The 72,089-nt window shown below is 42.1% G+C and overlaps 2 protein-coding genes and 1 long non-coding RNA gene across 5 annotated transcripts; 2 read left to right on the forward strand and 1 right to left on the reverse strand.

Annotated features, from left to right (window-relative positions):
* Positions 1–1,090: 1,090 nt before the first annotated feature.
* LOC115174375 (doublecortin domain-containing protein 2-like) lies at positions 1,091–20,553 on the reverse strand. Its single transcript, XM_029732898.1, has 8 exons — positions 20,425–20,553; positions 19,997–20,146; positions 19,798–19,858; positions 12,664–12,796; positions 11,307–11,407; positions 10,891–11,010; positions 8,215–8,394; positions 1,091–1,295 (listed from the first exon to the last, which is right to left on the reverse strand). Exons 1-8 carry the CDS (start codon positions 20,466–20,468, stop codon positions 1,239–1,241), a joined length of 846 nt encoding a protein of 281 aa, XP_029588758.1. The 5' UTR covers positions 20,469–20,553; the 3' UTR covers positions 1,091–1,238.
* Positions 20,554–48,024: 27,471 nt separating this feature from the next.
* On the forward strand, positions 48,025–55,033 carry LOC115174988 (protein FAM177A1). 3 transcript variants are annotated; one of them, XR_003871890.1, is made up of 6 exons: positions 48,026–48,248; positions 48,531–48,734; positions 48,868–48,934; positions 49,063–49,160; positions 53,140–53,710; positions 53,742–55,033. XR_003871890.1 is itself a non-coding variant. In XM_029734085.1 (5 exons), exons 1-5 carry the CDS (start codon positions 48,180–48,182, stop codon positions 53,350–53,352), a joined length of 645 nt encoding a protein of 214 aa, XP_029589945.1. In that variant the 5' UTR covers positions 48,025–48,179; the 3' UTR covers positions 53,353–55,033. The 3 variants fall into 3 exon arrangements, 2 of the variants coding, with proteins under 2 accessions (XP_029589945.1, XP_029589944.1); XM_029734085.1 differs by having other exon boundaries at positions 48,025–48,248; positions 48,531–48,728; positions 53,140–55,033; XM_029734084.1 differs by having other exon boundaries at positions 53,140–55,033.
* A 114-nt stretch (positions 55,034–55,147) lies between these two features.
* LOC115174989 (uncharacterized) lies at positions 55,148–57,471 on the forward strand. Its single transcript, XR_003871891.1, has 2 exons — positions 55,148–55,233; positions 57,165–57,471. It is a non-coding gene; the product is annotated as an uncharacterized LOC115174989 (long non-coding RNA).
* Positions 57,472–72,089: the final 14,618 nt, after the last annotated feature.

Here is a 72,089-nt window from a genome sequence, read left to right on the forward strand (position 1 = left end):
TGTCTGGTGTTAAAATAGAGCTACAGTACTACTGACCAAACCTCACATCTTCAGCAGGTGACATTTTCACACTAGGTCTACAAACACACACACACACACACACACACACACACACACACACAGGTTTGTATTTCTCATTTGTATCGCTGGCTACATATACAGCCTGGGGGTAGAAACATTAACACCTTTATTTTATGCATCATTAGTCCTCATGGTTTTTAATATCTATGGATATGTGCAGAGTGTTTTTTCCCCCATCAGTTAAATATCATCAGCTTATTAGATGATGTCAGTTTTAATCAGCCGGCTGATGCAGCTTTTTTTTATTGTATGGTCATATCAACAGCATGTGATAGGTGCAGTGACATGTTGTTTTACCGGGTTTTACTGGAGCAAATTAGGGTTAAGTGCCTTGCTCAAGGACACATCGGCAGATGTGTCACCTTCACGGCTCAGGTACTCAAACTAGTGACCTTTCAGTTACTGGTGTAACGTTCTAACTGCTAGGCTACCTGCCACCCATCACAGGACAAGGTACTGTATAATGAAAGGCCTTGCTATGTCTCGACACACAAACAGGTTTACATACACGCACAGATTTGCACACACACGCACATACACGTTTACAGACATGCACACTTTCTCTGGCTGTTGATTTAGGCCTTAGGAGAAATAACAAAACCATGTATCTGAATACTGCAGAGAAAATGCAATACACACACAGAGCGAGAGAGTCAGAGAGAGAGTCAGAGAGAGAGAGTCAGAGAGAGTCAGAGAGTGAGAGTCAGAGAGAGAGTCAGCGAGAGAGAGTCAGAGAGAGAGAGTCAGCGAGAGAGAGTCAGCGAGAGAGAGTCAGAGAGAGAGAGTCAGCGAGAGAGAGTCAGCGAGAGAGAGTCAGAGAGAGAGAGTCAGCGAGAGAGAGTCAGAGAGAGAGAGTCAGAGAGAGAGTCAGAGAGAGAGAGTCAGAGAGAGAGAGTCAGCGAGAGAGTCAGAGAGAGAGTCAGAGAGAGAGTCAGAGAGAGAGAGAAAGCCTGCCTCTGGGCAAAGTAATCACCTGTATGCTGTAATCACAGGCACTCAGGTAAATGTATGTCTCTTGACTCAGACAACCACAACAACAACCACAACAACAACAACAAGCACAACAACAGTAATATGTCCAGTAGTATCTTAATGAAGTGGGTTGCTGAGATACGGATGGACATGTTTATTGGGTATTATACTGAAGTAAAGCTAGACTACTGGCGTCTTGTGTCTTCTGCTCTCGCCGCCACCTTGGGGGCTTTCTTTACGTTCTAGAGGACGAAAAAAAGAGAGACACACAAGGGATGCATTAAGAGACAGTTGGTTTAAGAACGTCATGTTTAAAAAGCGACACTCCACCTGCATGCAATATAGAGGGGCTGGGTTGATATACTGGAGTGTGGTTTGAAGATGAGGGTGGTGTGTGTGTGCATGCATTTGAGGTATATAATGTCAGATTACATTCGAGTAGGGAGGGGCGGTCTGAGATGCACTCTGTGATAAATTATAGATTAACTTAATCTCAGCATGTCTCGTGGCCCTCTTGACGTTTCACCAGGAGGAAAATACATCAGCTAGCTCCGGTTCGTAGACAAGCCTGACAAGTTGTGCATTTATTTAATATTTCTGTCATAATTTATATAACTCAAAGCTGGTTTGTGAGTTGCATCAAACTAGCAGTGGGATGTGATGATTATAAGGAGAGGAAGGGAGGGTCGACAGCAGGAGCTGGTTAGCACACTCCACAGTCCAGCCCCAAACAGGACCCTATCCCCTGTATAGTGCACTACTTTGACCAGGGTCCATAGGGCTCTGGTCAAAAGTAGTGAACTACATAGAAATACAGTGAGGGAAAAAAGTATTTGATCCCCTGCTGATTTTGTACGTTTGCCCACTGACAAAGAAATGATCAGTCTATAATTTTAATGGTAGGTTTATTTGAACAGTGAGAGACAGAATAACAACAAAAAAATCCAGAAAAGGGGAAATAAGGGAAATAAGTATTTGACCCCTCTGCAAAACATGACTTAGTACTTGATGTCAAAACCCTTGTTGGCAATCACAGAGGTTAGACGTTTCTTGTAGTTGGCCACCAGGTTTGCACACATCTCAGGAGGGATTTTGTCCCACTCCTCTTTGCAGATCTTCTCCAAATCATTAAGGTTTTGAGGCTGACGTTTGGCAACTCGAAGCTTCAGCTCCCTCCACAGATTTTCTATGGGATTAAGGTCTGGAGACTGGCTAGGCCACTCCAGGACCTTAATGTGCTTCTTCTTGAGCCACTCCTTTGTTGCCTTGGCTGTGTGTTTTGGGTCATTGTCATGCTGGAATACCCATCCACGACCCATTTTCAATGCCCTGGCTGAGGGAAGGAGGTTCTCACCCAAGATTTTCCGGTACATGGCCCCGTCCATCGTCCCTTTGATGTGGTGAAGTTGTCCTGTCCCCTTAGCAGAAAAACACCCCCAAAGCATAATGCTTCCACCTCCATGTTTGACGGTGGGGATGGTGTTCTTGGGGTCATAGGCAGCATTCCTCCTCCTCCAAACACGGCGAGTTGAGTTGATGCCAAAGAGCTCCATTTTGGTCTCATCTGACCACAACACTTTCACCCAGTTATCCTCTGAATCATTAAGATGTTCATTGGCAAACTTCAGACGGGCATGTATATGTGCTTTCTTGAGCAGGGGGACCTTGCGGGAGCTGCAGCAGTATTTCAGTCCTTCATGGCGTAGTGTGTTACCAATTGTTTTCTTGGTGACTATGGTCCCAGCTGCCTTGAGATCATTGACAAGATCCTCCCGTGTAGTTCTGGGCTGATTCCTCACCGTTCTCATGATCATTGCAACTCCACGAGGTGAGATCTTGCATGGAGCCCCAGGCAGAGGGAGATTGACAGTTCTTTTGTGTTTCTTCCATTTGCGAATAATCGCACCAACTGTTGTCACCTTCTCACCAAGCTGCTTGGCGATGGTCTTGTAGCCCATTCCAGCCTTGTGTAGGTCTACAATCTTGTCCCTGACATCCTTGGAGAGCTCTTTGGTCTTGGCCATGGTGGAGAGTTTGGAATCTGATTGATTGATTGCTTCTGTGGACAGGTGTCTTTTATACAGGTAACAAGCTGAGATTAGGAGCACTCCCTTTAAGAGTGTGCTCCTAATCTCAGCTCGTTACCTGTATAAAAGACACCTGGGAGCCAGAAATCTTTCTGATTGAGAGGGGTCAAATACTTATTTCCCTCATTAAAATGCATTTCAATTTATAACATTTTTGACATGTGTTTATGTTGTTGTTATTCTGTCTCTCACTGTTCAAATAAACCTACCATTAACATTATAGACTGATCCTTTCTTTGTCAGTGGGCAAACGTACAAAATCAGCAGGGGATCAAATACTTTTTTCCCTCACTGTATGGTGCTATTTGAGATGCTGTTTCAACACACACAACAGGGACCTATCCCTTCTCTCAGAACCAACGACAACTTCCCAAAAAAGCAGCTTTTCCTTTAAACCTTTGCATTTTTTGGGGGGTCAAACACCAATGTGACAAAATGTTGTTTTGGTGTAACTGATTAAATCTTTCCCCAGTGACATTTCATGCTTTGAAATGAATCTCAAGAAGATGCAGATCAAGCAGGGGTTGTTGGTAACTCAACATTCTTAGATGCAGATAAAAACAATACAGGATATGTCTTAGTAGTTCAACTGATGCCACAACCAACCCTCAGTAATCACAGAGAGGAGACAGAGAGAGAGAGAGAGAGAGAAATCACACTTGATTTACACACACAGGGAAATTCCAATGAGTGTGAAGGGCATCACCATCATCATCATCTTGCATATGCATGTGATATACTGTACATCAGAGAGCAAGAGCAGAGCCACAGAACCAAGTGACATACATGGAGCAATGCTAACACCACAGCGATGCTGACACCTGTATGCATAAAGTGTGTGTGTGTGTGTGTGTGTGTGTGTGTGTGTGTGTGTGTGTGTGTGTGTGTGTGCGTGCGTAGAGGGGGTTATAAAGACTGTTCGAGTTTTGGTTGACTTTAGAACGTTCTCTGAATAAACCTTATGGACCTTTTGCAGAAGCTGAGTCTTTGCCTAATTGTTATTAATCCCAGGGTCTTACAAACCTCGGGGTTTGGTCAAAGCTTAAATAATTGTTTAGTTATCATCATTCCTCTTTAAGGAATACCTGGGATAGGATAAAGTAATCCTTCTACCCCCCCCCCCCGAAAGATTTAGATGCACTATTGTAAAGTGGTTGTTCCACTGGATATCTTAAGGTGAATGCACCAATTTGTAAGTCGCTCTGGATAAGAGCGTCTGCTAAATGACTTAAATGTAAATGTAAATGTAATCATTGGAATTGAAAATTCTCGTGACACATACATAGACTCACAGGCTTAACTCAGAGCCAAGTGTCAGGTCATGAGTAAAGATTGAAAAAAGTAAGGGGCCTAGACAGCTGCCCTGGGGAATGCCAGATTATGTTGGAGAGGCTACCATTAAAGATCACTCTCTGTGTTCGGTTAGACAGGTAACTCTCAAACCACAGTATAGTGTAAAGTGTAAAGCTATAACATATACGTTTTTCTAGCAGCATACTATGATCGATAATGTCAAAAGCTGCACTGAAGTCTAACAAAACAGCTTCCACAATCTTTTTATTATACATTTCTCTCAGCCAATCATCAGTAGTTTGTGTAAGTGCTGTTCATGTTGAATACCCTTTCCTATAAGCGTGCTGAAAGTCTGTTGTTAATTTATTTACTGTAAAATAGCATTGTATCTGGTCAATTTTTTCCAAAAGTTTACTAAGGGTTGGTAACAGACTGATTGGTCGGCTTTTTGAGCCAGTAAAGGGTGCTTTACTTTTCCTGGAGAGGGGGGGTATGACTTTTGCTTCCCTCCAGGCCTGAGGGCACACACTTTTTTGTAAGCTTATAAGCTTAGCAGGTTTCAAAGTTAGTAGTCTTTGATCAAGATATAAAGTGTTAAGAGCCTCCTGAACCCTAGCCCCCGGGTAGCACAGAGTCTTTGCTCCAGTAACCAAGGTGTGCCTCACCATGGAACGACCAATGATGATGGCTGGAGGAAGGTGAGTGGCCGAGGACGTCCGGCCTTTTCTGAGCCTCCTTGAGAACATCCTGATCCAGGCTATATCACATCAGGCTGTGATTGGGAGTCCCATAGGGCGGCGCACAACGAGCCCAGTGTCGTCTGGGTTTGGCCGTGGTTGGTCGTCATTGTAAATAAGTTATTTAACTGACTTGCCTAGTTAAATAAAGGTGAAAAAAAGACAATAAAAAAAGGACCAACGGGAGATGGGGGACAGAGAACCCACATCCTCAATAGAAGCCCTCTGAGCTGGAGAATGATGTGCGAGGGAGCCCATGAAGTACGGGCCTGTGGTAGAGACCCCCTGAGCTGGGGGTGAGTAATGAGTGCTGTAGTAGACTTCAGTGAGTAAGTGCTTCATGAACACTAGAGTTAATTCTCTGATCCAGTTGGAGGGACCCTGAGGAATAGAGCCTGAGCCTGCAGGCTGGATGGACACACACACACACACACACACACACACACACACACACACACACACATACACACACACACACACACACACACACACATACACACACACACACACACACACACACAGCAGAAGGCTCCAGGGCTGTAGCTTGCAGCCAGTCGGTGACAGTGCCTGAGGTTGATTAAAGTTAACCTTGAGCTTCAGAGAGAGCCTGGAGAGCGGCTAAACTGAGCCGACGGGATAGGAACCAGAAAACACAGCGAGATGGACGAGAGATAATTGCGGTGGAAAAGACTAAAGGAAATCAATGAGGAACGGATCGATGGCTATTTGATTTTGTATTGCTAATTTCTGAAGAGAGCGACAATTGATCCGGCATCCCCTCTCTGTATTGGCATATCTCACGTTATTACTTAAGAAGAAATGCACTGTTGACTGATGGATAAAGCAGCCGATACCATTAAATCTAAATAAATGATTGTGATGAGGAGAAAATGGGGCTTTCTGTTAACCTTGCTCTCCCTGTTGTAAATTCTCTTCATGGATTGTAATGCTGTGTGAGGGTAGAGTAGGTAAACAGCTTACAGTTGAATGTCCGTTTGAGCGGGATATATAACAGTACGCCATTTCCATCACTATTGACAATGCTGAAGATACTTCCTCTTAGCTTACAATGCACTTCACCTGAAAATGTATTTCACAAAGAAATTGTTACTGAATTAAAGGTTTTTCTCTGACACAGATGTGTTTCTTGCTCTGAACAAATGATTTAAACACTGTTCAATGTACCCATCCCAAATGGCATCCTATTCCCTTTGTAGTGCCCAACAGGGACGCAACTTTGGTTTTAGAAGAGGGGGGCATATATTATCATTTTTATTTTGTATATATCCACACCATTGCCTCGTATCACATTCCAATGATACAGTGCCTTGCAAAAATATTCATCCCCTTTGCATTTTTCCTATTTTGTTGCATTACAACCTGTAATTTAAATTGATTTTTATTTGGATTTCATGTAATGGACATACACAAAATAGTCCAAATAGGTGAAGTGAAATGAAAAAAAATTACTTGTTTAAAAGAAAAATACAGAAATTGAAAACAGAAAAGTGGTGCGTGCATGTGTATAAAAACCCTTTGCTATGAAGCCCCTAAATAAGATCTGGTGCAACCAATTACCTTCAGAAGTCACATAATGTATTAAATAAAGTCCAACTGTGTGCAATCTAAGTGTCACATGATCTCAGTATATATACGCCTGTTCTGAAAGGCCCCAGAGTCTGCAACACCACTAAGCAAGGGGCACCACCAAGCAAGCGGCACCATGAAGACCAAGGAGCTCTCCAAACAGGTCAGGGAAAACGTTGTGGAGAAGTACAGATCAGGGTTGGGTTATAAAGCACCAATAAATCCATTATTTAAAAAAATTGAAAGAATATGGCACCACAACAAACCTGCCAAGAGAGGGCCGCCAACCAAAACTCACGGACCAGGCAAGGAGGGCATTAATCAGAGAGGCAACAAAGAGACCAAAGATAACCCTGAAGGAGCTGCATAGCTCCACAGCGGAGATTGGAGTATCTGTCCATAGGACCACTTTAAGCCGTACACTCCATAGAGCTGGGCTTTACAGAAGAGTGGCCAGAAAAAAAGCCATTGCTTATTAAAGTGTTCACCAAAAGGCATGTGGGAGACTCTCCAAACATATTGAAGAAGGTACTCTGGTCAGATGAGACTAAAATTGAGCTTTTTGGCCATAAAGGAAAATGCTATGTCTGGCGCAAACCCAACACCTCTCATCACCCTGAGAACACCATGTTTTTCATCGGCAGGGACTGGGAAACTGGTCAGAATTGAAGGAATGATGGATGGCGCTAAATACAGGGAAATTATTGAAGGAAACCTGTTTCAGTCTTCCAGAGATTTGAGACTGGGACGGGGTTCACCTTCCAGCAGGACAATGACCCTAAGCATACTGATAAAGCAACACTCGAGTGGTTTAAAGGGAAACATTTAAATGTCTTGGAATGGCATAGTCAAAGCCTAGACCTCAATCCAATTGAGAATCTGTGGTATGACTTAAAGATTGCTGTACACCAGCAGAACCCATCCACCTTGAAAGAGCTGGAGCAGTTTTGCCTTGAAAAAAGGGCAAAAAATCCCAGTGGCTAGATGTGCCAAGCTTATAGAAACAAACCCCAAGAGACTTGCAGCTGTAATTGCTGCAAAAGGTGGCTCTACAAAGTATTGACTTTGGGGGGTGAATAGTAATGCACGCTCAAGTTTTCTGTTTTTTTGTATTATTTCTTGTTTGTTTCAAAATAAAAATATTTTGCATCTTCAAAGTGGTAGGCATGTTGTGTAAATCAAATGATACAAACCCCCCAAAAATCTATTTTAATTCTAGGTTGTAAGGCAACAAAATAGGAAAAATGCCAAGGGGATGAATACTTTCGCAAGCCAATGTAAAACTGGGGTTGACAAAAATGCAATTTCTGAATGTCCCCGTCCCCCCGCCCCCAGTGTATGTTGTACCCCTGGTGCACTATATAGGGAATATTGTTGTGCCATTTGAGTCACGGACACCACTGTGTTTTGAGTCCCTATCGCTCACCTTGCCATTACTCAATGAAGTATTCATGTACCTGTGGCTCAGTCTTGCCATGTGTCTGTAGGGGCTCTGTGTCTCTGGTAGGTGTGGTGGGGCTGGTCCCTACGGGGGTGTGGGTGAGGGTTCGGGTGACTCGACCCGTTTCTGGGGGCCCGGCCTGGGTTGCTGGCTGCTCAGGAAAGTCACTGGTCGGTCTGGTCGGTCTGGTCGAGGCCTACAGTACAAGAGAGTACATCACCGGTCAAGATACAGTGAGGGAAAAAAGTATTTGATCCCCTGATGATTTTGTACGTTTGCCCACTGACAAAGAAATGATCAGTCTATAATTTTAATGGTAGGTTTATTTGAACAGTGAGAGACAGAATAACAACAACAAAAATCCAGAAAAACGCATGTCAAAAATGTTATAAATTGAATTGCATTTTAATGAGGGAAATAAGTATTTGACCCCTCTTAATCAGAAAGATTTTGGGCTCCCAAGTGTCTTTTATACAGGTAACGAGCTGAGATTAGGAGCACACTCTTAAAGGGAGTGCTCCTAATCTCAGCTTGTTACCTGTATAAAAGACACCTGTCCACAGAAGCAATCAATCAATCAGATTCCAAACTCTCCACCATGGCCAAGACTAAAGAGCTCTCCAAGGATGTCAGGGACAAGATTGTAGACCTACACAAGGCTGGAATGGGCTACAAGACCATCGCCAAGCAGCTTGGTGAGAAGGTGACAACAAGATCTCACCTCGTGGAGTTGCAATGATCATGAGAATGGTGAGGAATCAGCCCAGAACTACACGGGAGGATCTTGTCAATGATCTCAAGGCAGCTGGGACCATAGTCACCAAGAAAACAATTGGTAACACACTACGCCGTGAAGGACTGAACCTGCAGCGCCCGCAAGGTCCCCCTGCTCAAGAAAGCACATATACATGCCCGTCTGAAGTTTGCCAATGAACATCTGAATGATTCAGAGGACAACTGGGTGAAAGTGTTGTGGTCAGATGAGACCAAACTGGAGCTCTTTGGCATCAACTCAACTCGCCGTGTTTGGAGGAGGAGGAATGCTGCCTATGACCCCAACAACACCATCCCCACCGTCAAACATGGAGGTGGAAGCATTATGCTTTGGGGGTGTTTTTCTGCTAAGGGGACAGGACAACTTCACCGCATCAAAGGGACGATGGACGGGGCCATGTACCGTAAAATCTTGGGTGAGAACCTCCTTCCCTCAGCCAGGGCATTGAAAATGGGTTGTGGATGGGTATTCCAGCATGACAGTGACCCAAAACACATGGCTAAAGCAACAAAGGAATGGCTCAAGAAGAAGCACATTAAGGTCCTGGAGTGGCCTAGCCAGTCTCCAGACCTTAATCCCATAGAAAATCTGTGGAGGGAGCTGAAGGTTCGAGTTGCCAAATGTCAGCCTCGAAACCTTAATGATTTGGAGAAGATCTGCAAAGAGGAGTGGGACAAAATCCCTCCTGAGATGTTTGCAAACCTGGTGGCCAACTACAAGAAACGTCTAACCTCTGTGATTGCCAACAAGGGTTTTGCCACCAAGTACTAAGTCATGTTTTGCAGAGGGGTCAAATACTTATTTCCCTTATTTCCCCTTTTCTGGATTTTTTTGTTGTTATTCTGTCTCTCACTGTTCAAATAAACCTACCATTAAAATTATATACTGATCATTTCTTTGTCAGTGGGCAAACATACAAAATCAGCAGGGGATCAAATACTTTTTCCCTCACTGTAAAGATGCTGAGTAAAAAAAACATTTTTTTCTTGTTTTTCCCACTGATAAAACAGCTACGGTTGGCATTCTGTCTATGGCCTCTATGTGGAACTAACAAATCCATCTAGTTCATTGCAGCGGCTAGGGACTGTGAAGCAAATATGTGTCCCAAATGGCATCCTATTCCCAACATTGACCAGAGCCGTATGGGCCATGGTCAAAAGTAGTGCACTATATAGGTAATAGGGTGCACCACATGGCTGTCCCATGGGAAGGGGACAGGGACGATGGGGACAATGGGAGTGAGTGTGTGTGGTGCAACCTGGTCTCAGAGCATTTCATATTATTCTGTACGTAAATCCGAGACACTCCATTTAGTATCATGTGTTACAAATTACAATTCGTATGATATGTTACGAACTTCCAAAATGTACAATTTGTAACGAAGTTGCCAATAGTACCATATGTTACGAGTTTGCAAAATGTATGATATGTTACAAATTCTAATTTGTTGTGGCTAACGTTAGCTAGCTTGCTAACGTTAGCTAGGCTAGGTGTTAGCGTTAGGATTTAGGGTTAAGGTTAAGTTCAGGAATTAGGTTAAAGGGCTAGGGGAAGGGTTAGCTTAAAGGGTTTTAAGGTTAGGCTTAAGGTTAGCTAATATGCTAACTACTAGCAAAGTAGCTTAAAAGTAGTAAGTAGTTGAAAAGTTGCTAATTAGCTTAAATGCAAAAGCTGTTCATGATGAGATTCGAACATGCAACCTTTGGGTTTCAAGACAAAAGTTTACCTACACTAACCCCGACCAACCACCCTCCTTTCACTTTTTTGCCTTAAGTAACCATACCAAACGTAACATATCATACTAATTTGAGTGTCCTGAATTTACATTTACTATGTTACGTCTAATCTATGAGACCAGGCTGTGTGGTGTGGTGTGTATGTGTTTGTGTACATGTGTGTGCACACAGTAAGACTGACCTTCTTGGAGCTGGCTGACTTGGGTACTATAGAGCAGAATGTTTCACCTCCACCACTGTCTGGCTGAGGAGACAACGCCATGATGACATCACACTGCTCCTCCACCACCTTGGCCTCCACCTGCCAGAGTCCAACCTCTGATGTTACTATCTCACATGTTCAGAAGAACACACACTTTACAGTAGGAAAATGTCTCTCTAAAGTCTAGTCTATTTGCTTGGAATTTAAAAGTAGCCCCTATAATTTCACCCAGCTGTTTATTTCTCTTTCCTATATTGACTGTGTTTAAATGTTCATATCTCTGGGGGTCCATCCATGGACACGTTCCAAATGGCACCCTAATCTCTATGCGCCCTGGTCAGAAGTAGTGCAATAAATAGGTAATAGGGTGTCGTTTGGGATGCACACCATGTTACCTGGTCGATTGGCAGGTCCACTGTTAGTTGTCCATCCTCTTGTATCTCTGCCACCCCGACCGTCTCCCTCCTCCTTGATTTGGCTTTGAACACACTGTCCTCTGAGGAGAGACCAACCAGACCATTAATCACCATTAGTCCTTCTAATGACACTCAGTTAGACAGCCACCTAGGGCCCAAAGGGCACCCAAGTCCCTAATTAGTGCACTTCTTTTGACCAGAACCCTGTGGGGACTTTATAGGGAGTAGGGTACCATTTGGGTCACAGCCAAGTCCGTCTGTCTGTGGTCCCATCCTCTGTTGCTCTCTCTTATTTGTCCTTTAACTGTGACCTAATCAATGAGCCTGTCAGTCAGGGTTAACATCCTGTCCACTTCCTTACACTGTCAGGCCCTGTTCTCAAACCTAAACGGTTGGCTTGAGCGCTCCTTCCTGTTTCTACCCCACAGAAGCTCTGACGAATGCCATAGACCAATATGTAAGCTTAAATGAACTAAAGTTATGACGGAAAAGAGTAGTGTGCGGGTCTTTGTTTTCTTTAAGATGCCTGTACAATCCCAAAAACTTTTAGCTAGCTAAATGGTTAGGCAATCGCTCTTGAATTCCATACATGTCTATGGCAATGTCTTTTGTGCTAACCAGAATGCAGTAGTTCAGCCACCAGCTACAGTAGCACCATTCTTAGATAGCTGCGATGATAACTTAATCATGTTCATATTGTCATGTTCATGTTCCTGTTAATACACGTGTAGCCTATGTGATAAAAAAAATATCAGATGGAACATGGCTGTGTCCCAAATGGAAACCTATTTCCCACGTATAGTAGGCGTAGTCCCTATAGGGAATAGGGGGCAATTTGGTTCTCTGCCCATCACTAATAAGAATAGTCTTTCAGTCGACAATGCAGACAATGAATAGACAACAGTATAGCCATTATTAAAATGCAGAAAGCCATCCACAACAATCTCTTGTCTGATGGAGTTGTGATGAAAAGAATGATTGATTGGCATCCTGCCTCCACCCTATAGAACACACAGAGCAGAGAAGAGAAGGAGAACAGAAGAGAGCCGTATCAGGCAAGGTTGACAAGACTCTAGCAGTGAATTAATTTATGATCCTATTTGAGGATGAGATGAGGTAAAATATTCACCTTGCAGAGTCGCCGCCTTTCTCTCTGGCGCCCGGGACACCTTTGCTATGATTTAACAGAGGGGCTCTCGAGTGTATTCACACCGGGCCCCCCACACCTATACACACATTTGTACGCATGAAAACACACACTAAAAGAGATGGAGGTGCATTAAGAGGGAGAGAGACATGTGTCTGGTGAGTGATAGCATGCGTGTGTGTTACATACCCCCTGATGAGAGGAGGAGGAGAGGGGTTGAGGTGGTGGAGACTGGCTGCTGCTTCATGGCTGCTCGGGCGGCTCTCTCTCTCTCAGACTTGGGGTTGAACAGAGAGTCTGCCTGTTGTCTGTGATCTGCAAACTACACATGGAACAAAGCTACTGGGGGGTAGTGGTGTAAAGTAAATACATAAAAACACTTTGAAGTACTACTTAAGTATTTTTTTTGGGGGGGGGGGTATCTGTCCTTTACTTTACTATTTATATTTTTGACTTTGACTTTTACTCCACTATATTCCTAAAGAAAATAATGTACTTTTTACTCCGTACATTTTAGCTGACACCCAAAAGTACTCATTGCATTTTGAATGCTTAACAGGACAGGGAAATGGTTTAATTGACAAACTTATCAAGAGAACATCCCTGGTCATCCCTACTGCCTCTGATCTGGCGGACTCTCTAAACACAAATGCTTTGTTTGTGAATGATGTCTGAGTATTGGACTGTACCCATGGCTATCCTTAAATAAATAAAAAAAACAAAATTGTGCCGTCTGGTTTGCTTAATATAAGGAATTTGAAAGGATTTATAGCATTGACTTTTACTTTATACTTAAGTATACTTAAAACCAGATACTTTTAGACTTTTACTCAAGTAGTATTTTACTGGGTGTCTTTCAAATTTACTTGAATCATTTTCTATTAAAAGGTATCTTTACTTTTACTCAAGTATGACAGTTGGGTACTTTTTCCACCACTGCTGGGGGGCTCTGTAGTGAACATTCCTAGACAGAGATATATCTACTGGTTCTGATGCAGCTCTATGCATGAGAATGTTGTTCTAATACAATAACCTGTGTGCTTCCCAAATGGCAACCTATTACCTATATAGTGCACTACCTTTGACAGGGCCCTATGTCCCTCTGGGTCCTGGCCAAAACTAGTGCACTGCATAAGGAATAGGGTGCCATTTAGGATGCACAACTTGTCTCAGACTGTCTCACTACATGTACCTCATTGGAATTCAAACCTGTTACCTTATACATGATAAAACATTGTATAGTATGTTGTTTGAATCCACTTATTTATGGTTTGGTCCCACTTTGAAATAAGTGTCCTTAACATATATCTATGTATTGAAGTTACATAAGGGAAAGGGGGATACCTAGTCAGTTGTATAACTGAATGCATTCAAATGAAATGTGTCTTCCGCATTTAACCCAACCCCTCTGAATCAGAGAGGTGAGGAGGGCTGCCTTAATCGACATCCACGTCTTCGGTGCCCGAGGAACAGTGGGTTAACTGCCTTGCTCAGGGGCAGAATGACAGATTAAGCAAGCAGGCGCAGTGTAATTATTGCAGTGTAATTGCAAAGGTTACCGTTTTGATTACTTGGGGAATTTAATCTACATAGAATGTGACCCGGTTTTCATGGCTCATGGGATACATTGACTTGACACTGACAGTGGCAATAAGAGAATCTTGCACACATACTAAAGAGTAGCCTGTTCCACATGAAGGACTTGTATGACTGACTGGGTACAGTAACTGATCATGGAGAAACAACATTAATATTCAACTACACTGTATGCCATGCACAGAGTTAAATAAACATGATGCATTTAATGAATTACACCCACTGTTGTTATGAAATCAGTCAGACTGCCAAGCCAACGTGTGTTTTTAATTTCTGGCTCTTTGTTTCTACCAGTGCTCTGTTGTTGAGGTGGTGGTGCTGATTAGCTTAGCAGCTCCCCAGTGACTGGCCTATTGAATGAGTCTGGTTCCAATACATCTCATGCACAGCCAATCAGTGCACTGCAAACTAATAATTTATTGATAGATTTGGAGCAGCCATTAATGTCTAATAGCGTTCGTCTCATTTAGCAGTCCTGATCAAACAGGAAAAATGCAAATGTACTCAGAGGGAAAAGAAAATGTTCCTGGGAATATCTGTCTTTTTATGGCAGCCCCACGGCCAGTTATTAATGGAAGTAATGAGAGGAGGGGGAGGAAGGGTAAAGGGAGAGGAGGGGGATGTTGTTGGGTGGGAGGGTAACCAATCTGCATTTCACATGCGTTATCAACACAAGGCATCTGTGGGTGAAATATTCCCTGTTCTTTGGGGAACAGGAAGAGGAAAAGAAGAATAGAAAGTGTATGTTTTATTTATTTTCTTCCATCATGGTGCTTTTAGTTGACTCCTCGCAGGGGGATCTAGGGGTGAAGAGAACTGATCTTCTTTGTGTGTCTTTCTGAAGCCTTGCACTGCAGGCATTGGTGTTTGTTAGTGCGCTAATGTGGTGTCTGGGGAACCGGAGGATGTTTATTAGCTAGACTCCATGGATGTGTCCCAAATGGCACCCTATTCCCTACATAGTGGACTACTTTTGACCAGCTAGGGCCCATAAGGCTCTGGTCAAATGTAATGCACTATATAGGGAATAGGGTGCCATTTGGGACGCAGCCCTTATAGAAACGCAGGCAGCCCAGGGAGCTAGGCTAAGTTCACTGATCAACTCCTTTGAATTCTGTCTGTCTCTACGCCCCTCAGTGAGTAGCAAGAGCAGGCATTGGTTATTCAGACTGCAGGCAGATATTGACGGAGGCTCGGGCTACACTAGGAGCAAAGTTCAAACAGTTCTCTATTTCTCAATGCCAATGACTGACCCTCCGAAGATAATAATATTCATCTCAGTTCATTACACCTGCTTGCTTTAGGTTTGAGGGGTTGCGATTCTGTTCAATATTTACAGGTCTTTGTTTCCAACAAGCCTCCCTGTGGCAATAACATGCCATTTTGGACCTTCATAAATCCCTATTTGAACTCTGAAGGGTTTATGAATTCATCCAGATCCCCATGACATTGTGGATTTAACATTGGATGGAAACAGGGCAGAAATATAGGCTACACTGTATATACAATACTATACAACACACAGCAAGTCAAAGAGGACATCACACAAGAGACATCAGAAATGAGAAATGAACATTGGCTAGAAATGAACATCGAGTGAAAATACCAGCCAACTGCTATAGCTACGGTAGCGACTGACAATCAGTGCATTCAATCAAAGTAGGTTAAACAAGCACATATCACGATCACTGGTAAGATGCTGTAAGTAGAAGAGTTCAGTAGTCATGTCTTGCAGAAAAACTGTAGCGAACAGAATATTTCTGTCTGGGGCCTCCCGAGTGGCGCAGCGGTCTAAGGCACTGCATCACAGTGCTAGAGGTGTCGCTACAGACCCAGGTTCAATCCCGGGCTGTATCACAACTGGCCGTGATCAGGAGTCCAAAAGGGCTGAGCGCAATTGGCCCAGCATCATCCGGATTAGGGGAGGGTTTGGCTCATCGTGCTCTAGTGACTCCTTGTGGCGGGCCAGGTGACATCAGGCTGACCTCGTTGTCAGTTGAACAGTGTTTCCTCCGACACATTGGTGCAGCTGGTGGGCGGGTGTTAAAAAGCGTGGTTAGGCAGGTCATGTTTCAGAGGACGCATGACTCAACATTTGCCTCCCGAGCCCATTGGGGAGCTGAAGCGATGAGACAAGATTGAAATTGGGGAGAAAAAGGGGGGGAAAACTACAAGTAAAAAATAAAACACTTCTGTCTGTGTCACACTCAGCACACTGAATATCAATAGAAACAGAGATGTTCTAATGTTATTACCTCAACATCAGGGTTTTGTATTCATTAATGCACACCGCAGCAGAACATTTTGCAACGAAAAAAGGAAAACAAGCATATTTTAATGATCAAATTCATGTAAGTGCATCCCTGTTTGGGTAATGTTTGGTGCCTATTAAATAGAACACATCTGATACATTTCTTGACAACAGTGAAGAAATAAAAACATCTGATAAGCTACAGTAAGAAGAATTCTTGCATTTATCTCCCCCAGCCAGCATTGCATGATCAAACACTCAGCATTAGAGTGATGGACTGGGCTAATGACCTCGCCATAGGCTCCCTTCTCAAAAAGCTTTATATGAAGGGCCGCCACACAGCAGGGGCAGCATGGACATTACATATAAAGCAGGAGTAGGCAACTAGATTCAGCCGCGGGACGATTTTTGAAAATAGGCGGGGGGCCGGAACACAATTATAATTGTACACTGCAAATGTACCACAACTAAGCCCAAAAATACATTGTATTTGAAAATAATTATTTCATACCTTGATTACATTGAGACACAATCACACAATCTCTTTTTTTATTTGTGGGAATACTTAGGAACATATTTCCTACATTAAACTAATTTTAAGCTGAATTCCTGGTGATTTTACTGTATTTTTTTACCAAAAACTTTTTTTTATTTCTTTTAAAACCTTGGGGGGAGCAAAAAAATATACTTGCAGGCCGGTTTTGACCCGCAGGCCTACTGTTGCCTACCTCTGATCTAAAGCTATGGGGCCAGACAGCACTTCAATCATCATGTAGAGAAAGAAAGAAAGAAAGACAGAAAGAAAGAAAGAAAGACAGAAAGAAAGAAAGAAAGACAGAAAGAAAGAAAGAAAGAAAGAAAGAAAGAAAGAAAGAAAGAAAGAAAGAAAGAAAGAAAGAAAGAAAGAAAGAAAGAATATGAGTTGTTGACTCCCTGAAGGGCTGATGAGCCAATAGCTGATCCTCTGTCGCCCCCATGTGGTATATACTGAGAAGACAACATCAGTTGAAGCAATGCAGAATTTTCAAACCAAAGATTGGCAAATCTCCAAAAGTAATGTGATGAAACGCTAATGAGCCCATCTGGGTTATATTCAATTTATTGAAAAGAAGAGTATTGCCATCTCAAGTCCTGGTTAATCAGATATTGAAATAGTTTCAGTCAGTGTGTGAACTCTGGACAACAGTAGAGCACTATAGAGGGAATAGGATGCCATTTGGGACCAGCCTAATCTGTGTAACGTAGTAGAAATAACCAATTAGTGGTATAAAAATGTCTCCTTGCATGATGTGTCCAATCAAAAACGTTAAGTGGCTTTAATGTCAAACCACAACAAATATTGATGAGGTTTTCATTCAGAATGGCTCAGGCAGCTTTAGATGCCCTTCAACAGATTGACCTAGCGTGAAAACACAACCGACCGACATCCTTAATTCCTCTTGAGCCAAACAATCTCTATTGTGATTAATTACAACATATGATACTCACTCATGCAAGGACACGACACACACACACACACACACACACACACACACACACACACACACACACACACACACACACACACACACACACACACACACACACACACACACAGTGTACTGTGTGTTGTCACTACTCCTGGACACCCCGGTGTGAATAAAGATAAGTGTCTCAGATATAAGGGTTTAAATGACTGAGGGGAGTGAGCTAGTGTGCCGACTCAGCTCTTTGGTTTTAGAAAAGGTCAACGTGAAATATCTCTTTATTACCATGGAAACTGACAGCTTAGCGCCCAACAATAACTCATCTGATCTGAAGGACAGGGAGAGAGAGAGAGAGAGAGAGAGAGATGCTTTTCCTCCGTAGTGATGTTGCTCTCCTCTTCCAATGACTTGATCATGCTTCATTAACTCATTTGCAATGTGAAGTCATTTAAGCTGCAAATCGTTTTAGAGGATTGTTTTAGAAGGACGTATCAGGAGGAGTCATATATGCTGTAATTACCTGATTCAATCCCAATTATACACACATTAAATAGTACTGTTTTCTAAAAGGACACCCTATTAACAGAACTTAGTTTATTGACGGTCTGTATTAACAGTACTCTATTGACGGTCTGTATTAACAGTACTCTATAGACGGTCTGTAATAACAGTACTCTATTGACGGTCTGTATTAACAGTACTCTATAGACGGTCTGTATTAACAGTACTCTATAGACGGTCTGTAATAACTGTACTCTATAGACGGTCTGTAATAACAGTACTGTATTGACGGTCTGTAATAACAGTACTCTACTGACGGGCTGTAATAACGGTACTCTATTGGCGGTACTCTATTAACAGTACTCTATTGGCGGTACTCTATTGACAGTACTCTATTGACAGTCTGTATTAATAACAGTACTCTATTCGCAGTACTCTATTGGCGGTACTCTATTCGCGGTACTCTATTGACAGTACTCTATTGACAGTCTGTATTAACAGTACTCTATTCGCGGTACTCTATTGGCGGTACTCTGTTGGCGGTACTCTATTGACAGTCTGTATTAACGGTACTATATTGATGGTACTCTATTGGCGGTACTCTATTGGCGGTACTCTATTGGTGGTACTCTATTGACAGTACTCTATTGGCGGTACTCTATTGGCGGTACTCTATTGGCGGTCTGTATTAACAGTACTCTATTGACGGTACTCTATTGACGGTACTCTATTGGCGGTACTCTATTGGTGGTACTCTATTGACAGTACTCTATTGACGGTCTGTATTAACAGTACTCTATTGACGGTACTCTATTGACAGTCTGTATTGTTGGTCTGTATTAACAGTACTCTATTGAAGTTTTGTATTAACGGTCTGTATTGGCGGTTTCTATTGACGGTTTTTATTAACAGTACTCTATTGACGGTGTGTATTGATGGTCTGTATTTTGGGGCGGCAGGTAGCCTAGTGGTTAGAGCGTTGGGCCAGTAACTGAAAGGTTGCTAGATTGAATCCCCGAGCTGACAAGGTAAAAATCTGTGGTTCTGCCCCTGAATAAGGCAGTTCCCTGGTAGGCCCTGGTAGGCTGTCTTAACTGACTTGCCTAGTTAAATAAAGGTTAAATAAAATAAAAAAATAGGCCATATTCAGAGTGGACATAGTCAAACTACTAGTGGTTGGTGCAAAGGGAAACATGCATATGATGACGTCATCACTTTATTATAGACAGGATTATATCAACCCACTTATAATCATATAGTATCCAATCCAATTCTGATGAGCTTCTTTTCACTCAGACTATTACTATAACATTCTGAAGCTGAAGATGAACATTTCCTTGAACAAAATATCAACATCCAGCAATAATACTTTCAGCAAGCTACCTCTCTAGTTTTATAAATTACTTTATCAATAATTCAACACAAACTACTGTTATTGCCTCAGCAATGCTTAGTTAAATTTTTTTACAAATAAACATTTCTTAACGTTATCACTTACAGAGAACTTACCAGTTCTCTTGTGTGCTGCTTTCCCTTCCTCATCACTGGTGGTAGAAAGTCACTGTGGGCACTGGGGAAGAAATACATATTTCAGATGGATTCAATATTTTCTCTTTTTGAGTTGTGACACATAGCAAAACATTGTCTGTATACAAAATGGCAACCTATATTTAGTCCTCTTCTTTTGACCAAGGTATGTATTACTTACCCTAGGCCGATGTTTTGGATGAGTCCTTTCCTGGGTACCCAGTGGAAGTATGGTAGGAGCCTGAACCTCTCCACTCCTGTCGCTACGTAGTAGTGGTTGTTCTCTAGCTCCACTGAGCCGGATAATGGGGTCCCATCTAACGTGTACAATCTGACGAGAGAACACACAGAAAAGACATGGTTGGTAAGTAGACTACAGTATATATTGTTTAACCATCGGCGGCGGCGGTGTTACTACAGTTAGTGTCATGCATCCAAATGGCACCCTATTCCCTATATAGTGTAATACTTTTGACCAGGACCTCTGGTCAAAAGTAGTGCACTGTATGAGGAATAGGTTGTCATTTGGGACATACAAATGTTGTAAAAAAGCCAAACAAAACACCTGTGGATAATCATTGAGAGATACAGTCTACTGGGTAGACCTACCTATGCACAGCACCAGTGCGAAGGTGCACTTTCTCCGTCACCATGGCCAATACTCTCTCCCAGCTCCTTAGAGTATACTTTGGTATAAGTATCCGAGCTGGAGGAACCAAGACATCTCCATTGGTAAAAACACTGCAACAAAACAATACAACAACACAACATTCAGTGGCTCCATCCATCATCAAGGTTGTCTACATGTACAGTAATCTTCATTTCTACTATAGCTACCCAACTGTTGAGGGCTTGAGGCTTTAGCAAACTATCTGTCATTTTTTTCCATTAGCATGCCATTATTAACATAAAGAACAATACCATCCTACAAGGACATTCGGTTTTCTTCTCAAAGTTAAATGATGTGCAAGCGTTGCTGATTGTACCACGACTAGATGAACACCATGAGTTAAATACAAATGGCTTTGCAATTCCAATCCAATCTCAATTGAATCAGTTCAATGAGGCATGTGTGCAGTCTTCTATTAGCTTGACTCAGGGGTGGAATCTGTTAGTAATGGAGTGCTGTGTGTGTGTTCCACGTGCCAAACGACACCCTATTCCCTATATAGTTCAGTGCCTTTGACCAGAGCCCCATGGGCCCTGGTCAATGGTAGTGAACTAGCTATATAGGGAATAGGGTGCCGTTTGGGACGCAGCCCGTGGAGAGTCCCATTAGTAAAGGGACGACTGGGGAAATCGGTACTGACTTGATAGTGCATGACTCATGGAGAAACTTCCTCCACCGTGCAGGCACGATTATTCTGCTATGGACCACTGGTTTTATCTGAAAGGAGGGATTAAAAAAAAGAGATAACCACAACCCCATTCATTCTGTCTTCTATCCCTCGCTCCATCTCACAGTATTTCATAGTATTCAAAATGATTTAAATTATCTGATGTACAAATGTGAAATTCATAACTACAAGGTTAGCTACACACTGTCACTGGAAACCAACTGTATATTTTAGCTTCTTGTAGCATTGTTGCACAGCATAATTTCATTGCTGGAATGTATACTCTGCTCTTTTCCAGTATGCCTGGTAGTGGCAGTAATGGACATATCCAAAGAATACATAGCCCTTGATCACGATTCTCAGTTCCATTACACATAAGAGTCATTGGACAAAGGCATCTTCTGTAGGGAGGAGTTTGGTTAAGATCCCCGATGCTCAGTCTGAACATTAACATGCATCACTTGCGGTTTTGGAAGCATAAGGACCTTATCTTTCATATCAGAAAAACAGGTTCAATTGATACACACCTTGATAGGGTTAGGATTAGCGTTCCCACATGGCCATATGTCCATGTTACGGCACGTGTTTACGGAAAACAGATGGAAGACAAGAGGTGACCACCGATGCTAATTAGCTATCTAGCATGCTCCGGACACCTGTGTGTAATCCTAACTTGGTTAAGTGTAGAGGCAGTGTAGTTTCATCGGCTGGAGGCACCTATTGTAACGGATCTGTGCAAAACTGATACGGAAAGTGTATATTTTTTATTTGAAGCATTGTTTCTCTCTGATGAAAGATGAGGGACATATGTTTCAAAAACCGTATCGCTAGCGATGATTATTGACATTTCTAAATGTTAAAACACAGTGTCGGGATTGTAATTCAAATGATGCAGTCATGGGACACTAAAATTTGTATGATATGTTACGTTTGGCATGGTTACATAAGACAGACTACTTAAGGCAAAAACAAAAGGAGGGTGGATGGTCAGGGTGGATGGATAGGTGTCTAGCAACCCAAAGGTTGCGTGTTCAAATCTCATCATGGACAACTTTAGCATTTTAGCTAATTAGCAACTTTTCAAATGCTTTTTAGCTACTTTGCAATTACAATGACTTGCAATTAAAAACCTTAACCCTAATCTTAAACCCTAACCTAGCCACCCAGCTAACATTAGCCACAACAAATTGGAATTTGTAACATAGCTATCATATGTTTAGCAAATTCTGAACATATAGAGGGCTTGCAGTTGCGTCACAAATCACCTAGCAACCACACCAGGCACCATGTTGGAAGACCAAAGTCAGTCGATGGAAGAGGGTGAAAAGATTAGCTAGCAGTTCCAGCTATCAGAGAAGGGAAAGTAGGCTACTCTGGATATTATGAAAATATTCACCAGTTCCAGTCCCTAGCGAGAAAAACTGAGGACAGAGCAACATAACATTCAGTGCTGTCGAATTTGAGTATAATGCAGTTTCTTTAGAGATGTTTTCCGTCCTCAGATACAGAGAGCCGTAAAACCTTGTCTGCAAATGAAGAGGTCCCAATGAATGTCCCAAGATAATAAGGGTACATCCTTGTATACCATGAATTATATGTTAGCACATTCTGTGAACAAAAAGTCACAAACAATAAACCTATTACAACTGGAGCAGCCAACCCTGCTGGGTCTGCACACTTCTTTTCGAGCCCAGCACTAACACATCTGATTCAATGTATCAAACCTAATTAGTTAATAATCAAATGTCCTATTGCTGGACTGGAACAGTAGATCAGGGATCACCTGAAATTAGGAATAATAATAATAATAGCCTCGTCTTGACTACTTTTTTATGTCAATCTTGCTTGCACCAAAAGTAAAAAAAATTGATATGGGGACAGAATGCGGTCGGACTATCCAATAATTGGCATATACATTACTCTTACAGAATTTCCACATGGGCGAGGATATTGGAAATGTAATCAAAGCCTATTGGATGACAACTTGTTCTTAACCAGAACAGAATAATTTATAACTGACTTTCTCCAACATAACATAGGTACAGCAGATCCCCTTATTGCATGGGATGCTTTTAAATGTGCCTTTAGAGGCCATGCAATTTTTTAAAACAAAAGCAATAAAAATAGATAGCAATAAAAAAAAAAGCTAAGAGGAAAATGTTAGAGGAAAAACAAAAAGAACTGGATGAACTTATTCAAGAAAGATCAAGTGTAATATATTATCAAAATAAAACCTTTTGAGGATCTGAGGACACATCCCACACAGTCTAGGTTTTGTCGTGCCCTCTTCACGACTGTCTTGGTGTGCTTGGACCATGTTAGTTTGTTGGTGATGTGGACACCAAGGAACTTGAAGCTTTCAACCTGCTCCACTACAGCCCCATCAATGAGAATGGGGGAGTGCTCGGTCCCTCCTTTCCTGTAGTCCACAATCATCTCCTTTGTCTTGATCATGTTGAGGGAGAGGTTGTTGTCCTGGCACCACACGGCCAGGTCTCTGATCTCCTCCCTATAGGCTGTCTCGTCGTTGTCGGTGATCAGGCCTACCACTGTTGTGTCATCAGCAAACTTAATGATGGTGTTGGAGTTGTGCCTGGCTGTGCAGTCATGAGTGAACAGGGAGTACAGGACTGAGCACGCACCCCTGAGGGGCCCCTGTGTTGAGGATCAGCATGGCAGATGTGTTATTACCTACTCTTATCACCTGGGGACGGCCTGTCAGGAAGTCCAGGATCCAGTTGCAGAGGGAGGTGTTTAGTCCCAGGGTCCTTAGCTTATTGATGAGCTTTGAGGGCACTATGGTGTTGAACTCGGAGCTGTAGTCAATGAATAGCATTCTCACATAGGTGCTTATTTTGTACAGGTGTAAAAGGGCAGTGTGGAGTGCACTAGAGATTGCATCATCTGTGGATCTGTTAGGGCGGTATGCAAATTGGAGTGGGTCTAGGGTTTCTGGGATAATGGTGTCCATGTGAGCCATGACCAGCATTTCAAAGCTCTTCATGGATACAGACGTAAGTGCTACGGGTCGGTAGTCATTTAGGCAGGTTACCTTAGTGTTCTTGGGCACAGGGACTATGGTGGTCTGCTTAAAACATGTTGTTATTACAGACTCGGACAGGGAGCGGTTGAAAATGTCAGTGAAGACACTTGCCAGTTAGTCAGCGCATGCTCACAGTGCACGTCCTGGTAATCCATCTGGCCCTGCGGCCTTGTGAATGTTGACCTGTTTAAAGGTCTTACTCACAAGACTGTGTGATCACACAGTCTTCCGGAACAGCTGGTGCTTTCATGCATGTTTCAGTGTTATTTGCCTCGAAGCGAACATAGAAGTAGTTTAGCTTGTCTGGTAGGCTCGTGTCACTGGGCAGCTCTCGGCTGTGCTTCCCTTTGTAGTCTGTAAAGGTTTGCAAGCCCTGTCACATCCGACGAGCGTCAGAGCCGATGTAGTACGATTCGATCTTAGTCCTGTATTGATGCTTTGCCTGTTTGATGGTTCGTCGGAGGGCGTAGCGGGATTTCTTATAAGGTTCCGGGTTAGAAAGCGGCAGCTCCTTGAAAGCGGCAGCTCTAGCCTTTAACACAGTTGTCCCGTAAGGCTAATGCCATCATACTGTAGGCCAGTGGTTCCCAACTCCAGTCCTTGAGTACCCCCAACAGCACACATTTTTCTTGTAGCCCCGGACAAACATATCTGATTCAACTCTGAGGGCCTGATGATTAGTTGACAAGTTGAATCAGGTGTGTATGTCCTGGGCTACAATAAAATGTACTGTTGGGGGTACTCGAGGACCGGAGTTGGGAACCACTGGCCTACAGTATGATGGCATTAGCCTTACGGGACATTTGCAATGCACCCCTTGACATTGTGCATCGGAAGCAGAGAATAGCTTAACTCACACAATGTTCACATATTGTTCAGCTATATGTTCTCAATTTAAAAATGATACCAGTGGACAATGTACAGTATATGAGGCTCACCATTATACTGTAGTTTGTACATGCCTTGTGCTTACATGAAATTGTTTTGTGCAAATCCAACCCTTGTAATCTAGGTGGTAAAATGTCTGGAAGTAGGAGATGATGAGGCCCTTATCTTAAAACATACACACAACTACTACTACCAAGTTCAATGCCAGATACTTTTCTCCCAGAAGGTCTGAGTGGCACTTGGAGGTGCTACTGTGATAATGAAGATGGTTTGCCTAAGACTAACACAACAATTACATTGTCTATTCTAAATGTGTTTAAATTGTAAAATAAAGAAAATAGTTGGGCTATAAGAAATACTTTTTTATTCAATGGGGCAAGGCAAATTTCACACATACAACAATATAGCCTATTATTAAAGTACAGTATGTTTACAATATCATACACAATAGTATTTTACATGTTCCAAATTACATTTTATATTTTCATACGGTTTAAGGGAGAACTTTTGTCATGAAGACAAGATGAATGTGCTCTCTACTCAAATGGCACAACAGAATCATTCATATGACAACCATCTTGCATAACTGAGTGATGTCTCCTTTCATATCTGGAAAAGGACAAAGTAGAAACTGATGCTGCTGCAGCATTGCTGATCTTCACAGTGGGAATCCAGTCGACATGGGTGTCTTGATAGAGGTCTGCTGGTAAACCTACAATAGTACATAAACAAATGAAAAGCACTCCTGATGTTACAATATCACTTCTTCAGGGTACCTATACCATCAGGCCACCAAGTGTTTGGTTGTGTTAAATTTATTCAGGTGTTATAGTCATATAAAGATGAAATATATCTATAGTCAACACAGCAGGTTGTCCTATCCCATTGAGGCCTTTGTCCTATGACCATACATTTTCCCTCCTCTTATGAATAAAGTTCTTAACAAATTATCATTGGGTTATTATATGAATATATGGTAACCACTGAAGTTTTTTTGACAATAATGTCCTCCAGGCTATATGGAGGTCATATCGTAGAATTTGTGTCTCCCCTTTTCATGGTCATGGCTGAAACGGATCCAGCTTTTGTCAAATTAACGTAATATTTGACATTTCATAGCAGATTAGGAAAATGTACGCTGCAGGTTAGGAGGATTAGCGTAGCAGGTTAGGATAATTAGGATAAGGTTAAGAAAGGGGTTAGCTACAATGCCCCAAAAATTACTTTTGACGTTCATTTGACAAAAGCTGGATCCCTTTTAGCCAGGACCCCTTTTCAGCCTATATTACATGGCTGCATTCAAGACAAGGTCGTGTTTTTATTGACCTGTTGTCTGTGTCAGTAGAGTAAGCCTAGGCTACAATCGTATAAAAAAATATATGCTAATGTCTCCAGTCATATAAAGTGTAGTAGTAGCATAAAATGTTCATCAAAGGCCATATTTTTCCTGTGCAAAGGAAAGAAACGTCTCTGATATTGCCTATAATCCTATGCCACTACACGCTTATTAATAGCCTAAATTATTACTATCCAATCTACTCATGACATTAGGAATAGTAGGCTTACATTAGTCTGTAAATGCGACGATAGAGACATGCAATCCTTTGTTATAAAGCAATATTTTTATGGTGAAAAAAATTGCTTCCCCAAAACATAAAACTCGCACAACACATGCTAATAGCTAGACTACAAGCAATCTAGCTGGCTAATTTTGGCAAACTTACTGTAGTGTTGTAAACAGCTGATTAGCATAACAGCTAAACTGAACTCGAAATCAATCAGACTTGACTTACCTGTGATGAAATGATTCATTGAAGACCCTGTACTGACAGCAGTCTGGGTTCAGGTCTTCACAGGCAAAAGATTTCTTCTCTTTTCTGACAGTTCTTGAGTCTTATCTCATTGGTATCACCAATGGTGTTTCATGATTGCGGGGAATCTGTAAACATATTTGTGACTCACCACCTGGATTCGGTCTTATGTAGCAAAATTTGATTTTCTTTTTGCATTGGATTAAAGTAGACTCAGAGCTACAATATGGTATAACATACACTACACTTTTGAGAAACACTGAGGAAGTAATTCTGCTTTGAAAGTTGATAAACTTTTGAGAAAATGGCCTTTGAATGTTATGCTATCCCTTTTTCTGTGCTATGCTATCCCTTTTTCTGTGCTATCTGGTCCCGTGTGGCTCAGTTGGTAGAGCATGGTGTTTGCAACGCCAGGGGTTTGATTCCCACGGGGGACCAGTACGGAGAAAGAAATGTATGAAATGTATGCATTCACTACTGTAAGTCGCTCTGGATAAGAGCGTCTGCTAAATGACTAAAATGTAAATGTAGTAAAGAGCTCTTCTTTGTCTACACCCATTCAGCATCATTCACACTCTCTTAAGCTTTAGCCCCACCCATCTCGCACACCTGATGCTTTGCCCAATGATTTGTTTACCTCTAGATTACATGAAAACAGCCTAACCAGCTATGCTGGCAACAATTTCATTGCACTTTTTTGCCGATGTTTATTTTGCAGATGTTTACTGACACCGGACATATTCAACGGGTGTTGTACACTAGCTTAAGACATGTAGCTAGCTAGCTAGGTAAACAATGAACCTAGCTAGGTAAACAACATGTAAGATCACACACGTCACGTAACGTTAGCTAATTAGCCAGCTAATGTTAGCTAGTTAAACAACAAGTAGTGCCAAATCATGCCATAACTACCCTGCATGAATCTGCTGGGAGCTAACCAACCAGGTTCAATGTTTACTAGCAAAGCAAACAGTTCTGGGATACGAATAATAACGTCATACGCTTAACATTGGCTAGGAAGCCAGCCAGCTAACGTTAGCTAGCTAGCTAACTGTACATTTTAGCTTGAAATGATACCACTTTCTGTCAAAATTATAAAATGTGTAATATCTGAAAATATAGCTAGCTAACGCTAGACTATCTAACCCATATACATCATCATGCATGATGGACACGTCTCCCTGTCATGGATGTCATGATATGGTTGCCCTTGGTTTGAAGATATAATCCGGAGACAGGTGTTTTCTCCATCTCTTTAGCTATCATACTCTAATTCCACTGATTTCAAAACTCGATCCTCCAGAAAGTGGAGAGCAACACTTACACAGCTCCACTACACTATATATTATTTTAAAGCCGCGTTAGACAGGATTACCAACACAGACTGACCAGCTCAAATAGACAGAAGGTTCTATCTGGCAGACCAATCCGAACTCCTCCCTCGGCATGTCCAGCCCACTCATTATCTCAGCCAATCATGGCTAGTGGGAAGGTTGCTCCCTTTTTCTGTGGCTTAACCAACAAGGCTCGTAATTTAATAATTTGATTCGTATTTACAGATGACATACAAGTTTGTTATTAAGGCACATAAAAGTTCACATTTTCCAGAAGGCATTTCTGCCAAAAAACACATTTTGATAGAAAAGAATTTAAACATTTTAAAATGTCTCTCCTGTGAAGTCGTGACTTGCGACATATGCCTAGTTTCCTGAAACGGGTCACAGTTTTTCCCATTGTGTTTCCTGCCTTATTAGAGTAGCCAAATATTCCACAGAAAATCACTGTGGGGATAAATCAACTAGTTTTAGGCACTGTTATCATGCAGTTTGGAGTAGCCACTTGGCTAATGTTGTCGGCAGAATTAATGCGGGGGTCTTCCAACATGGCTGCCAGGAGGCATCGTACATCAACTACAAGCCTTATATTGTACTTTTGGTAAATTCATAACATATTATACTACTTGTAATTCGTAACATATCATACAAAATGAATGATGACATCCACAAATGAATACATACCATACTAAACATAACATATGATACTAAATGGAGTGTCCTGCATTTACGTACAGAATAATACGAAATAATCTGAGAACAGGTTGCAATGCCGCCAACAGAGTACCATAGTCAGGGTCATAATACTGATAAAACCTAGTGGTCAAACAGAGAAATGGTTCCAATAATTTTTCCACCATTCATTTTTCCCATAGGGGATTTTTAGGGCTGTGTTTCATGTAGGCTTACCCTGGCACGACGTTTTGATAACTGTGTAAATCTCTCTAGGACAAGGTGACTTTTATCAATATATTCACCTGTATTTACCCCCAAGATTAAATGCTAATTAGCTGCTAATGTGGCTATCATAAAGAACTGCAAATGATGATCTGGACGAAACTGCCGAATCGAGGCAAAGGTAAGAATTTCTGGATAACTATCTAATGTTAGCTAAATGTAGTAATGAATAAATTGTGCAAGTTTTAAAATGACACGTATACCTGTTAGCAAAGGTGTCAGCTAGAGATGATATGCAGGAACTTGCAGGGATTTGTAGTTTGGCATGATGTCAATTTTTTTAATGCTAATTAGCATTTTGATGATTTTGATGCTAATTAGCATTTTGGAATCGGACAGTAAATAGAGCTGAATGTATTGATAAAACTCACCTTACCCCAAGGTAATACTAAATTAAACACAGCCCTTATGTTAAGGGTTTCTAAAATTCCCTATGGGAAAAATGAATGGTGGAAAAACTACTGAAACCATTTCCCTGTTTGACCGCAAGGTTTTCTGGGTATTATATGACACCTCCAATGTGGGGCTCTATAGTTCTTGAGAGTTAGAGAATACGTAGCACCTGAATGACACTTTACTTACCACCTCACTCTTCTTTCTTTGGGGCTTCTTCAAAGTGATGTGAAAGTAACTGAAGGGCACCAAAACGATGTGAGTCAAGTGACATCTTTACTTTCACACGATATTGGTTTAAGTCTATAGGCTTTTTTTCTTCATTTGATTATAATAAACGTGATCATTTATTAACATTAGGCTATTGCATAGAGAAAGTAAAATATGTTTAACCGTGTGGAATATATGGCATGAAAAAAGCTTACTTAATTTTTTTGAAGCGCTCTGTCCCACCAGCAACATATTTCTCTCCATGCTGCAAAGTCTCCAAACTCTGAATCCGGTGTCCCTCCCTAGGTGTGTAAACATTCCGCACAGCTCCGAATGGTGCCTCCACTCCTCCAGTAACGGTGTTCAGAAAGCTATCGAAAGATGACACTTGGCGCGGATTGATCACAAACCTCCTTCCGGGGAAAAACTCATCACCGTTCCTGTAGACCACCACAGTTTTGATAGGTGAGGGGTGAGAGCGAGACGTCGCTCTACCTGGGATTGCAGACATGGTTCTATATTCTAAGCAGGTTACAAACTAGCAGACAGGCAGCACAGATGGTTGAACTCTTTTCAGCCTGTCACAGAGGTCAAGTGTCAGAAGAAGTTGAATTAGCCAGTGGTTAGGTAATACCCTGGGGTATCTAGAATCAAGGCTACAGTGTTCAACCAACTGTGCAGCAGCATCTTATCAGGTATTCATGGAGTTTATCTAGGGCCAGATAGGTTTGCAGAAAGCTATTTTGTTTGTGACACACAGAAGGTGATTGATACAGTGTATTGTCATGGAAACTAATCAGGTAACGGAGGCTAAGTGTTTATGATGTCATAATCAACCAAGGGGCATGGATTTTTTAAATTTGGAATTCTGAATGTTACTAGTGCATACATAGAAATTAAGTCCTACCAGAGACAATTATAATCTTTGGTCTTCAAATTAAGCCTATGGCCTATTACTTGATCCTCTCAATTCAATATAACACATGACATTTCAAATTCCACTCTTTTTCATCAACTAGGCCTAGTAGATTCATCTTTATTTTCCAAGCCTCACGTACTGTGTCTTGGCTGCTTAGTAGAGAAGGTGGAGGTTGGATGACCTCAGAGTCTCAGTCATCTAATAACTTCATCTGGGGTAATGACCAGACTCGTGTGACTTACAGGTCCGGACAGCAAGAGCGAATCACCCGAACCCCTAGAAGTGCCTGTGATGGGCCTGAAACTAGAACAGAAAGGATATACATAAAATTGATGTGTTATAGTTTGTTATAGAGAGAGAATATGAAAGAGGGACAGAGAAAGAGACAGAGAGAGAAGACAGATCGAAAGACTAAGATTGGCTGATATACCTTTACTGTATATCATCACAGGTTTTAATAGTCGTTTTAGTCCTTAGGCAGAATATACATGTGGATGGAGGGTAAAATTAATTGTCTGGCCTGTCGACTTGTCGGACCAACTTGGCAGACATTTCACTTCACAGAAACTTGGCTGCAATTCATTAGAGAGAGAATAATTGTCAAGCACAACACCTCTCGAATAAGACAGATATCTATCTATCTTCTTTACATTTTCCAAGACTTGATTTGATTTATTCATTATACAGTACATACACATTGAATATTGTTTAATTAACTAATAGGCTTTTAAACACACAATTGCATTTCTCTCCATCTGTCTGGAATATGGATATTTAAATGCACAATTCATTAAGATGTTGACTTTATAATAATATACGTTCCAAAGGAAAATGTCCATGCATTGAATCAAATGGAGTGAATGTTAAGGAAATGGTTGACATACTTTCTGTGGGGGCAGGAGCACCTGCCACTTGTGTCCATGGTTGCTGCTCCACCTGCAACTCACATGTCTGTGTTCCAAATGGCACCCCATTCCCTAAATTATGCATTACTTTTGAGCATATCCCATAGGGCTTACTGACTATAGGGCTCTGGTCAAATGTAGTGCACTATATTGGGAATAGGGTGCCATTTCGGACGCAAGCACATGATGCCACTCCTCACGGGTCAAATAGCATGCTTCGATCTTACAGGAGTCTGGGAAGTTTCCTTCATCATGTTGACATCATGATACAGTTAGAGTAACACAAGCTCTGTCTGGTGGGATGACTTACATCTCAGTAGACTGTATGTACAGCGGGCCCATGTGTTTACCACGACCTGTGGATATTTCCATTGTGATAGCTTGTGTAACCTAACCTGTTACATTATAATAACATGTAACCAATGCCTGTAACATTGTAACTTGGCAGGCCGCTCAAAATCTAGTAGTTCACTACAGTGGTTCAGTGTGAGTGAAAAGAGGGCACCAGGGATGGTGTGTGTGTGTCCTACCTACTCTATTTGAAATGGTTTGTCTCTATTGCGCTGGGGGTGTATTTACTACGAACCAAATGATGGAAGGCAACAAAAGCAAACAGACTGAAAAGAAGACCAACCTACCTGAATTTGTCCAATAGAAACTCTCGTTTTCGGTGCAAAACATTTTCCATTTGCAGTAAATGGTTTCCGTTGAAAATAATTTTGGGGTCTTGGTCTACTGAACATAAGTCCATTCTACAGCATGTACCAAACTCTGAGCTCAGATGTTACCTCCACATTTTTGGGTCTGTCTAGTCCACAGTCTCCCATCTATCGCCCATGTTAGCAGCTCTTCTCAAACCTGTATGAATAAAACTCATTCCACAATGGGAACAGTGATAAGGCTTTTCTCCAGTGTGTATTCTCTCATGCCTTTTCCAGTTAGCTAACATGGTAAAATTCTTTCCACACTGGGAGCACACTGGGAGCAAATCAACTTTATACACGTTTCCAGGGCGGATGTGTCCATTTTCAGACACTCTGCTCCTCTCTAGACTGCCTGAGTGCAAAGCAAAGGACAAGGGACTGGACAGCACTAGATAACCAAGTCCAACATTTCAACATAGCATAAAACAAAACAAAAATACACTTCAGAAATGATTAATAGTAATGGATGGACAGTCAGCTCAGACTGAAACTGAACTGGACATTTTAGCCCTCCCTAAAATCAATTTCTTATAAAGTTATTTGAAGAAGAAAAAAACTCTCTAAATATTATTCTTGCACTATGTTCAGTTAAAATAGTCTGTAGAAATGTCTCCCTTTGTATATATTCAATACCAAGGCAATGAATTAATGTAACAAGTAGGTTATTTTAAGTAGGGCAAAGTTAATATAGACCTGAACTGGGCACTGGTCATGGAAACACACCACACAGTATTATCTCAAAATACCCAGCTTGCACAGAGAGCATGCATGTCCTATGGTTATTTTGCATATAACCTTCCCACAACTTTCTGGGAATGGTGCGGGATAGGTGCTTGGGTTTGGAACTTTCTCAGCACATTTAAGGAACTTGACAAACAAGTTATTTCCGTGGTATTTCAACGTTTTCTAAAAGTTCAAACATGGTTACATTGGGAATGTTCTGAAATATAATATACTGCTCAAAAAAATAAAGGGAACACTTAAACAACACATCCTAGATCTGAATGAAAGAAATAATCTTATTAAATACTTTCTTCTTTACATAGTTGAATGTGCTGACAACAAAATCACACAAAAATAATCAATGGAAATCCAATTTATCAACCCATGGAGGTCTGGATTTGGAGTTACACTCAAAATTAAAGTGGAAAACCACACTACAGGCTGATCCAACTTTGATGTAATGTCCTTAAAAACAAGTCAAAATGAGGCTCAGTAGTGTGTGTGGCCTCCACGTGCCTGTATGACCTCCCTACAACGCCTGGGCATGCTCCTGATGAGGTGGCGGATGGTCTCCTGAGGGATCTCCTCCCAGACCTGGACTAAAGCATCCGCCAACTCCTGGACAGTCTGTGGTGCAACGTGGCGTTGGTGGATGGAGCGAGACATGATGTCCCAGATGTGCTCAATTGGATTCAGGTCTGGGGAACGGGTGGGCCAGTCCATAGCATCAATGCCTTCCTCTTGCAGGAACTGCTGACACACTCCAGCCACATGAGGTCTAGCATTGTCTTGCATTAGGAGGAACCCAGAGCCAACCACACCAGCATATGGTCTCACAAGGGGTCTGAGGATCTCATCTCGGTACCTAAGCACAGTCAGGCTACCTCTGGCGAGCACATGGAGGGCTGTGCGGCCCCCCAAAGAAATGCCACCCCACATCATGACTGACCCACCGCCAAACCGGTCATGCTGGAGGATGTTGCAGGCAGCAGAACGTTCTCCACGGCGTCTCCAGACTCTGTCACGTTTATCACTTGCTCAGTGTGAACCTGCTTTCATCTGTGAAGAGCACAGGGCGCCAGTGGCAAATTTGCCAATCTTGGTGTTCTCTGGCAAATGCCAAACGTGCTGCACGGTGTTGGGCTGTAAGCACAACCCCCACCTGTGGACGTCGGGCCCTCATACCACCCTCATGGAGTCTGTTTCTGACCGTTTGAGCAGACACATGCACATTTGTGGCCTGCTGGAGGTCATTTTGCAGGGCTCTGGCAGTGCTTCTCCTGCTCCTCCTTGCACAATGGTGGAGGTAGCGGTCCTGCTGCTGGGTTGTTGCCCTCCTACGGCCTCCTCCACGTCTCCTGATGTACTGTCCTGTCTCCTGGTAGCGCCTCCATGCTCTGGACACTACGCTGACAGACACAGCAAACCTTCCTGCCACAGCTCGCATTGATGTGCCATCCTGGATGAGCTGCACTACCTGAGCCACTTGTGTGGGTTGTAGACTCCGTCTCATGCTACCACTAGAGTGAAAGCACCACCAGCATTCAAAAGTGACCAAAACATCAGCCAGGAAGCATAGTAACTGAGAAGTGATCTGTGGTCCCCACCTGCAGAACCACTCCTTTATTGGGGGTGTCTTGCTAATTGCCTATAATTTCCACCTGTTGTCTATTCCATTTGCACAACAGCATGTGAAATGTATTGTCAATCAGTGTTGCTTCCTAAGTGGACAGTTTGATTTCACAGAAGTGTGATTGACTTGGAGTTACATTGTGTTGTTTAAGTGTTCCCTTTATTTTTTTGAGCAGTGTAGTTCACAGACCGTTAAGAAACAACATTCTTCAGTGGGAATTTCAATACTTAATAAGAATAACGTTCCTACAGGTTACTTCATGGTTAAATTTAAATTAATGTTCTCAAATTGTTCAGAGAACATTAAGAAAACTCCATAAAAAGCACAAGAAAACTTTAACAGTTGACCAGCCCCCCTCCCTCCCACCATTCATCCTTCTGGCGCTTCTTCATGTTCTTCTTCAGACAGTGTTTCAGTTTGTTTGGCACATGTTCAAAGAAGTTTTGACGGGATCTCTCTCTATACTCACTTCAAGTGGACTCATGTCGCACTCCTGAGAGAAAAGGCATGTGAGAAAAGGCAGTTGATAGCTTTGACTGGATGCTGTGAACAGGTTGTTGGCTCGGACTCAGGTAGAAGTGGTGCAGGACCATACTGAACGCCATTGTCACCATTGCTTCAGCCAGTTAGGGAGGGTTGAGATTCACACTGATCTTGGTCAAATTATCCCTTCCATGCATCTATACCATCTGTGGTCACCTTCACCATAACCTCGAGAGAGGACAGACAACAGTTTAGTTTAGGGCATTTCTGAATCAGGAAATCCAGACAAATGATTTACTGTATGACAAATTATTACATCTAGCTATATTCTTAATACAAATTATTAAAACAAATGTCAAAGAGAATAAGAAAACACAGTTGAAACCATTTTTTATGAAATTGGCTTATATTCTCCTACCATCTTGGCGATCTCACTGCAAAGTTACAGGGTCAGGGAGTTAGAGGGCCAACCCTTAGGGAGATATCTCGACCATACAGTAGACCCAATCTGATGAGATTTGTTAAGGAAGCAAGACAACAACAAACAAACAACACAACAACAGCAATGCACTTCTTTATATAAAACTAGAGGTGGGGAAAACAATACACATCACTCGAGGTGGGAAAAACTTCAACCCATTTGGAGTAACTGTCAACCATTACCAACATATATTTTTTCCTTTTATCGGCAGATGTGAAGAAAACAAATTTGCATATTTACCAAAGGGCCCCAGGCAAACGGTAATTAAAACCTTTTAGGGCTAGGCGTCCCGCTAGCGGGACAACTTCCGGTGAAATTGGAGTGTGCGCAATTCAAATAAATAATCATACAAATTATGGACATTAAACATTTAGGTACATATAAGTGTCTTATATTGGTTGAAGGCTTAAATTCTTCTTAATCAAACTGCACTGTCCGATTTACAGTAGCTATTACAGTGAAAACATGCCATGCGATTGTTTGAGGACGTCACCCCACATCAAAATATTTTTCCACCAGCACAGGTTTCATACATTCACAAATAACAATTAAATATTCACTTACTTTTTGAAAATCTTCCTCTGATTTGTCATCCAAAGGATCCCAGCTATAACATGTAGTGTCGTTTTGTTAGATAAAATCCTTCTTTATATCCCAAAAAGTCAGTTTAGTTGGTACCATTGATTTGAGTAATACACTCGTTCAACATGCAAAAAAAGAAAGGAATCCAAAAATCTACCCCTAAACTTTGTTTCAACAAGTCAAAATACGTTTCTATTTACTCCTCATATACCCTAAAATGTAATCAAACTATAATATTTGTTACGGAGAGAAGTATGTTCAATAGGATACCGATTTTAACAGGTGCGTCCTGTCTTAATGGCGTGCGCAAACACTAATTTCCAAGACTGTGTTCTTCTACTAAAGCTGTTATTTCTTATTTGTTTTTTGAAGTTACAAGCCTGAAACCTAGAACATAGACTGTTGACACCCAGTGGAAGCTATAGGAATTGCATCCAAAGAACTAATTTTACGTATGATCTTATACGTGCCATTGTAAGAGGATGGTCTCTCAAATTTTTTTTATTCCAGTTGGTTTTTCTTTGGATTTTCTCCTACCATATCTATTGTGTTATATTCTCCTACATTATTTTAACATTTCTACAAACTTCAAAGTGTTTTCTTTCCAATGGTACCAATTATATGCATATCCTGGCGTCAGGGCCTGAGCAACAGGCAGTTTACTTTGGGCACGTCATTCAGGCGGAAATTGAGAAAAAAAGGGGCCTAGCCCTATTAAAAAACAACAACACTGCCTGTTAAATCAAAAATAAACAAATTAGAATAACAAATCAAATTAGAATTACAACTCTTGATAACTCCAAAAGGAAATAAATATATCCCATACGGTAATGGTAAAATAGACTAGAGACAGGTGTCCCTCATTCAGGGACAGTGCTCTCTCGTCTTCTCATGTTCCAAATCCCAAACAGGACATTGCTAAATAATAAACTTCTTCCTAATTATTAGTGTTTACATAGCCCATTTAAATCTCAACCAATGTCTCCAGTCTTTCTAGTGAGGGTGATCAGGCTTCACTAGGAAGTCAGAACAAAGGTCATTCAACCCCATTAAGTGTTTTCTTTCCCTACCTCAGAAACCATTTTAAAACCTTTCCATCATTCTGCGTACCGAGTTTAAAACCAGATTAAAAAAGACTCTACACAATAAATCGAACACAGTGTTAACACCACTTAACAAATATTCATAACAGTTGAATTGTGCTGGTGTGTGTGTTAAAATGTAGGGCAAAAACAAAGAAACCAACGGTCAGGCCTTACTTATTTGGGAGCTCCCTTTACGGCAGAATCCAGATACATTTATACTTTATAAAACTGCAGAATTTCACTAAGACAACAGTCTTAGGAAACATTTCAAAGAGTGAGATACAGAATCATTGATAAACATGTAAAAAAAACTTGTTAGCGAACATTCCATCAGTCCTATATAGCAATATACTTCAGACACATCAGATGAAACAGTCCCGTCAAGCTGAATAGGCACTTTCTAAAGTAAACAATCCCAGAGCCCCTCTTGTAATCAAACTGTTCCTGGGACGTAAACTAGTCAAAATATTAAACCTATTGTTGAACAAATCTGCTTGGACCTTCAAAAAATTGGTGCTGGCTTATCAGTTCAATATTCGGTACTGAAAACATTTACTTGGATCTACTTCAATTCTTGACACAGTTCCACGTAATGGAAACAGATTATTGTTTTTGATGACATTACCTTCTTACTTAAATCCCTGGTGCTACCCAAACTATGGAATTGAGTAATACATTTAGCCAATTTCGAGCTCTATTACCCCTGCACTCACTTTTCCAATGACCAACTTCCCCACACCAAAAACAGGGTGGCTTTCACTGTGACCGTATTAATCACACGCACGGCTGCAAAGTGAGCGGAATTGGATTCCACTCTCAAAACCTCCTTTACTATTTCATCCCATTGAAAAATGTTGGTCCACTACCCCCGCAATACCCATTTTGATAACAGGTTTCAAACCTGCCATCATAGCATACGTACACATTTTATCAACATACTCACATACCCACTCTGTGTTAGAATACCCATACACACCGGCCATATTCAACGGGAGTTGAGCGTTCCTAAATTCATCAGTTATTCTGCGCTCTGGCACATTCAGATGAGCGAATTTACGAAGCAGTCGATTTAACAATTTCCATTGAGAATGCACAACGATTATACCATTTAGCTAAGCTAAGAATGATGTGAATAATCAAGTTAATAACCGTTGGGTAGTTAGATAGTATATAGTTAATATACTGGCAAGTTCAATGTATTAGTAGCCAACTAACGTTAGGTAGCTAGCTAACATATATTACCAGTACATACTGCTGTAATGATATACTATATGGTTCATAAGGATAGCATAACTAACAAATTGTCAGTACAAATTGTAATGTATAACGTACTGTAACTTATTTGAAAAGTCACTATTTTTTTCAACTTTTACAAAAGCTAAAGTCTACTAAACTTAATCCACTCTATTTATAACTGATTCCAGTTTTGGGAACAGAAAACTCAAATCAAATCTTTTGCAGAATGTCTGCCAAAATCCATCTCGTTCCATCTTCTCCCACTACCTGCCGGTGGGCTTCCACTCACTACCATAAATGCCAGCGGAATGCTAAAGAACATTAGCCACATCAACAACTGAAAATCATTTAGCTGACGTCGGCACAGCACATAGACTGCATCGTTAACAGGTCTGAGATCTTTAACAAAACGCCAATCACCTGAGGCCTTTCGGAAGGGAAGAATGGGGGTATTACAAGGAGAGTCTGGGCAAGGTACAATAGCTTTTCTTTCTATATCTGTTTTAGCTACCGAAACATGTGGCACCCTCAACTAAATAAATACAACAAAGCCTATTCTTTAGTCAATTTCACACTCAGAGCACAAAATTGGGGCCGACTATACATGAGAGCTTCACAGTAAGTTATTTGGGGCGTCACTGCACAGTAAGCTCTCTTGGGGTATGGTCCCTGTCAGCCAATTCTGTTCATATTATAAATCTCTTGTCAATGGTGAGAAATTCGCGGTGCAATGCAAGCCAGTCTGTAACTGCAAGTAGTTGAGAAAATTTGTCAATAGGGTCATAATGTGACCCATCAATATCCTGTACATCCTACGCATAGTACCTATCACATGTAATCCCCAATTTACAGAGAAGATCTCTTCCTGACAAATTTACAGGACAACATGCAGAAGAAATAATTTGACGTTTAATGCGTTATCAACTTTAACAGGTAGGGGCATCGTGAGCAACTCTGTCATAGTCACTCCCGAGGCTCCCACAGCGGTGACTGATTCATTTGACATGGGAGGTTCGGACATAGATTTAGAATTTATGACAGACATTGCAGCGCCAGTTTCTACTAGAAAATCGATTGACTCCCCATTGACAAAGAGACGAACCATCGGCTCCTCATGGGGGTTTTAAAAAATCTTTAAATGCTGTCCAAGAGTGTCAACTGTCTCTACCTCACGTCAGTCCATATGTGGGTTGTAGAGGGTTGTTTTCAGTGGAGGTCTGGTTTTCCAACCTCACCCCACTGCCCTCTGTTTGGTAGATTCATTTTGACATGTTCTTGCGAAACGTCCCTCCTTTCCGCCATTGCAACAAGCAAAGTTCCTACCCTGTAGTGGTTGTCGTCCAGCCCGTCCGTCAGCACTGGCTCCCCCTCCCCTTCTCTACCCCTTCCTCTTCCCCTCTGTCTATCATTTGGAGTAGCTCCCTGAGCCTGCCACTGCTAGCCCCGTCACTGATTAAAAAAACAGAGTAAATGTGAGCAGTGTACGGAACAGATTTCCACTGCTCATGGGCTGTCGCCTAAGGGTCTGCTGGTCCCGCAGTTGTATCAGGTCTTGTTGGGGGTAGAGCTGCGGCTGGGGAGACGGCTGAGCAAGTTGCTGTTGGGCAACCAGGTCTGGTGCTGGTGCAGTGGATACAGGGTATAATAGGGGGGTGGAAAGTAATTATCATCACCCCTGTTCCTCCTTTTCTTATCTTCCTCCGTCTGTTTCTTCTTCTTACTTTGTTTCACCAATATTCCTTTAACTTTCGGCTTCCCTTTCCCACTTTCTAAACTTACCCCATTCTATTTGACATTTCTTGCCTTCTCTAACTTATTTCTAGATTCTGCTAATAACATTTCACTCAATGCCTTTAAATGGAGAATCTGCTACTTTCTGCCAGAGTGGTACCTGTTTCAGAATGTCCCTAATAATTGGGATGCATGCCAGCAAAACTGCACAACAAAACACTAAATAATACATTAATTGTACTTTAACGGTGACAAACGGTGCCCACAAACTGTTAGGGCCTACATAAAGCTGTCCTAACAGCAGTCTCAACATCTTACCACTGCTATATCTGGCTATCAGCGGAGCCTTGTCTGGCAGCGAAACAGTTAATTCAGCCTCATTTACTGCCTTTTCAAAAATACATAGCTGATATGGCTGACTTGCTTAAACAAATGTGGTTTCCAATTGCGATGTACAACTGATGGCATAATGGGACGACAAGCGGATAAGAGGCAATCTGTAATTTCAATTAAGACTAATGAGCGAGCTAGGACAGAAGTAGTCTATGTAACTATTTGTTTAGCACTTTTGAAATGTGCAGTGACAGAATTCAGAACATGCACTTTAAGAACTCTGACACCCAAACACTCCTGTCAATTGCCTTTTACTCTGCTCTGGTGTCAGCAGAGAAGTTCTTCCTGTACACCAAGTCAGAACCGTAGGATAAATAAATGGGGCATATAAGCAGACAAAGAAAGCTCTTAAAAATGTTGATGATTACGTTTCTCTAAAACAGGTTATAGGCTACATGTGCACCACCAAGTCAACAGTAGGCGAAATGAAGAGGGGTAAATAGACCAAATTATTAGCGTGAGGCAAATGGGCTACTAACAGCTTACTACACAACATACACAGTATTACATTCGTAGCTACAGTGTACATATCTCCCTGGCATATTACATAATTTCAGCAGCATACAAGACATTTTTGGACTCACCTTGTTGTGCTGTGCTCACTTGAACAGGAAGGTGGCAAGGCGGTCCTTCATGGGCATATTTTGTCATCAAAGTCTGTCAATCTCTGGATTTATGGTGTTTTCAAGACAACTGGGAACTCTGAAAAAACATGGTTGAATCATGATGACATCATTGATCTTCAAGTCGTAGCTCTAGAAAGAGGCCCAAGTTCCCAATTTACAATTCCGAGTTGGATGACCGTTCAACACACATTTCCCAGACGGAGCTATTTTTTTCCAGAATTCCCAGTTGTCTTGAACTCACCGAAGTCAAGTTTTCACAGTTTCGAGTTAACAGTTGTTTTGAGCGCTGCACATATTTAGCCTTGGTTTCTCAAATGATTGCCTCGCCTGGTTAACCAACTACTTCTCTGATAGAGTTCAATGTGTCAAATCGGATGGCCTGATGTCCGGGCCTCTGGTAGTCTCTATGGGGGTGCCACAGGGTTCAATTCTTGGGCAAACTCATTTTAAATTAACATTTTTAGTCATTTAGCAGACGCTCTTATCCAGAGCGACTTACAGTAGTAAATGCATACATTTCATTTCATGCATTTTTATTCTTTTTGTACTGGCCCCCCGTGGGAATCGAACCCACAACCCTGGCGTTGCACACACCATGCTGGCGCTGCAAACACCACGCTCTACCAACTGAGCCACAGGGAAAGCCTTTTCTCTGTACACATCAATGATGTCGCTCTTGCTGCTGGTGAGTCTCTGATCCACCTCTACGCAGACGACACCATTCTGTATATTTCTGGCCCTCCAGACGAGCTTCAATGACATTCAACTCTCCTTCCGTGGCCTCCAACTGCTCTTAAATACAAGTAAAACTAAATGCATGCTCTTCGACCGATCGCTGCCTGCACCTGCCCGCCCGTCCAGCATCACCACTCTGGACGGTTCTGACTTAGAATATGTGGACAACTACAAATACCTAGGTGTCTGGTTAGACTGTAAGCTCTCCTTCCAGACTCAAATCAAACATCTCCAATCCAAAGTTAAATCTAGAATTGGCTTCCTATTTCGCAACAAAGCATCCTTCACTCATGCTGCCAAACATACCCTCGTAAAACTGACCATCCTACCGATCCTCGACTTCGGCGATATCATTTTGTAACGCCCTGGCCATAGAGAGGGGTTTATGTTCTTTATTTTGGTTAGGCCAGGGTGTTACATTGGGTGGGCGTTCAATGTTCCTTTTTCTATGTTTTTGTATTTCTTTGTTTTGGGCCGTGTGTGGCTCCCAATCAGGCACAGCTGAAGTTCGTTGTTGCTGATTGGGAGTCACACATAAGGAGCATGTTTTTCCTTTGGGTTTTGTGGGTAATTGTTTCTGTTCAGTGTGTTTCCTGACAGGACTGTTTCTGGTTGTTTTTGTTTCGTTTGTGTAAAGTGTTCTTTTTGAATTAAAATTCTAATGATGAACACATCCTCTGCTGCACCTTGGTCTAATTCTGACGATGGCCGTTACACATTTACAAAATAGCCTCCAATACCCTACTCAATAAACTGGATGCATTCTATCACAGTGCCATCCGTTTTGTCACCAAAGCCCTATATACTACCCACCACTGCGACCTGTACGCTCTCGTTGGCTGGCCCTCGCTTCATACTCGTCGTCAAACCCACTGGCTCCAGGTCATCTACAAGACCCTGCTAGGTAAAGTCCCCCCTTATCTCAGCTCACTGGTCACCATAGCAGCACCCACCTGTAGCATACGCTCCAGCAGGTATATCTCTCTGGTCACCCCCAAAGCCAATTCCTCCTTTGGCCGTCTCTCCTTCCAGTTCTCTGCTGCCAATGACTGGAATGAACTACAAAAATCTCTGAAACTGGAAACACTTATCTCCCTCACTAGCTTTAAGCACCAGCTGTCATAGCAGCTCACAGATCACTGCACCTGTACATAGCCCATCTATAATTTAGCCCATACAACTACCTCTTCCCCTACTGTATTTATTTATTTATTTATTTATTTTGCTCCTTTGCACCCCATTATTTCTATTTCTACTTTGCACTTTCTTCCACTACAAATCTACCATTCCAGTGTTTTACTTGCTATATTGTATTTACTTTGCCACCATGGCCTTTTTTGCCTTTACCTCCCTTATCTCACCTCATTTGCTCACATTGTATATAGACTTATTTTTCTACTGTATTATTGACTGAATGTTTGTTTTACTCCATGTGTAACTCTGTGTTGTTGTATGTGTCGAACTGCTTTGGTTTATCTTCGCCAGGTCGCAATTGTAAATGAGAACTTCTCAACTTCTCAACTTGCCTACCTGGTTAAATAAAGGTGAAATAAAAAAATAAAACAAATATCATGCTTCATTGACAGCATGGCCAATGTTGAACGTTTATTATTTTAAAGTTGGAAAAGAGACACAATCCCAGATTTGGGACCACACAACCACTCCACTGAATAGCAGGCTAGTGATTACTTTGCAATGCTTGCAGTTAGCCACTGTCACTGATTCCTTCCAAACCATTCATTGTTGAATTAGCGATTTTCAACTTGTTGTGTAATGTTTTTGTCCAATGATGAGCACCGATACATTTTATCTATCATTTCTCATCATTAATTCTCTTCATATGACAAGGATTAAAAATTATTTTACAGTCCAATCAAAGCTACTGTAGATATAACGTGATTTGACGTCATTTTATCTGTGGCAAATGACCTTGAGCAAAACAACAGTGTTTAATTAGGAATGTCTTCCTTTCTTATAATTCAAATGAGATCATTTTTAAAAATTGTATTATTCTATGTCATTTTACATTTTATACCCACATGGAAGTTATGCAGATTTCTCATGTAGGTTTACATTTATAGCTGGTTTCCAAATCTTACCAGTACACTGATTAATACATGTTCTTTAAAAAAAAAATTTTTTACCTGCGGTAATATTTAATTTTTTCTATCTCAGGACTGTGCCCTGGGATCACATGACTCGTAACCCTGACATATCCTCCCATGGTCACTTCTCTGCTTCAACAGAGAAACAACCTCTGTCCCTGACCAGGATACTTCTGCTTCAACAAAAATATCCCATTTGGAGATGTCCATGCTCTTACAGGATCACCCTGCTTCAACAGCCTAACCTCATTAGAAAGCAAATTACGAACTCCTCTTTAAATCTGCGTATTCCTCCAAAGCTCCGTTGTCCTGAGTCTGCACAACTCTGCCGGGACCTAGGTTCAAGGGAGACACTCAAGTGTTTTAGTACTATATGTCTTGACACAATGATGAAAATAATCATGGCCTCTAAACCTTCAAGCTGCATACTGGACCCTATTCCAACTAAACTACTAAAAGAGCTGCTTCCTGTGCTTGGCCTTCCTATGTTGAACATAATAAACGGTTCTCTATCCACCGGATGTGTACCAAACTCACTAAAAGTGACAGTAATAAAGCCTCTCTTAAAAAAGCCAAACCTTGACCCAGAAAATATAAAAAACTATCGGCCTATATCGAATCTTCCATTCCTCTCAAAAAAAAATTAAAAAGCTGTTCCGCAGCAACTCACTGCCTTCCTGAAGACAAACAATGTATACGAAACGCTTCAGTCTGGTTTTAGACCCCATCATAGCACTGAGACTGCACTTGTGAAGGTGGTAAATGACCTTTTAATGATGTCAGACCGAGGCTCTGCATCTGTCCTCGTGCTCCTAGATCTTAGTGCTGCTTTTGATACCATCGATCACCACATTCTTTTGGAGAGATTGGAAACCCATATTGGTCTACACGGACAAGTTCTGGCCTGGTTTGGATCTTATCTGTCGGAAAGATATCAGTTTGTCTCTGTGAATGATTTGTCCTCTGACAAATCAACTGTAAATATCGGTGTTCCTCAAGGTTCCGTTTTCGGACCACTATTGTTTTCACTATATATTTTACCTCTTGGGATGTCATTCGAAAAAGTAATGTTAAATTTCACTGCTATGCGGATGACACACAGCTGTACATTTCAATGAAACATGGTGAAGCTCCAAAATTGCCCTCACTAGAAGCCTGTGTTTCAGACATAAGGAAGTGGATGGCTGCAAATGTTCTACTTTTAAACTCGGACAAAACAGAAATGCTTGTTCTAGGTCCCAAGAAACAAAGAGATCTTGATGGAGATCTTGATGGTTGTACAGTCGTCTCAAATAAAACTGTGAAGGACCTCGGCATTACTCTGGACCCTGATCTCTCTTTTGAAGAACATATCAAGACTGTTTCAAGGGCAGCTTTTTTCCATCTACGTAACATTGCAAAAATCTGAAACTTTCTGTCCACAAATGATGCAGAAAAATGTATCCATGCTTTTGTTACTTCTAGGTTGGACTACTGCAATGCTCTACTTTCCGGCCACCCGAATAAAGCACTAAATAAACTTCAGTTAGTGCTAAATACGGCTGCTAGAGTCCTGACAAGAACCAAAAAATGTGATCATATTACTCCAGTGTTAGCCTCCCTACACTGGCTTCCTGTTAAGGCAAGGGCTGATATCAAGGTTTTACTGCTAACCTACAAAGCATCACATGGGCTTGCTCCTACCTATCTCTCCGATTTGGTCCTGCCATACATACCTACACGTACGCTACGGTCACAAGACGCAGGCCTCCTAATTGTCCCTAGAATTTCTAAGCAAACAGCTGGAGGCAGGGCTTTCTCCTATAGAGCTCCATTTTTATGGAATAGTCTGCCTACCCATGTGAGAGATGCAGACTCGGTCTCAACCTTTAAGTCTTTACTGAAGACTCATCTCTTCAGTGGGTTCTATGATTGAGTGTAGTCTGGCCCAGGAGTGTGAAGGTGAACGGAAAGGCTCTGGAGCAACGAACCGCCCTTGCTGTCTCTGCCTGGCCGGTTCCCCTCTCTCCACTGGGATTCTCTGCCTCTAACCCTATTACAGGGGCTGAGTCACTGGCTTATTGGTGTTCTTCCATGCCGTCCCTAGGAGGGGTGCGTCACTTGAGTGGGTTGAGTCACTGACGTGGTCTTCCTGTCTGGGTTGGCGCCCCCCTTGTGTTGTGCCGTGGCGGAGATCTTTGTGGGCTATACTCGGCCTTGTCTCAGGATGGTAAGCTGGTGGTTGAAGATATCCCTCTAGTGGTGTGGGGGCTGTGCTTTGGCAAAGTGGGTGGGGTTATATCCTTCCTGTTTGGCCCTGTCCGGGGGTATCGTCGGATGGGGCCACAGTGTCTCCTGACCCCTCCTGTCTCAGCCTCCAGTATTTATGCTGCAGTAGTTTATGTGTCGGGGGGGCTAGGGTCAGTCTGTTACTTCTGGAGTATTTCTCCTGTCTTATCCGGTGTCCTGTGTGAATTTAAGTATGCTCTCTCCAATTCTCTCTTTCTCTCTCTCGGAGGACCTGAGCCCTAGGACCATTCCTCAGGACTACCTGACATGATGACTCCTTGCTGTCCCCAGTCCACCTGGCCGTGCTGCTGCTCCAGTTTCAACTGTTCTGCCTGCGGCTATGGAACCCTGACCTGTTCACTGGACGTGCTACCTGTCCCAGACCTGCTGTTTTCAACTCTCTAGAGACAGCAGGAGCGGTAGAGATACTCTCAATGATCGGCTATGAAAGCCAACTGACATTTACTCTTGTTACACCCTCGACAACTGTGAATATTATTATTTGACCATGCTGGTCATTTATGAACATTTGAACATCTTGGCCATGTGCTGTTATAATCTCCACCCGGCACAGCCAGAAGAGGACTGGCCACCCCTCATAGCCTGGTTCCTCTCTAGGTTTCTTCCTAGGTTTTGGCCTTTCTAGGGAGTTTTTCCTAGCCACTGTGCTTCTACACCTGCATTGCTTGCTGTTTGGGGTTTTAGGCTGGGTTTCTGTACAGCACTTTGAGATATCAGCTGATGTAAGAAGGGCTATATAAATAAATGTGATTTGATTTGAAACAGGTTATGGGGCTGGCAGGATTCCACAAAGATCCACAGGTCTTGTCAGTGACTCTTCACTAAGAGGCTAGTACAATCAGTCTTCACAAGCAGTTTTAATTCTCAATGTATCTCAATGGCACAGCACACAGGCGAAAGCACAATTAACTAGTGTAAAAAGAGTCACAAGCAAAGTGTACACAATACTACAAAGCATGAATATACATTTAGCAAACCCTCAAATTTATTCTGCGAATGAACACAGTATCAAAACACAAGAATGACCTTAATGGTGGTCTCTAAGACCACACAGCTTCCTAACAAATTGAAGTCAAGATTACAGATGGCAAGAAATGCACTGCCATTGTTATGTTCCTAGCCAGTAGTTGGCGACATGCACAGTCAATTGTGCGAACAGCAATATATTGTAGAAGAAGAAGGAGATGGCGCATTTTAGCCCTGAACGATGCCTGACAGGTAGCGCTGTCTCCCAGGCTGCGTGTCGCCCCCAAGACCACAGCCAATCACATTCAAGGAACATAGCAGCTAACTTGTCTAGTCTTATGAGCTAGCTAGTTAACTAGGTGGTCTTGCTGCCTATGGTATCTAGGCAGAATCCTGACTTATCAGCCTCTGAAGCTGATCAATATCTAAGGCTGAAATTGAATCTGATAAGCCTATCGGGAATGGAGCTCACTCACTCTGTAAATGTAAATATTATCCACAAAACATGAACTTTTTCTTATAATTATACACAAATCAGTTATGCAAGCTAACAACCAGCACGGATAACAAGCTAGTTTGCTAACAAGACTACATAGCTAACTAGTTAGCTCGTCTGCTTACAAGACTAGCCGAGTTAGCTACAGTGTTACTTGCATGCGATTTGCTGTGGTCTTGGGGGCTGCACGTAGCGTAGGAGACAGAGCTGCATGTCGGGCATTGTTCAGGGCTTAAATGCCCACGAGCATGGGTGTGTAGGGCAGGCTAAACATCCGAGAATACAAAGAAAGAGGCACCATGGCCGAAATATCTCTGTATCTCACCAACGTGAATGTGTCTTTGGGCCAAACGATGGACGTAGAGAAGGTAGGCTCGGCAGGTCAAGATTATGAAAAGTGTTTATTATCGGTCCTTTATAATCGATGTTTTCAGACCAGCTAGCTAGCGTTAGCTATTTAACGTTACTACAATTCAGTGCATCTATGTTTTCGTGCCTGTCATCGTCTCATGCTGACGCTTAAAACGTAGGCCATACTACGAGTAGGCCTATGTAAAATTCGGACATTGATGCACATAGAAATGGTTGATTATCTAATTGTATGTAAGCAGCAGCCTGTCATCAACAAGCTGTGTGTGTGTGTCTCCCAGAGCCCCAGCACAGGGAAGGACTTTGAGAGTGTCGAGCTGGGAGACCTGGAGAAGGGGGATCAGAAAGAAGAGAAAGCCCCACGAAGGATCATCCATTTCTCTAGCGGAGAAACAATGGAAGAGTACAGTACAGACGAGGAGGAGGGGGAGGACAAGGAACCAGAGAAGAAGGACCTACTGTCCCCCCCTGTCGATGCGGTGAGGGTGTGTAGTGTGTTAAATAGAAGTGTGTGTGTTTTTAGTTTGTGTGTATATTACTGAAATGTACGAATAATGTCTGTACTTCCTATAATATGTGTTCCAAAACCTGGTATTAAGCCATGTTTGTGTGTGTCAGAACAAGCTGACCTGGGGCCCGTACTTCTGGTTCCATATGTGGAGAGCAGCTACCTCCACTGTTTCAGGTGGGTGCCTGACATGAGACAATATGTATTATAAACCTCTAGAGTTGATGGCCTTCTCCTGCCGTACATTACCTTGATACTGCCTTGAATACTATGCTGTTGGTAAAACTCCAGAATGTGTATTTCAGCTTGTGACTACCTCGGGGAGAGGATGGCCTCGCTCTTTGGAATCACATCGGCCAAATACCAGTACGCCATCGACGAGTATTACAGGATGAGGAAAGAGGTATGTACACAACAAGCAGATGAGGGCCATCACTAAGAGAGGGCTTACGTCTTGAAAGGGATGCCTAACGTGCATAGAATTATAGAAGGGCATAGATGCTTTGCATGTGTCTATAAGAGTGTTGTAGTAGTAACAGTAACCTAATCCCCAGGCTCAATTGCTACTGCATATAGAGCCTGGAAACACTGCAACAAGTGGGAATTGAAAGGGTGGGAGAGAGAGCCTGCTGCAGCTGTATCAGATGGGACTTAGAACATTTATTTTCATTGACATTTTTTTCAATCACAGCGACCACGTTATTTTTGGGAAGCCACGTTATTTTTGAGTTCAGGCATATAAAGTTTATATGTGTAAACTTTTTCTAAAATGCATACTATTTCCCAAACTCACTTCCATGTTTAGCCTAAATCACTTGCACTGCTCGCACTTGGAAATCCAGAGGGGAGTTTTTAAGGGTAATGCTGGATGGTGATAGACTGCGAGCTCAGCCAATTAAAACCAGCGGTTGTTTCTTATTTACCTTTTATTTAACCAGGTAGGCAAGTTGAGAACAAGTTCTCATTTACAATTGCGACCTGGCCAAGATAAAGCAAGCAGTTCAACAACACAGTTACACATGGAGTAAAACAAACATACAGTAAATAATACAGTAGAAAAATAAGTCTATATACAATGTGAGCAAATGAGGTGAGAAGGGAGGTAAAGGCAAAAAAAGGCCTTGGTGGCAAAGTAAATACAATATAGCAAGTAAAACACCGGAATGGTAGATTTGTAGTAGAAGAAAGTGCAAAGTAGAAATAAATAATGGGGTGCAAAGGAGCAAAATAAATAAATACAGTAGGAGAAAAGGTAGTTGTTTGGGCTAAATTATAGATGGGCTATGTACAGGTGCAGTGATCTGTGAGCTGCTCTGACAGCTGGTGCTTAAAGCTAGTGAGGGAGATAAGTGTTTCCAGTTTCAGAGATTTTTGTAGTTCGTTCCAGTCATTGGCAGCAGAGAACTGGAAGGAGAGACGGCCAAAGGAGGGAATTGGCTTTGGGGGTGACCAGAGAGATATACCTGCTTGAGCGCGTGCTACAGGTGGGTGCTGCTATGGTGACCAGTGAGCGGAGATAAGGGGGGACTTTACCTAGCAGGGTCTTGTAGATGACCTGGAGCCAGTGGGTTTGGCGACGATTATGAAGCGAAGGCCAGCCAACGAGAGCGTACAGGTCGCAGTGGTGAGTAGTCTATGGGGCTTTGGTGACAAAACGGATGGCACTGTGGTAGACTGCATCCAGTTTGTTGAGTAGGGTATTGGAGGCTATTTTGTAAATGACATCGCCAAAGTCGAGGATCAGTAGGATGGTCAGTTTTACGAGGTATGTTTGGCAGCATGAGTGAAGGATGCTTTGTTGCGAAATAGGAAGCCAATTCTAGATTTAACTTTGGATTGGAGATGTTTGATGTGAGTCTGGAAGGAGACTTTACAGTCTAACCAGACACCTAGGTATTTGTAGTTGTCCACATATTCTAAGTCAGAACCGTCCAGAGTAGTGATGCTGGACAGGCGGTTAGGTGCAGGCAGCGATCAGTTGAAGAGCATGCATTTAGTTTTACTTGTATTTAGGAGCAGTTGGAGGCCACGGAAGGAGAGTTGTATGGCATTGAAGCTCGTCTGGAGGGTTTGTTAACACAGTGTCCAAAGAAGGGCCAGAAGTATACAGAATGGTGTCGTCTGTGTAGAGGTGGATCAGAGACGCACCAGCAGCAAGAGCGACATCATTGATGTATACAGAGAAAAGAGTTGGCCCAAGAATTGAACCCTGTGGCACCCCCATAGAGACTGCCAGAGGTCCGGACAACAGGCCCTCCGATTTGACACACTGAACTCTATCAGAGAAGTAGTTGGTGAACCAGGCGATGCAATCATTTGAGAAACCAAGGCTATTGAGTCTGCTGATGAGGATGTGGTGATTGACAGAGTCGAAAGCTTTGGCCAGGTCAATGAATACGGCAGCACAGTATTGTTTCTTATCGATGGAGGTTACGATATTGTTTAGGACCTTGAGCGTGGCTGAGGTGCACCCATGACCAGCTCTGAAACCAGATTGCATAGCGGAGAAGGTGCGGTGGGATTCGAAATGGTCGGTAATCTGTTTGTTGACTTGGCCTTAAAAAGGCAGGGTAGGATGGATATAGGTCTGTAGCAATTTGGGTCAAGAGTGTCCCCTCCTTTGAAGAGGGGGATGACAGCAGCTGCTTTCCAATCTATGGGAATCTCAGATGACACGAAAGAGAGGTTGAACAGGCTAGTAATAGGGGTTGCAATAATTTCGGCAGATAATTTTAGAAAGAAAGGGGCCAGATTGTCTAGCCCGGCTGATTTGTAGGGGTCCAGATTTTGCAGCTCTTTCAGAACATCAGCTGACTGGATTTGGGAGAAGGAGAAATGGGGAAGGCTTGGGCGAGTAGCTGTGGGGGATGCAGTGCTGTTGACCGCGGTAGGGGTAGCCAGGTGGAAAGCATGGCCAGCCGTAGAAAAATGCTTATTGAAATTCTCAATTATAGTGGGTTTATCGGTGGTGACAGTTTCCTATCCTCAGTGCAGTGGGCAGTTGGGAGGTGTTCTTATTCTGTGAATGGATTAAATCGTTTTTTTTTACCTTGTCAATCTACACACAATATCCCATAATGACAAAAAAAATTGAAAAATACAATTTTCGTAAGTATTCAGACCCTTTACTCAGTACTTTGTTGAAGCACCTTTGGCAGTGATTACAACCTCGAGTCTTCTTGGGTATGACGCTACAAGCTTGGCACACCTGTATTTGGAGAGTTTCTCCCATTCTTCTCTGCAGATCCTCTCAAGCTCTGTCAGGTTGAATGTGGAGCATCGCTGGACCGCTATTTTCTGGTCTCTCCAAAGATGTTCGCTCGGGTTCAAGTCCAGGCTCTGGCTGGGCCACTCAAGGACATTCAGAGACTTGTCCCAAAGCCACTCCTGCATTGTCTTGGCTGTGTGCTTAGGGTCATTGTCATGTTGGAAGATGAACCTTCACCCCAGTCTAAGGTCCTGAGCGCTCTGGAGCAGGTTTTCATCGAGGATCTCTGTACTTTGCTCTGTTCATCTTTCCCTCGATCCTGACTAGTCTCCCAGTCCCTGCTGCTGAAAAACATCCCCACAGCATGATGATGCTGCCTCCACCATGCTTCACCATAGGGATGGTGCCAGGTTTCCTCTTGGCATTGAGGCCAACGAGTTCAATCTTGGTTTCATCAGACAAGAGAATCATGTTTCTCATGGTCTGAGAGTCCTTTACGTGCCATTTGGCAACCTCCAAGCGGGCTGTCATGTGCCTTTTACTGAGGAGTGGCTTCCGTCTGGCCACTCTACTATAAAGGCCTGATTGGTGGAGTGCTACAGATATGGTTGTCCTTCTGGAAGGTTCTCCCATCTCGACAGAGAAACTCTGGAGCTCTGTCAGAGTGACCATCGGGTTCTTGGTCACCTCCCTGACCAAGGCCCTTCTTCCCCGGTTGCTCAGTTTGGCCGGGTGGCCAGCTATAGGAAGAGTCTTGGTGGTTCTAAACTTCTTCCATTTAAGAATGCAGGAGGCCACTGTGTTTTTGGACCTTCAATGCTGCAGAAAGTTTTTGGTACCCTTCCCCAGATCTGTGCCTCGACACAATTGTGTCTCGGAGCTCTACAGACAATTCCTTTGAAAAGAAATGGGGGGTCCCCGCTGAAAAAGTTTGAATACCACTGCTCTGCGAGTATCACAGGATGAGGTAAGAGGTAGGCCTCTATACAGTTGTTTAAATCATTATGAGATTACAAGTCTCACGTTGATCACACCACATCTGGCCGGGGTTTAGGTTATGAGATCACTAAGACGGAGCCACATTCACTTGAAATGGATGCGTAAAGGGCATTGATGGTTCACATGTTTGTGTTTATGAGCATTCCGTTAACAACTTCTTGTATTTTCTTCGCAGAAGGAGGAGGAAGATGAGGACAACCGGTTATCAGAGGAGACGGAGCAATACTTTGTCGAGAATCAGGACGAGGAGATCCATGGACCAATGACGGATCAGCCAGAGGGAACCGCTACCACCCCCCACTCCACGGACACCTATCAGGTTGAGAAAGAGGCCAAGGCCACGCCTACTGCCATCAGGGTCCCAGCCATTGTCACGACAACAACCTAACTGACTTCTGGAGAGATGATTATGTGTTGTCCATGTTTGTTTTGTTTTAATTTGTCAAGGAGGTGGAGGCGCTCTGGGGTCTGTCTCTGATAGTGCTGAACGATTAACTGAAATTTCGTGTGCACATTGCACAGTTTCTCTAGAGATAAATCAGATCCAGACTGAACTGTGCGATGTAGTACGGCATTGTAGTTTCCAACAGGCTAATATTCTACATAGTTTAGCGTGTAAAACTTGGTAATTAACTATAATACCCATAATCCATTGCGCATCTTCTTGTCCGGTCTGTTTCTTTTACTGCTTCTACAGAAGAGAGAAGATTGTGAGGCGATATAGAGAGCAGCTGTTGCTTCGCGAGGTGATATAGAGAGCAGCTGTTGCTTCGCGAGGTATCTCTACCTGAAAATACATGATCTAAGTGATTGGTAGGAATCACTTGGTATTCAGCCGTCAAAAGTATGCCTTATTTACTTTTTAAGAACTACTTAAATAGTGATTTTGTCAGGCAGCAGCTCTTTAGACATGATGACTTGGAATTGAATGTAAATTAATCAAATAAAACAAATGTAATATACACAACAAGTGAAATATTTGATTAAAGTAATGTGAATAAATGATGGTTAATAAATGTAATGTTCAGTCACTACCATCATGGGACTTGTATTAATAGTTTTATTCTGTGTTCTTACAGCATTCAACCCTCATAATGCATAGTGTGTTTAATGTTTGCAAAAATGATTGAAACCGAAATTGAAAACCATGATTCTTTTTTTAATTATCGAACCAAAACAGAACCGACCTCAAAAAAACACTAATCGCTCAGCACTACTCTCTGAGCTCACATTTGGTTGTGGATATGAAGGAGCCATCTATAAACCTGGGAGTCAGACCTGCTACTGTTTTAGCCCACGCCTCTGTCATGCCATTAATACCAGACTACAAAGAACTATGACAACAGCAAAGGACAATGACAGAGTAGCGACAGAGAAGTTTGTTTGAGTCGGTTGAAGCAGAAGCTGATCTGACTACCAGGGCTAGCCTTCAGTGGGCAGTGTCCTTTCTGTAGTCCTACAGTACAGGCACAGTGTGGTATGGTAGTAGGACTGTGTCATTTAACTATGTGTCTCCAGTGGCCTTACCCCTAACTGGAGGCTGGTCCTAACATTCCAACCTCGTGTCTATCTATCTGGTGCCTCTGAAGGGCTGTTTTTTCTAGCCTAAACCACAGAGCCAGGTAGTAGCCTAAACCTTAATGCACTCGAACACAGGAAGCCTTCCTCCTTTATACACTACTACTAGCATGTCACTCACTTTGTTTTCATTTAGACAACATTTGTTTAAATACTTGGTTGAGCACTGACCTAAACATGGTGTGTTGTTTCCCTGTGTAGCATTACTGGCTTGTGGTCACTTGGTGACTTGTAATTTGGTACATCTTTTCAGGCTATGGGTGTAGCTGAGAGTTTGTAAAGGGAGTATAATCTATGTCATATTTGTTTTTACTAGTCCATTGGCCTAATGCACAGTTGCCCTTGTTGTAAAGGAACTTTTATGTTAAACATCTTTTTTGATATTCACATATTTATTATTATTTTTGTATTTTCTGAGCACTTTTTTACAACCTACTTTATGTAACAACACCTTGATAAACTGTTAATAAATATACTTAACTATGCTTTAACTACAGTATTTGCTCATCTGTCTGTCATGTTGGCCAGTCAGCTAGGATCCGTGGTGGATTCTCTCTGGCTCATGTGGTGGCACTGTGTCTGTGAGTGACACGTGATTGTCTTTATTGGTTAACAAAGACTTCTGTGTCCTTTTCTAGAACTGCTTGAGGTGACATTCTGTTGGCTAACCTCCCAATGCAGCCAATCTCAGGTCAGTGTGTGGGCTTCTCTCTCTAGTCCAGAATGACCTACAGCTATGACCTCTCTGTCAACATTAAGAGATAGCCAATCCATACACCGTGACCTGCTGATCTCCATTCACTTCCCATAGAACATATAGTGTCTCAGGAGAATGTAGGAGTGATTTCTCTATGGATCATAATAGCCAAAAGTAACCGTATATTTACTTTATACACCATATTGGCAATTCAACTGTTTTAGGCTAAGCTTATTCATACTTTGTTATGGCACTGTAGTTCTGGGTGGTTGTACCAGGGTGAGACAGACAGTTCATCGTTACTCAGCATTGCGTAGCGTATGGGGGTCTGTGCCGTGAAAGCATCCAGCCAAACTACACAAGGACAGCCTTATACTGCAAACAAACCCTCAGTCATCCCACTGTCCAGTCAGCACGGCCGGACACAGTGACACTCACGGACAGTTCACTACGGCAACAAAAGAAGCTATAGACAGACAGAGTGGCACTCATACACCAGACTGAGACTGGCAGTGGATCATGATGTATTTTGGGGTTTAGATGATATGTTAGAGTAACAGCTCTGTAACTATTGGGTGACCAACCGAGACTGGCTATACACTGTCATTCCACTAGATTCTACAAATTCTAATCTACATTACATTTTACATGAAATGTACATTACATTACATTTATATTGATCAAAGACTGGCAATACACACATATTCCACTAGAGGGTGATATTGTACAATTATAAAGGAGGCTGAGGAGTTACTGTGAGACAACGAATAGAGCTCGCCATCTTGTAGTTCTAAAAACCAGAAATGAGTTACCTCTGGTTCGTTCAGCCATTGCTATGGGGGTAATGAATGGGGGAAAAATGGGGTTTTGGGATAAACGGCAAAAATAAGATCTGAGGTTAACGGGTTTAGGATAATATCAGTCAGTTAACATGACCTCTATGAATTATGAAGCCTTTGTGCTTCATGTGCTTGTTTTGATTACACAAGTACTTCACAATTCACAAAACGTGATAGCTGAGGAAGATTATCTCATAAAACAATACGTATAAAATATTCTAAGCCTGTTGGAAGTCTGTTTGGTTTGTCAGTTGCGTGTGAAGAGAAGAGATCCTCTTATTCCCTGGCCTGAGCTTGGCAGACATTGATAAACACAGCAGTCATCTGGGACAGTGTGTGTGATTAAGAAGGGAAAATCCAGATTAACGCCACAATGCCATTTCTTGTGTGTGTACGTGTGTGTTTGCATGCATGCGTCAAATATTTGCTTATACTTTTATATCTCAAATATTTACATATATCTCAGTCTGGGAACAACACATGTATCTTGCTAATTTCCCTCATCCAGCCATTGTACCTTAGACTGGTCCCACTGTATGGCATGACAACTCCAGTATAAAGGAGTTGGCTGCAGCACATACAGTAGTATAGGACCAGACGAAGGGTACCTGGCTGGTTGAGTCTGTCAGACAAGGCCTGACAACTTTGCTAAAGCGGAAACACACAGTCGCCCAGGTTCTAGCTCTCATAGCTGATGTAACTACATCCTCTAGTTCCAGATGGCACAGTAATCACTAGAGCAGACTCTTTAATAGGAGGGCATAGTAGAGTTGAACAGCTACCTGCTTAGCCAACCAGCCCAGCCAGACACCCACTGAGTTGAGAGATGAGAATAGCAGCAGCCATCCCCCTCTCTGCCTCCTCCACAGTGGGCCTCTGCTGCGGTCAGCCGAGCCTCTTATTTTGGCCCTACTGTCAGTCAGAGGAGAAGGGGATTTCCACAGTCGTGTGTGTGTGTGTGTGTGTGTGTGTGCGCATGTCTGTCTGTCTGTGTGTACGTGCGTGAATGCTTCCTTATAAGGTTACTAACAGCCTGACTAAAACCGTGGTCTCCTCTTCTTCCCTGTCTCTCCTGGGGCAAAACAGAATAAGAATACTACAAGCTTGGAATGCATGGCATGGAAGTCTTGGAGTTGAGGAACACCCTTCAAGAACATTTTATCACATTCCTATAGACTAAATGGAGGAAAGGGACAACGTGCATGTTAGTTTCATGCAAAATGTTATTGTGTCCAACTTTTCAACTTTGCATGTTACATTCTAGTCATAATCTGAAGTTTATTGCTTTGAATTGTATACTTTGCATACTGCTAGGAGAAGACTGGTCTTTCAGTAACATGAGGCACATTCCATACGTTGATCCAATAAAAACAGCATAAAGTACCAACCTAAACAGCATGGTAGTATTTCTTTAATAGTTCTTATGACTTCAAATGATTTTTAATGGCATCAAAGGCAAAATGAAATGGGGATTATTTTAGATCCTTAATGAGTACCATATAGGCTGTTGCTCGTGCGAGCAGGCTGTTTTGTAATAGGTCAATGTTGCTTGTCTGGTCAGACTTGCTAAGTGCGTTCTTCAGTAGCGTTAATGGCACAGTCTGTACTAGTGCACTTCACACACACAACCCTGGTCTGGAAAGTCCCCGACACCACTGATCTGCACTGCCTCCTTTCTGCACAGCCTACACACAGCAGCAGGGCTGCTAACATACTGTAGGTGCCACCATAGCTGACACATAATATGCAACCATGCATTCACAAACTATACTGACCTGCAGCAAATGTCCATTTAACCAGAAACCAATTATAAAGCCCTGGCTAACACTGTTTCTCATCAGACATGGCAGAGAAATTCTAAGTGTGTGCCCTATTCCCTATATAGTGCACTACTTTTGACCAGAGCCCTATGGGTGTCATGAATAGGGTACCATTTGGGATGCACACTCTGCAGTGTGTAATGAGAAACACTACTTCACCAATTCACAGAGCGAGGTGCCAAATGACCGTTGACCTCTAGTAGGACTTTTACTTCCTTATTTGGCCACCGCAGATCTCTCTGAAATCCCCCAGACTTTCCCTCCACCACCTTTCATCCTTTATACCAGCTTTCAGCAGATAATGTGCTTCGCAGACTGAGACTGAGACTGACTCCCATGCATCTGCCAATTGCTCTGAGTCTGCAATTGGTGGCCTGGCTAGGAGTAGGGCTTGAGCTGGTGCTGGCTCTGCCTCTGTCTGTGTGTAGTAGGATTGGCCAAGGGCTGGTACTGGCTCTGTTAATGTCCAGCTAAAGTGATTTTCCAGATTCAGAGCAGGGCAGAGCGGAGGCCAATAGCACTACTATACCGTGGAGAAGGATGGGGGTTCTGGGTAGTTCTGGGCCAGCTGTATGTAGTACAAATAGACCAGATGCACATCTGTGATAGTTTGAAGTTGAACAGGGGGAATTCCTCTCTGTGCCGCCACACGTTGTTTAGTATAATGATTCCCTGAAGAAGTCAGAACAAAGGGAGGTGCTCGCTTTCCCCCGTTAATCATTCATCTCCCCATCCTTCCCCCAATTCTATGCATCTCTCCTCGCTTCCTCACAGATAGACAGCGAGACAGACAAACAGATGGACAGACGGAGGCGCGGGACCAAGGCCTTTGTGTTGGGAGGTTGAAAGGGCCAGATATAAAAGCACCAGTCAATGTAAATATACTGCATCTGAGGGAGATACAAGCTCTGTCTTCAGCTTCAGAGGTATAAAGTGCAATACCCTAAGGTCTTACACCTCACCACGTGTCCTCTCCTCACTCTGGTTAGGGAAGAATGAAAAGAATCTCACCGCAGCGCCTCGCTGCATGCAGCTACAAACACAGCCACTCAAAGCCTTAACTCGCAAGCAAAATCCAGTACAAAAAATGTGAATAACAGTTTAGGCTTTAATGAGTGTGGCTAGCGGGTAATTATACCCACCTGCGCTAAAAATATGTATGGTTTTACCGCCCCATGTTGCGTGGGTTGTTGTAAAGCACAACAAAAGCAGGGAATTTCCTCCTGTCCCACTCAGGAGGTTTGTAGTCCTTTTCATCATCCTTTTGCCCTGGACAAGATGTTCCGATTGTCCAACTCTCAAATGCACTTCAATGACACTGTCTGGCTCTACAAAGAAAAGTGTTCCTCTCCTCACATTCTTCTATATCTATATCTGTTGGTCTTGTGTTCTGTTGATCTCTGCAATAATTATAATCTACTGAGGAAAAACCCCTGGCCACCAGACTTAAGAAACTAAGATAATTAAGAAATTGAAGGTAAATAGTTAGGGTGAATGCCAAGCTCATGGTGATACCATAGTAGTGTAGGTCTACTGTTGTGGTGAAGACACGCGGTTTGGATTGTGGCTAGGGAATGGTGAGGAGACTTGGGTGTTGTGAAAATGTTGGACCAGGAAGTACTGCAAGCCTTGGTTGTGGGTGGGAGGGAGAGCTACAGTATGTCCCACAGTACATTTTTTTTATTTAACTAGGAAAGTCAGTTAAGAACAAATTATTATTTACAATGACGGCCTACGAACAGTGGGTTAACAACAGATATCTTGTCAGCTTGGGGATTCGATCTAGCAACCTTTCGGTTACTACCCAATGCTCTAACCACTAGGCTACCTGCCACCCCATGGCCTTATGGGTGAGGTCAGGGAGTTGTGGGTGGGAGGGAGATTTACAGTGCCTTCAGAAAGTATTCACACCCCTTGACTTTTTCCACATTTTGTTGAGTTACATTCTGAATAAAAATCTATCCAATTTAGATGTGTTGGGGTCACTGGCCTACACACAATACCCCATAATGTCAAAGTGGAATTCTGTTTTTCTAAAATTAAATAAAAATGAAAAGCTGAAATATCATGAGTCAATAAGTATTCAATCCCTTTGTTATGGAAACCTACATAAGTTAAGGAGTAAAGATTTTGCTTAACAAGTCACATAATAAATTGCATGGACTCACTCTGTATGCTATGATAGTGTTTAACATGATTTTTTAATGACTACCTCATCTCTGTTCCCCACACATACAATTATCTGTAAGGTTCCTCAGTTGAGCAGTGAATTTCAAACACAGATTAAAACACAAAGACCAGGGAGCTTTTCAAATGCCTCGCAAAGAAGGTCACCTATTGGTAGACAGGTAAAAAAAAATTAAAAAGCAGACATTGAATATGCCTTTGAGCATGGTGACTACAAACACACAGGCGTCCTTCCTAACTCAGTTGCCAGAGAGGAAGGAAATCACTCAGAGATTTCACCATGAGACCAATGGTGACTTTTAAACAGTTACAGAGGTTAATGGCTGTGATAGGAGAAAACTGAGGATGGATTAACAACATTATAGTAGCTCCACAATACTAACCTAATTGACATAGTGAAAAGAAGAAAGCCTGTGCAGAATAAAAGTATTCCAAAACATGTATCCCGTTTGCAACACAGGAAGCGGCGCAGGTCCTAATCCAGGCACTTGTCATCTCCCGTCTGGATTACTGCAACTCGCTGTTGGCTGGGCTCCCTGCCTGTGCCATCAAACCCCTACAACTCATCCAGAACGCCGCAGCCCGTCTGGTGTTCAACCTTCCCAAGTTCTCTCACGTCACCCCGCTCCTCCGCTCTCTCCACTGGCTTCCAGTTGAAGCTCGCATCCGCTACAAGACCATGGTGCTTGCCTACGGAGCTGTGAGGGGAACGGCACCTCCGTACCTTCAGGCTCTGATCAGGCCCTACACCCAAACAAGGGCACTACGTTCATCCACCTCTGGCCTGCTCGCCTCCCTACCTCTGAGGAAGCACAGTTCCCGCTCAGCCCAGTCAAAACTGTTCGCTACTCTGGCACCCCAATGGTGGAACAAGCTCCCTCACGATGCCAGGACAGCGGAGTCAATCACCACCTTCCGGAGACACCTGAAACCCCACCTCTTTAAGGAATACCTGGGATAGGATAAAGTAATCCTTCTAACCCCCCCCCCCCTTTAAAAGATTTAGATGCACTATTGTAAAGTGGTTGTTCTACTGGATATTATAGGTGAATGCACCAATTTGTAAGTTGCTCTGGATAAGAGCGTCTGCTAAATGACTTAAATGTAAATGTAATGTAAATGCAACGAGGCAGTAAAGTAATTAAAAAAAAAAAAGTCTAAGCAATTAACTTTTTGTCCTGAATACAAAGTCTTATGTTTGAGACAAATCCAATACAACACATTACTGAGTACCACTTTCCAAGTATAGTGGTGGCTGCATCATGTTATGTGTATGCTTGTAATTGTTAAGGATTGGGGAGTTTTTCAGGATAAAAAAAATAAACAGAATGGAGCTAAGCACAGGAAAAATTCTAAAGGAAAATCTAGTTCAGTCTGCTTTCAACCAGACACTGGGAGATGAATTCACCTTTCAGCAGGAAAATAACCTAAAACAAAACACCAAATCTACAATGTTCTCATTTTACCTTTATTTAACTAGGCAAGTCAGTTAAGAACAAATTCTTACTTTTAATGACTGCCTAGGAACCGTGGGTTAATTGCCTTGTTCAGGGGTAGAATGACAGATTTTTACCTTGTCAGCTCAGGGATTCAATCTTGCAACCTTTCAGTTACTAGTCCAAGACTCTAACCACTAGGCTACCTGCCGCCCCAATGTTAGAGATTTACCCAGAAAGACTCACAGCTGTAATCGCTGCCAAAGGTGATTCTAACATGTATTGACTCGAGATGTGAATACTTACAGTACCAGTCAAAAGTTTGGACACACCTACTAATTCCAGGGTTTTTCTTTATTTTTACTATTTTCTACATCGTAGAATAATAGTGTTGGACTGTTGGAAAAGCATTCCAGGTGAAGCTGGTTGAGAGAATGCCAAGAGTGTGCAATGCAGTCGTCAAGGCAAAGGGTGGATACTTTGAAGAATCTCAAATATAAAATATATATTAAGTTTAACACTTTTTTGCTTACTACAGGATTCCATATTTGTTATTTCATAGTTTTGATGTATTCACTAATATTCTACAATGTAGAAAATAATACAAATAAAGAAAAACCCTTGAATGAGTAGGTGTATGCAAACTTTTGACTGGTACTGTATGTAAAGGAGATATTTCCGTAATTAATTTTCACAAAATTTGCAAAAATGTCTAAAAACATGTTTTCACTTTCTCATTATGGGTTATTGTGTGTAGATGGGTGAGAGAGAGAAAACATTTTATTCCATTTTGAATTCAGGTTGTAACACAACAAAATGTAGAATAAGTCAAGGGGTATGAATACTTTCTGAAGGCACTGTATGTCCCACACTACATGGCCTTATGGGTGAGGTCAGGGAGGAAACAACACTGGGTTATTTTTGTGTCTTTAGAAAACACAGGACTCACACACATGCACACACACACACACACACACACACACACACACACACACACACACACACACACACACACACACACACACACACACACACATACTATGACCTAGGCCTCTACTGTACTATCGCAACCACACCCATGAACGATCAAGAGGATGTTTTACTACCGTTTTACTGTAGCCAGCAATTACATAAGTTGTTCTCACAAAGGAAACAAAAGAAAACACATGGGAAATTTTGTCTTTCGAGTAAAAGCCAACGTAATTATTGAGATCCTGATTTGTCCCAAGTGGAAACTTAGGTAATTTAACACAGTATAAATCAACAGGGGTCAGAATCATATGCCCAATGTTAGATTTATATACAGTCTACCATGCATTTGGAAAGTATTCAGACCCCTTCCCTTTTTTCACATTTTGTTACGTTACAGCCTTATTCTAAAATGGATGAAATAAAATAAAGATCCTCATCAATGTACACACAATACCCCACAATGACAAAGTGAAAACAGTTTTTTTGGTGCAGACTTATTAAAAAATAAAAAACAGAAATACCTAATTTACATAATTATTCAGACCCTTTACTATGAGACTTGAAATTGAGCTCAGGTGCATCCTGTTTCCATTGATCATCCTTGAAATGTTTCTACAACTTCATTGGAATCAACCTGTGGTAAATTCAATTGATTGGATATGATTTGGAAAGGCACACACCTGTCTACATAAGGTTACACATTTGATAGCGCATGTCAGAGCAAAAACCAAGCCACGAGGTCGAAGGAATTGTCCGTAGACCTCCGAGACAGGATTTTGTCAAGGCACAGATCTGGGGAAGGGTACCAAAAAATGTCTGCAACATTGAAGGTCTCCAAGAACCCGGTGGCCTCCTGCATACCTAAATGGAAAAAGTTTGGAACCACCAATACTCTTCCTAGAGCTGGCCGCCCGGCCCAACTGAGCAATCAGGGGAGAAGGGCCTTGGTCAGGGAGGTGACCAAGAATCCGATGGTCATTCTGACAGAGCGCCATAGTTCCTCTGTGGAGATGGGAGAACCTTCCGGAAGGACAACCATCTCTGCAGCACTCCACCAATCAGGCCTTTGTGGTAGAGTGGCCAGACAGAAGCCACTCCTCAGTAAAAGGCACATGACAGCCCACTTGGAGGTTGCCAAAAGGCACCTAGAGGACTCTCAGACCATGAGAAATAAGTTTATCTGGTCTGATGAAACCAAGATTGAACTCTTTGGCCTGAATGCCAAGTGTCACGTCTGGAGGAAACCTGGCACCGTCCCTACAGTGAAGCATGATGGTGGCAGCATCATGCTGTGGGCATGTTTTTCAGCAGCAGAGACTGTGAGACTAGTCAGGATCAAGGGAAAGAAACGGAGCAAAGTCAAAACCTGCTCCAGAGCGCTCAGGAACTGAGACTGGGGAGAAGGTTCACCTTCCAACAGGACAATGACCCTAAGCACACAGCCAAGACAACGCAGGAGTGGCTTCTGAATGTCCATGAGTGGCCCAGCCAGAGGCCGGACTTGAACCTGATCGAACATCTCTGGAGAGACCTGAAAACAGCTGTGCAGCGACACTTCCCAACCAACCTGACAGAGCTTGAGAGGATCTGCGGAGAAGAATGGGAGAAACTTCCCAAATACAGGTGTGCCAAGCTTGTAGCGGGGTGGGGGGGTCTCCCAAACAAAACGCTAGGGGCAGGGGTCACAGTTGCATGGCTGTTTAGGACACACCTGTTAAAGAGAAAGTGAATTCCTCTGACAGTTGGTCAAAGTCAAGAATGTTGTTAGCAGGACATCTGGCAAACATCTGGTAGTCGATCATGACATCTGGTGCAGAGTCTTTGTGCTGGGTAATATGTTTCTGAACAGACTATAAAAACACAGAAACAAACAAAATAACTGTTCTGAATACTTTTGAATACGTGCACAGTAGGGATCAGTTTGCCTCCCTCCATCGGTGTATTGCTGTTTCACAGTTTACAACTCGGATTGCTCACATTGCTCTGCATTTTTATTATTTTTTATGTGAGTAGCTAAATGTACATGAACAAATGGAACATGAGAGTCAAAACGAATTAATGGTATTCTTCAGGGCAGATTCCACCTACCCCGTGTGGACACTTTTGATATTATTATCATTTTTGTTGTTGTAATTTTACCCCCTTTTTCATGAATACGATCTTGTATTCTCAACTATTTAGATTAGCTGTGTAGGCCTAGCTAGTGGGACTATTCATGTAGGCCTAACCACTTATGTAAAGTACTACTTAAGTTGTTTTTGGCGGTATATGTCCTTTACTATTTATGGCTACTTTTACTTCACTACATTCCTAAAGAAAATAATGTACTTTTTGCTCCCTGACACCCAAATGTACTCGTTATATTTTGACAGGAAAATGGTCTAATTGACTTATCATCCCTACTGCCTCTGATCTGGCGGACTCACTAAACATAAATGCTTTGTTTGTAAATTGTCTAGGTGTTGGAGTGTGCCCCTGGTTATCCGTAAATAAAATGAAAAAGAAGAAAATTGTGCAGTCTGGTTTGCTTAATATAAGGAAGTGGAAATGATTTAACTTTTACTTTTGATACTTAAGTACATTTGAGCAATTCCATTTACTTTTTATACTTAAGTTGTCACGCCCTGACCTGAGAGAGCCGTTTTTCTCTGTTTGGTTAGGTCAGGGTGTGATATGGGGTGGGCATTCTATGTCATATATTTCTTTGTGTTTGGCCGAGTATGGTTCCTAATCAGAGCAGCTGTCTAGCGTTGTCTCTGATTGGGAATCATACTTAGGCAGCCCTTTTGCCCACCTTCAGTTGTGGGATCTTGTTTTTGTACAGTTCTGTGTAAGCCTGCAGAACGTAACGTTCGTTTTCCTTTTCGTTATTTTGTTTAGTGTTCTGAGTTAAATAAAAGTAAACATGAGCACTTACCACGCTGCACCTTGGTCTCCTCCTTATGACGATCGTTACATAAGTATATTTAAAACCAAATACTTTTAGACTTTTACTCAAGTATTTTACAGGTGACTTTCACTTTCTATTAGGGTATCTTTATTTTTACTCAAGTATGAACATTGAGTACTTCTCCCACCACTGGGCCTAGCTAGTTGGACTATTCATGTAGGCCTAGCTAGTGGAACTATTCATGTAGGCCTATGCTTCTTAACTCTACATTCCTGTGCAGTCTCTCATAAGCAGAATGTAGTCTCTTGTGACAGGTTCTGGGTGCTGAGACTAGAAGAAAGGTGACTGTCAGTCCGTTTTTTTTAATAGATAGTCCAATAGGATCCAGTCCAAACGTACATAAAAGTGAGGTAGCCAACAGGGAGGTATTAAGTGGAGATAAGAATAATATGCTGTATTCTTTTGGAGCCGACACGTTTATATTTAGTAGTGACATCTATCGTTCAGAGCCTAGATAACAGACATGTTGTCACCTGTATATTTATCAGTCAGTAGAAATCTGCAATGCTGACTCATACGTTCTGTTCCTCTTGCGGATATTTCTTCTGCAAAAACACATCTGATGCAGGTAGTTCAGTTACATTTAACTAATTTATCCTTGATCTGTTTGACACTCAAAATGTTGGCTACCAATGTGCTGACCAACCACAGGAACATTTGGTCAATGGGGACATAACGCGAGGTGTTTTATGCGTTCAGCGCATCCACTTTTGCTGCGTCAGAACAGCCTGCGTTTACACATGCAGCCCAATTCTGATATTTTGGCCAATTATTGGCGAAAGAGCTGATCTGATTGGTCAAAAGACCAATTAGTGGGAAAAAGTTAAGAATTGTGTAAACGCAGCGAGACTGCTGTGTAAACGCAGCCAGAACCTGCTATAATTCTGTGGGAAAGAGGAATTATGGCCAAGCTTTTATGATACATACAACTATATGTGTCGGCATTGTGCAACGGCATTACCTAACTGGTAGTTGTTAGCCATGTGACCATAGAAAGAACATCTGCTTTGCTTTTGGTCATTCTACAGTAAGAACACCAGAGCACCTCCACAGAAGTTCCTCTTTCTCAGAAACAGGGTTTACCAGATAAACATCTTTCCCTCCTGATTAATTCCAAGAAGGATATACCCGTGAGCACGGTGGGAAATTCCCTGACGAAATTCCGGAGCTCCTCTTTGTGAGAGCGTGCACATGCCTGTGTTTTTTAAAACATCTTCCAAAAAAGAACGTTGAATGTGTAGTTAAGGAGAAGTGTTTGGAAGATCCAGCCAAGAAACTGTAAATCTTCCCTGTTTAAATATGTTATTTACATAGATGGCCATTTCTACACCTCCTCCCCTTTAGTAGGGATGTGTGGGAGCAGGAAACCTCCCTGTGGCTCAGTTGGTAGAGCATGGTGTTTGCAATGGTGTTTGCAACACCAGGGTTGTGGGTTCGATTCCCACGGGGGGCCAGTACGGGAAAAAATTTTTTTATGAAATGTATGTATTCACTACTGTAAGTTGCTCTGGATAAGAGTGTCTGCTAAATGACAAAAAAAAAAAAAAAATGACTAAAATATAAAATGTATACACTACCGTTCAAAAGTTTGGGGTCACTTAGAAGTGTCCTTGATTTTGAAAGAAAAGCACATTTTTTTTGTCCATTAAAATAACATCAAATTGATCAGAAATACAGTGTAGACATTGTTAATGTTGTAAATCACTATTTTAGCTGGATACAGCTGATTTTTAATGGAATATCTACAGAGGCGTACAGAGTCCCATTATCAGCAATTTCTTTAATAAAAAACAAGGACATTTCTAAGTGACTCCAAACTTTTGCACGGTAGTGTAGATAGAAGAAGAGAAGGAGAAGGAGGAGGAGTTCATCGTGAGGATTAAGACAAAGAAATCCTTCAGTTTGTTCTAGTTTTATCCTCCCAAAAAACTATTTGCACCATTATGCTAATCTATAAAGAATTCAATGTTTGCTTTGTAATCAAAATTCTATTAATCGACTGGATTACACTCCAAATACCTATTTATAGTTCATTTATAGGCCTAGTCTAGCAACAATGACTAGAATAGATGACTGGCACAGTTTGACTACTGGCACATGACGTGCAGTTTTCGTCATCACCAACACACTCTGTTGTCCTTACTGTGGGAGTGGACGGGAGGATCTCTCCCTCAGAATTCCCCTTGTATTCCCATGTAGTAGTCATGACCTTAACCAGGCTAAAACACCCCGCTGCCCACCGCTGCCAAGTATACATCTGATTCTATTCCTGGATGATTATCTCAGTGCATACCCAAATGTGGTGCTTGAGGGAAACTTTCCTTTCATACTGTTGCCAGTTGAATTATTGAATTAAATGAAAACGTTAGTGTATGCAAGGGGGGATTTGGGGAGCGTAAAGTTCAGTATGCATGCGACTCATGTTCTCCACTGTGTGAAGATATGTGACTCATCATGTTCTCCACTGTGTGCCGATATGTGACTCATAATGTTCTCCACTGTGTGCCGATATGTGACTCATCATGTTCTCCACTGTGTGCCGATATGTGACTCATCATGTTCTCCACTGTGTGCCGATATGCGACTCATCATGTTCTCCACTGTGTGCCAATATGTGACTCATAATGTTCTCCACTGTGTGCCGATATGTGACTCATCATGTTCTCCACTGTGTGCCGATATGTGACTCATCATGTTCTCCACTGTGTGCCGATATGTGACTCATCATGTTTTCCACTGTGTTTCCTTCTCACTCTCTCACTGTGCCTCTGCATCCCAGCCTACTGCACCCACAAACTGCCAACCAATGGCATAACTAGGGTTGCAAAGCTACAGGTAATTTACCAAAGTTACCGGCATCTTCAGTAATTTTGGAAATTAACAGGCAATCAGGGGTAATTTTTGTCATTTATGCTTGAATAACTTAAAAAGAAAATATTCATATATAGTATTCATTTTTTATATGTGTGTCCATATTGTCCATGAGTTTCTAGCAGATAGACCATATGAGAGAGAAAATAGCTCTTCCAACTATTTACTTTTTTCATAACTGCCACCAGTTTGAAGCCAAAACATTGACAACAAATACATATTTACATTGTAAAATAAATACAAGTCTGTAAAAATATATAAAGGATATTTCATCCTGATACCCTCATATTTAACGCCAATGGTATTCTCTAAATTGATGGTTTATATTTAGGATAGTTTTACAGCTTTGTCATTCTATTTTTTATGTGTACATTTTATTTAATTATTTTACATACTTTGCATGTGATTAAGCCAGAGAGACGGCCAGAGATGACGGACACCTGTGATAATCTATAGTACCTCAAAGGGACACTCGATATCTTGTGATAGATTACATAAAATCCTTGAAATATTCCACAATTCTGGTGGTTTACTGGTACACTTTGAAAGTTTGCAAGTAATATATCCTCCCTTTGTAACCCTAGGCATAACACCAATGTTCCTCAAACAGTGGGTATTTTGTATCTACTAACTAGACTAAACACACTGTGCACAGATGTCAATGCAACATCTATTCTACGTTGGAAACAACATTGATTAACCCAGTGTGTGCCCAGTGGGAAGGCTCATGATTTGATCCTCCTTGGGCTACCTGTGATGTGAGATTCATTTGTGGGTAGAGAAACGTTGTTTAGCCATAATGCAAATTTTGCCTCAAGATTTAGGTGGGCCAAAAACACTGTTCGGTCATAAGACAAGTTTTGGTTAAGGTGGGTCATGAGCACGGCAGACAGAAACGGTTTGGGAACTATGGGATTGTATTACCACAGAGCATTGTATAAGGGCACAGGGCGAGACCCAGATGCAGACACGGGAGGCAGATGGTTGGAGTCTCTGATATTTATTAGTATCCAAGGGGCAGGCAAGAAAATGGTCATGGACAGGCAAAAAGATCATAACAAGGTCAGAGTCCGGGAGGTACAGAGTGGCAGGCAGGCTTAAGGTCAGGGCAGGCAGTATGGTCAGGCAGGCAGGTTCAGAGTCAGGGCAGGCAAGGGTCAAAACCAGGATGACCTGCAAAAAAGAGAATAGATAAAGCAGGCGCACAGGAAAAACACGCTGGTTGATTTAAACATACAAGACACACTGGCACAGAGAGACAGGAAACACAGGGATAAATACACTTGGGAAAATAAGAGACACCTGGAGGGGGTGGAGACAATCATAAGGACAGGGCGTGACACATTGACGCAGTAGGGTAAGGTTCCCCCTAAATGAATCCCACAGGAGCCTCTGGGCTATTGTATCTCCTTTCATTATATTATTACTGCAGCCACCAGCCACTGCTACTGGGCTCTTAAGGATGGATTGAAATTTGGAGCAAAATGTGGGAGTTCCATAGTTTTTTCAATTTCAGTCAAGGGAAGGATTTAGTATTTTTTTTTTAAATCTAATCCAGGGGAGGGTCATGTAATTTGTAATTGATGAAATGTCTATATTTCTCAGTGTTTTAGAATGAGTTGCTTATTAGGCTATATATTGATGTGTGCCCGATGCCGCCCCTCATCTCTGATTCTCCGCTGGGCACGCAATATCAAGTGTGCCTATAGGCTATTTAGTGTGGTCTCAATCAAATGATCCATAGCTTATAGGCAATGAAGTGCATACTCGGAGAAGTACAGAGCAAAGTTATATTTCTTAGATAGCTGCTGGGATGGTGTGAATACAACTAGGCTGCATTACATACTGCAATGGATATTCCAACCCTGAGCCCCGGCCTGCTCTGCTCTTGCCAGGCTACCTGTCTTTACATGCACCTGTCACCATCATTACACGCAGCAGTGCTCATTGGACTCACCTGGACTCCTTCACATGGTTGATTGCCCCTGTATATCTGTCTGTTCCCTGTGTCTGCATTACTTGTTCTTATGTGTTCCTGTTCTGTTTCATGTCCATCAGTTATTAAACCTTCACTCCCTGTACCTGCTTCTCATCTCCTGCTTCGATCCTTTCACAGGCTTCTTCTGGATTTTTTTATTTATTAGGCATAGTTGAACGCGGACAAGCCTGTAGCCTATGTTCTTTCAGTTTGAGGAGATTGTGAAGATGAGGAGGACCAGAGGTCAAATTTGATAGCTTCTACTACTATAACTGTTTATATATATATCTTTATGTATGTCTATGATGTATTTATCAGAGTTATTGACCTCCGGAAAATAGACAGCTTGTGTCACGTCCTGACCAGTATAGGGGTTATTTGTTATTGTAATTTGGTCAGGACGTGGCAGGGGGTGTTTGATTTATGTGGTTCAGGGTGTGTTTTGTGTATGTGTTTATATAGAGGGGTATTTGATTTATTAGTCCGGGGTTTGTTAGTTATTGTTCTATGTTAGCATAGTTCTATGTTCTATCTAGTTTTTTGTATTTCTATGTTTAGTTAATTGGGGTTGGACCTTCAATTGGAGGTAGCTGGTTATTGTTGCCTCTGATTGAGGGTCCTATAATTAGGAGTTTGTTTTTCATGGGTTTTTGTGGGAGATTGTGCTTGTTTAACTGTGTGCCTGACAAGACTGTCCAGTTCGTTTGTGTTTTGTATACGTTTATTGTGTTTTCCTTCTTCACCAAATAAAAAAGATGAGTATATATTTTCCCGCTGCGTCTTGGTCTCTACCCTACGACAACCGTGACAGCTTGTAGGCAAATTCAAGTAGGCATAATTCATTTCAATTAATTCGACTTAACAACAAGAGGGCTTTGTGTTGGAGCTAATTTATTCATATATAAGAAATAAGAGGTAGGCCTACCTGTTTGACAGACAAAATTAGGTTTTAGGCTGTTATTTCCATAGATTTGTCGGCCAATTCCACCACCCACCATGCACTCATTATATAGCCTACCAGTAAAGGGATGTTCAGTTAAAACCAGGACTCAAATTGAGGGGCATGAGAGGGTATGCCATAGGCCTACCTTTTATTAAAGAAAATGGCAAAAAAAAAGCACAGGCCTACCCCTTGCTAGCTTATGATTTTGAAGAAAAGAAAACTGGTTTGATTATATAAAGTGATCTATAACAGCGCTTTGGTCTGCAATGCTTTACGCTAGAAAACAACCTGTCAAATACCTGGGAAAGACTTGACTTGTTGACTTTCTTTGACATTTCTTTGACATGCTGCGCTACAACCTTCTATAGCCGAGGAGACAAAAAAATGACTTCTTGGGAAGTAAACTAATTCTGTCACTGCCAATTGATTAAGCTATTCACTTTCTGTACAATAGAAGATGTTCAGGGAAACTTTTAGGGAAACACTTGTGACCTTCTCTTGTTAGGTTAAACCACGGAAGAAGAGTGGCCAGCAGTTACATTTGACATGTTTCTGCTTCAGTAGACCTACTCTGACTGGGATGAAAGGCAGGTCTAACTTTTGAAAGTACCATACTCACATTCCTAATGAGGTGGCAGATTTAATTATTTGCAAACAGGGACAGTTTCGTTGCAAACAAGACACACTGATTTGGCATTGGAGAAATATAATCAGATGAACACAGGCCAATCTCTGTCCATTCTTTAAAATATGTAATATGTAAAATGACATTAAATTGCATGAAATGTTTATGACAGGCAATTTTTTCTCGGACCTGAAAATACATTCATACAATGCTTTTACTATAAAGGACA

This window comes from Salmo trutta, chromosome 35 (genome assembly GCF_901001165.1).
Source record: "Salmo trutta chromosome 35, fSalTru1.1, whole genome shotgun sequence".
NCBI classification, from domain to species: domain Eukaryota; kingdom Metazoa; phylum Chordata; class Actinopteri; order Salmoniformes; family Salmonidae; genus Salmo; species Salmo trutta.

Coding starts and splice junctions, on each gene's coding strand:
- LOC115174375 (XM_029732898.1), bottom strand. CDS start 20,468: ATGGTGACGGAGAAAGTGCACCTTCGCACTGGTGCTGTGCATAG. Junction 12,797..19,797: donor AGCAGCACACAAGAGAACTG/GTAAGTTCTCTG, acceptor TTCCATGTGTAG/TTTGCAGATCACAGACAACA. Junction 8,395..10,890: donor AGTCAGCCAGCTCCAAGAAG/GTCAGTCTTACT, acceptor CTTGTACTGTAG/GCCTCGACCAGACCGACCAG.
- LOC115174988 (XM_029734084.1), top strand. CDS start 48,180: ATGGCCGAAATATCTCTGTATCTCACCAACGTGAATGTGTCTTTGGGC. Junction 48,249..48,530: donor AAACGATGGACGTAGAGAAG/GTAGGCTCGGCA, acceptor TGTGTCTCCCAG/AGCCCCAGCACAGGGAAGGA. Junction 48,735..48,867: donor CCCCTGTCGATGCGGTGAGG/GTGTGTAGTGTG, acceptor TGTGTGTGTCAG/AACAAGCTGACCTGGGGCCC.